Below are 72,089 nucleotides of genomic sequence, written 5' to 3'. Positions count from 1 at the left end.
TTACTATCCAACCGACTGTGTCATGGAGGGACCACCACGCACACTGCTGCTCAGGTGTACGTGGTGGCTATAGGCCTGCTCTGCTTATTTAATGGAAATCAGATTTCCAGACCCATTAGACAACTGTAAAAGTTTCTGCTCCAAGGTTTTACTGACCTGGACAATTCTGCTCTGTGCCACAGGGCGAGTCAGGGACAGAAGAAACAGAGCCCAGCCTGAGCTTTGCTTCCAGACAGGTGGCTGGAGCATGACAGGTCCACCTGCCCAAATCCGTCTGTGGGAGAGGTCTGACCCCTTCCTTGTACAAGGGAGCTTTGGGAGGTGGTGAGAGGCTGTGCTGTTCCTGATTTCCCTTATCCAGAGGCATCACTGCCAGAATGACACTGCCAAATACCAATCCCTCCATGGAGAACATTTTGGAGTAGGTTTTTACTCCTTCTGCAAAGATGTAAAAAAAGAAACTTTAGTCTGAGAACAATGCTGATAACACACCAATGTTTTAGTTGTTACTAAGTAAGGCTTACTCTGGTCAAGGACTGTTCAGTCTCTCATGCGCTGCCAGTGAGGAGGGGCACGGGAAGCCAGGAGTAAGCAGAGACAGGACACCTGACCCAAAGTAGCCAAAGGGGTATTCCATACTACATCACGTCACACCCAGTATATAAACTAGGGAGAGTCACCCAGGAGGCCCAGATCCCTGTTCGGGTCGGGCTGGGTATTGGTTGGTGAGTGGTGAGCAATTGTATTGGGCATCAATTGGGTTTATTGGTTTTGGTTTTTTTTTTCCCTTTCCCCTTTTAGTTTTATATTCTCTCCCCCTGTTATTTCCCTTATAATTATTATTATTGGTTGTAGTAGTAGTGGGTTTGTATTATACTTTAGTTATTGTTCTGTTATCTCAACCTGTGAGATTTACGTTCTTTCGATTCTCTTCCCCATCCCAGAAAGAGTGGGGGGAGAAGAAGGAGGGGAGCAAGCAAGCAGCTGCATGGTTCTGAGTTACCAGCTGGGCTTAAACGGTCACAGGCACCTTCCACTAGACCAGGTTGCTCCAATCCCCATCCAACCTGGCCTTGAACAGTGCCAGGGATGGGGCAGCCACAGCTTCTCTGGGCAACCTGTGCCAGTGCCTCACCACCCTCATAGTAAAAAATTTCTTCCTAATGCCTAACCTAAATTTCCCTTGTTTCAGCTTGAAGCCATTCCTCCTTGTCCTGTTCCTCTCTAGCTTTCTGCTCAGCCCCTTTAGGTACTGGAAGTTGCTCTAAAGTCTCCCTGGATTCTTCTCTTCTCCAGGCTGAGAAGGAGATGAAGGGCTTCCGATAAGAAAGTTCTTGTATTTATTACTAGACCTGGGCAGAAATGAATTTGCTAAAAAACAGAGTCTAAAAGAAACCAAAACCATTTGTAAAATCCAGTCAAATGTACAGGTAGTCATGGCCAAGAGTAAATTATATGAAAATTTGGAGAATTTTTCAAAAGGATTTTGCATTCCTGAAAGGCCGAAGTGATTTGGTTTTGTTCATTTTTCCAACTTTGCATTTGGAAACCAAATTTTTGCTTGAAAATTGACCTACGTGTAAAATAATAATACTTGAGCCTACCAAAATACAAAATATTTTGGTAGGGGTCAAGGCCAGTGCTTTGGCTGGATGTGAAATGAAATTTTGTGGAAGATTTGGAGTCCACAGAAAAATGCAGGGGAACAGGTTGGATCCAAGATGATTTTTCACACCATCTAATTTTTTGGCTCTGTCACCAAGGGAAAAATCCAGGATCATTTGGCTGCTGTGATACCTGCTCTCACACCAGTAATGTAAGAAATAATTTGGAGACACTGGTCAGGCAGAAGGCTTGGGTACAGACACCAAACGCACCAACTGCTGTAGCTGTTTAAGTGGAGAGCAGTAAGAAATACCTACTCAGATATCCCAGTTATAAGTTACAAAGAAGAGAAGAGGCAATGGGGAACTGAAATGTAGCAGGATTGGGGTGGGCTGGGGGGGATTTTCCCTCTTCACCTTGTCCTTTAAGTATATATCTTCAACACAGATCACCAATAAAATAGAAGCATAAAATGAAATGAGGCTCTTTCTGATTGAAACACTGTCTCTTCCTTCAGGGACAAATGACTGTAACCCACAGATTTAGTCCTTCATTGTAGGAGTCACTGATAAATCTGCTAGATTAGTTCTAGAGTGGAGATTAGCACCCAATGTTCAGCATCAAGCTCTGAGCATTAAACTAATTACTGGATTCCTGCACTGCACAGCCTCCCAGTATGGAATCATCATACATGAACAGCATTGATCCAGAGATGTAAAATAATCCAGCTTTGTACTGGGAATGCTCCCACCATAGGGGCTGCTTTCCCTTTCTGTTCCAAAGACTGTTTCCCACTTTGTGGTGGGAAAGATTAGCACAAAACCATGTCCCCTCTGCCCTGCCACCCTTACATACTCACTTGGAAGGATGTTGGTGTGGAAAATCTTAGACATTTGAAGAGTGGAAGATGTGCAGGCTAGAGCTGTCAGGAATTCCCAAACCCAGAGCAGGTTCACAGAGAATCACCATCATTCCCACTCAGCTCATCCTCAGCCATCGCTTTGCAATGAATAAAAGACATTTATTTTAGAGGCCTGGAGTTGATGCACCTTCCCCACCTGCACTCCCACTGTGGGATATCAGGCAATGTCCTGCAGTTTACTGCCACTCAAATACTCCAGTGCCACTACATTTTATGGACTTTTACCCAGTGGAGAGGATTGTACAGAGAAAAGGAGGGCAGTAAGCTGCAAGGATTTTGTTCTCTCATCTTTATGTGTTCCCAGCTTCTCCTCAGCACTGTGGCAGAACACTTCCCTGAAGAGCATGGAGCCATGCAGCTAATGTCCCCATCTGTCATTCTCTCCCTCATCCTGTCCCTGGTGGCCAGCGCTCTCTGCCTGCATGGCCTGAAAGTCACCAGCAAGGGATGACATTTGGGCTTTCAGGTCCCATACCCAGTTATAATCCCCTCTTTCTTGGTGCTTGTAGGACAGAGGACACATCAAGGGCATCCTGCCCTCGGAAGGACACTGGTGGAGTTTGCTCTTGGTCTCTGAGGGATGCCATCTTCTTAAATTAGACATGACTGGGACAGACAGAGTGCTCTTTTCTCACCTTCCATTGCAGCTAGGGGGTCAAGACCAATTCTGAGACCATTTAAGCCATGCTTTCTGGTTTTCCCATCCTTGCTTGGAAAAATCAGGTCAGCTATGTTGTGTTTGCCTCTGAGCTCTTCAAAAACAGGGGAGGACCCTACGATTTCCTATAACAAAGCAAATTTGGGAGATGACTTGTCCTTCAGTTTCATCTGTCTTTCATGTTGAGTTCTGTGTTGATTCTACCTCTCTGCTGAGTGCAGTGCTATTTCCTACAGGAAGCAGGGCTGTAGGAACTCTTACAACGGTGGTAGCCATCTGGAAGCTCAAGAGCTTACTCTAGTCCATGTGTTATTGAGTCCCTGGATTGCCAGATGTTCAGTAGTCCAAGCAAACAGGGAATATTATTGTACATGTGTTGCAGGAGGGAAAAAGAAGTTTATATCTGTCTAAGAGCCAGCAAATTTTATTTAATCAACTGCAGTGACATACAGAATAGGTAGGAATGAAAGTAGTACCAAACACATAGTCATTGGCTTGCTTTTAAAGCCATAATAATCTATAATATCAGTCCTGCTCAACATCTCCCCAAATAGGAATCAGAAGACAGAAAAAAAACAGCTGTAACAATATTTCAGGATAGAGTGCCTAGACCGAGTACCAGACACACAATCAGAAGTTGTTTGGCCAAGACAGTCAGAGGTGGTGGTGCCATCTTGACTCCAGAAGGATATGAAAACCAGGGCTTTACTAATTGCTAGCCAGACAGCACAACCTCTGCACATCACCGTGGCTATCGGGTTATGTTTTCCATACAGAATAGACTGTCTGTTGACAGACAGACATCAGCCTTTAGGCATGGTACCCAAGTCAGCCAACCTTTCTGTGAGCTGTTTTACACAAGCAGGACAGAAGATGGCTAGTGTAATGCTGTGGAAATCCAACCATCTCTGAATTTCTTAGGCTTAGCTTTGCCGTGCGATGCAAATTGCTACAGTGCTACACTGAGCTTCGTGTCAGCATAAGCCCATCTTTCCCAGACCACTGGGATCTGTGTTGGGAACTTTACAGATCTGTCTCTGACTGAGAGTGCAGAGGGGATGTAGTTTGGATACCTACCTCAAGGTTTTCTTTAAAGGGATAGATTTTAATAAGCCACTGGATAGTTTTTTACTAGCTCAGAGTCTTCCAGGGTCTCTCAGCAAACCAAATGCCAAGCAGAAGTGGGAGGCCTTGATTCTGAAGGTGTATGGAAGAGTGGAGGAGGAAGGGAGAAGGTTGTCCCTCCTGCAGTTCACAGCAGTTGCCTCATGCCAGACAGATTTCCACAGATTGAGAGGTCAGCTCTGAAACACAGATGTGTGAGAAAGAGTGGGAGTGAGGGGGAGAGTCATACATGCAGATATTTATTCAATGTCTACAAAACTCCTATAGACTTGGAGCTGGGCCCTGGATGTCTCTGGAAAAGGTGTGTTCACCAGCCCTGTTTTGTTTCCAGAATTCATTCAGGCTGCAAATGCTGCGAAAATAATTGACTTTAGCTGTGGTGCAGCCACACTTCAGCTGAGAAGCAGGGCCCACATTTCTGAGGAGAAGGAGGAGTTTTTTGGTTAATGAGCCATGTTCTATCCCCGAGTTATGGGACCTTGTTTCTCACTGAAGTAGCAGAGGCCATACCACTGTGCCCTGAGATCAGGATCTGGGCCTGTCCCCCTCCAGGGACATCCTTTGTGGATGCTGGATGCTTTCAAGATATCAGTTTGATTTCCCCCAGGTTCCTGACTGGTAATGGCCACTACTATTTTCATGAGATTGCTTACTGTGCCTCTGATTTGTCCTGCACCACCAGCAAAATACAATGCTCATCTCTCCCCCCATGCATGGGTTTTCTGAAATGTTCTGAGATGCATCTTTCAAGTACAACCAGCCACCAAAGGAAATTGCCCCAGTGTTAACCTTCGAGATAGGCTGAGTGACAAGTATGATTAATGAGAGTAAATAACAGCAAAAAATTGTATGTACTGGTATTTACTTCACCAAATAGGATGGTACGATATGACACAGGTCAGTGCTCCTGTGGGTGTCAGTCGGTGCAGCTCTATAGGGCTTAGCAGATTTGTAGCACGTAGTTTCACATGAGACTTTGTGTTTCCCTTAAATTCTCCCCTTCCAGAAAGCCATTCCGTTTTGAAAAAAGAAAAAACAACTAAAGCCCCCTAGTTAGTGTCCAGGCAACTTCAAAGGATCAGAGCAGGATTTACCCTGGGATGTCAAAGAGATGGTGACCTGAGTCCCACTCCAGTGCAATTCTACATCAACCAGGGCAGGAGCAGCTCTGTGGGTATCTTTGAAGGCACAGAACATAGATAATGGTGAGGAGCAAATAATTAGGGGTGGTCTGTAGTGGTAAGAGGAAAAAGAACGTGCTTACAGAGACAAACATGACTGCTGGCAATGTCAGGCTGCTAGGAAGAGCCCCCCTCCCTTCCAGCAAGGTAACAAAGAAATTGGGCTGTGTGGATGCTGTAAGAGAAGTCACAAGTTTGCTTATTGAGCACAGCCTGTGTGCTTGGTAACAGTGACATGTAGGAGACAGTTAAAGAACTGTGCTTATGCCCAGGTTAGTGAGGAAACAGATCCCCTTATGAACTGTATTTATACCATGTGTCTGGTGCAAAGGTAGACACAGCCCTGGGTTAGAAAGGAGCCATGCTGACTTCCTGCTAAGTTTACAAGCTTCTTGTTCACATCTGCCTTTAGATTACACTGCCTTACAATCCCCTACCCTGCCCTGGCTCTGCAGAGCCCTTTTTTTTTAGGCCATTTATTGGCTAAATAATTTACCATCCCAGGGCTTCCAAGGTTAGCTGTTTCCCCAAGCCAAGCCCAGCCCAGCCAGCTCCAATTCTCCCGGTGTATGTGGACAGATTAAGCATTCAGGAGTGACACCGAGCTGAACAATTCTGACTCCTGGTAACAAACGACCCAAAGACAATCAATTCTGGGCTGCATCAAAAAAAGCATGACCAGCAGGTTGAAGGAGGTGATCCTGACCCTCTGCTCTGCTCTTGTGAGACCCCACTTGGAGTACTGGGTGCAGTTCTGGTGTCCTCAACATAAAAAGGACATGGAGCTGTTGAAACAAGTCCAGAGGAAGGCCACGAGGATGATAAAGGGGCTGGAGCACCTCCCATACAAAGACAGGCTGAGAAAGTTGGGGCTGTTCAGCGTGGAGAAGAGAAGGCTGCATGGAGAACTCATAGTGGCCTTCCAGGATCTGAAGGTGGCCTACAAGGATGCAGGAGAGGGACTCTTCATCAGGGACTGTAGCGATAGGACAAGGGGTAATGGGTTCAAACTTAAACAGGGGAAGTTCAGGTTAGATATAAGGAAGAAGTTCTTTACTGTAAGTGTGGTGAGGCACTGGAACAGGTTGCCTGGAGAAGCTGTGGCTGCTCCATCCCTGGTAGTGCTCAAGGCCAGGTTGGACAGGGCTTAGAGCAACCTGGTCTAGTGGAAGGTGTCCCTGCCCATGGCAGGGGTTGGAACTAGATGATCTTAAGGTCCTTTCCAATCCAAACCATTCCATGATTCTATGAATCAGCTAGAGGTTAGGGTTTGTCCTGCTATGGAAAATGCAAGCCATTGGGAAGTGGCAGCAGGACACATGGGAAAGCTGCAGGGATGGTCTGGGATGCTCCTACCAGATAAGAACCATGCTGAAGAAGACCAGCCCAACTCCCAGCCAGTTTGTACTGAGGGAACAGGAGACAGAGAATCTGGGGAAAGGCAGAGGCAGCAATGGAGGAAGCAGCGCTGCACCATTCCATGGCTCCTTCCAGCAGTCCCAGGGGCAGAGCACTGCTGATTTTTACCTCCCAAGGTAGCTTAAATACCACCATGATAGTCATTAATAACAACCCTGCCAAATGGGAGCTGCAAGGCAGGGTTGGGGGGCTGCTTGGTCTGGTTTGTTTTGCTTTAATTGCTGGCTTGAGTACAGAGGCAGAGCGTGGCAGGAAAAGCAGGAGCACCAGACTTGGGGGAGGCGGGAAGGGAAAAGTCAGTCAGGCAGTATTTTAAAATCTACCTGCTGAGCCTGGGGGGCTGGAGATTTTAATGTCATTCCCAGCTTGAGATGCAGCCTGAAGAGTGAGAAAAGAAAGGAGGATCTTCTCTTCTTGAATCTTAATTGCTCGTTAAATCATCTAACAAATACCTGAACTCCTGGATGCTCCTTAACAGAGGGGCTTCATCCTTGGCAGGGGGGAGGAGTGTTTTTCAAAATACCTCACCTACTTTTTCTGGGTCTATAAAACTGAGAGTTCAATGGTTCACTCTGCAAAATAAAACTTAAGTCTGGAATATTTCTATTGCCATTCAGCAGGAGCAATAAATTTTCTGTGAGCTGTTCCCTTGCTCCAGCCTGACTCCCAGCCTGCCCTGAAGACAGCTGCCTGCACCTCAGAAAGGCAGCTCTCCCATCTCAAGAAGGGACCTCCAGTGACTGCAGAGGAGCATGTACCAAAATAATCCCCTGTTCTACCATCTCAGCCCCACTTCTGGCCCAAGCAGACCTGGTAATCACAGCCAGAGGTGCCTGTCCCTGGTCACTCCCATTCTGCCCTGTCACTGCTGTTTATCTATGTCTTCTGCTCAAACCCTCTCACGTTGGGTCTTAAATCATGGCACTGCCACAAGTCTCAGTAGTGGAAAAGGTGAGGCAGCTATTTCCCAGCACAGAAATGAGATGACCAAGCTGTTCCCTCTGATGCTTTGCAGAAAGCAAACTGCAGTTAAATCTGCAAAGCTCAGAAGCAGCACACACCCTGCCCATAGCAGCTGGAGAGCTTCAAACGTGCTTTTCCATCACTGACAGATGGAAAGATCCGTGACTCATACATATAATCCCCCTGAGTAGTCAAGGTAACATAAAACCTCCTTCCTACCTGACTGAAGGCATGGATGCTTTTGTGCACAACCCATGCACAAATAACAGGCCATGCCAGAGAGTGGACTGACCATTAGAATGTTGTGTGTTATGTAGAGTCTATGAAAAGAGTAGAATATCAGCTCCATCAGAGCAGGCAAACTGTACTGTTGATTTATGAATATTCACTGAGCTCACGAAGCACTCTGGGGTAGAAACCAAGCTTTTGAAATTAACTGAACTCCTCAAGGTTCTTTATTTGTCTTGACTTTGAGGTGCAAGTCATCAATACTATTTCTCCAAAATGATCAGTCTGTACACAGGGCTAGGAGAATTCCTGGACACCAAAAGTTAAGTATTCTGCAAGAAAGACTTTTATGTTCATAAAGTCTTCAAAGCATAGAGACTCCACCCCACTAAGTTTTATAGGATGGTGTCTCCATACAGTACTGAGACTTCTTCAGATCATAAAGATGTTCAGGGGACTTGAGGTTCTTTCTCTGAGTGCTTCTTCAGTCTCCAGTGCTAGCAATTTGGTGCCCTGTAACTTTTCAACAATTCCAATGTTCAATAAAGAGAGGCTGCAGAGTTTTGCTCCTGGCCATGCAGGCCATGCCATATACCTCATTGTTCCCACCCATGCAATTAGGCTATTGTGGTGCTCTTCAACACTGGTGCTCCTCCACTTCTAATTGTACCCATGACCTAAGAAATAATCTGCTTGCTTTCCCCAAAACCATGTAACACCTTGTCCCCAGTGCTTGGACAGTATCCAGGGAGAGCAACCCATTCAGCAGTTGGGCTGTTCCCATCATAGCTGCTAAATCTGAGCATCAGCTAGGAGAATCAGCAGCACCTGGAAGGGCAGAGGAACAGGATAGAGCCTGTTTTAGCCAGGAAAGATGTAGGAGCTGCTCCCACAGGAAATGCATGGGCTTCCCAGGAGCTGCACGTCCAGATGCAAGTGCCTTTGTGCTCATGAGACAGATTGCTGTGATGGAGAGGGGTTGTTTGTCCATGGGACAGTGACAGCAAAGCATGGGCACTGCCTGCTCTCCCCTTTGCAAGGCTCATGCTTCTGGTCACCATTTGCTGATTTAGACCAAACACCCTGGAAGGAGAAGAGTTACGCCTGTATTTGTCCAAGAATGGGTTTGATCTCAGACAAGAGAAAAGGTAATAAAACAGGTAATAAAACAAGGAGGTTGGCTTCACTGGTTTGCTGTAAGCACACATAAGGTATCATAGAATGGTTTGAGTTAGAAGAGACCTTAAAGCTCATCTAGTTCCAACCCCCTGCCACGGGCAGCGACACCTTCCACCAGACCAGGTTGTGCCAAGCCCTGTTCAACCTGGCCTTGAACACTGCCAGGGATGGGGCAGCTACAGCTTCTCTGGGGAGCCTGTGCCAGAGCCTCACCGCCCTCACAGGGAAGAACTTCTTCCTAATGTCTAATCTCAATCTCCCCTCTGTCAGTTTAAAGCCATTCCCCCTTGTCCTGTCCCTACAGGCCCTTGTCAAAAGCCCCTCTTCAGGTTTCTTGTCAGCTCCTTTATTCACTGGAAGCTGCTCTAAGGTCTCCCCAGAGCCTCCTCTTCTGCAGGTGGAACAAATCAGAAGAAATAAGAGCTCCTCTTATCCCATTATTTACAGCAGAATAATAGAGCTTTTTTCAGCTGGTAGAAATATGAGACTACTCCAAAATTTTCAAAGCCATGAAAGAAAAATTCTGCAGATTAGCCAACACCCCTGGGGCTCCTGCAGTCTGTGGGGCATGAGAGATACACTTACTGCAAAGCAAGCAGAGGAGTGCATGAATTTGGGTGTCCTGCTTCAGAAACAAGTGAAGCATCAGTAGGGCTGAACTCAGCTTTTCTAAGGCTGTCTAACTACATGTTCCCATCCTAAATCTGAGGCATCTTCTGGACCCAAATTGTGTCAGGAAATGTCTGTTCTACTGAATCACATTTTTCTACCCAAAACACTTCCATCTGCAAATGGCCAGATAGCCTGACCCTCGCTGCCATACTCCTTAACCATGGGAGATTCCTCTCCCTCTGAGTCACAAAGCATGACAGCCGGCCAAGGTGTTCAGTGTTAACATGAATTAGCCCCTGTGACGGGGGCTTGTAAGCAGCGAGGAGAAGCAGACAGGCCAACCCAATATGGGTGATAAGCACACTTCTCCTTTATTTGTGACGCAGTTCCCCTATATAGGTGTGGTATTCAGCCACTCCTCCTAGGCACAACAGTATTGGTTAGACCCACACAGCTTCCTCCACATTCTCCTCCCACCTCCGGTTTCCGGTTACCTGTGGGGCCTGCCCCTTGCCTTGCTCTCACAGGCCTCTAACGCTCCATGGCCTTGCTCTTAGAGCCATTCTGCAACAATTCCCCCATTTTTCTTTGTGCGAGCAAGGCATTGTGGGTTATTCTGTTCACCTGTTTTATCACACAACTATAAGCTAGTTTAATAGTTACAATGATTAACCTAGCAACGATACATAAGCGCAGTACTTCAAATAGCAGTGTTTTAAGTCAACCTGTAATGCCTCATGAGGACAACCATTTACTTATCCCTAGGTTACTGCTCACTTGCAGTTGCTGGGTAAGCTGAGCCAGGGTTTTCAGCTGTGCATGTATCGAATTAAAATGACCAGAAAGATTCATACAACACATTCCATCAAACTCTTCACATCCATGTCCCTGTTCCAAAAACAAAAGGTTCTGCAGTGTTGCATGTCTTAGAGAGTCAACATTTAAACAACAAATCAGAAATTGCCTTCGATGTAGTATTTGCCTGCTTAGCAACTCAGTCTGCTTAGTTGAGCCAAAGCCCCGGTTGAAGCACTTACAGTGATTTGGCATATTATGATTGGATACATGTTTTGAAGACCCTTAATGACTAACATATAATTGGTTAAACACAGGTATGAGAACTCAACCTTGAAAGCTTGCCAACAGTCCACAGTTCTCATTAACTTGGTGAATTCCAGCCTCTTATCCTGCTTGCTTAAGCTTCTTCAGGCCTCTCATGGCCTTGCTGTATCTTTCAGGACTATTCAAAGTTTATGTACCAATTATGCATTCTCCCCTGTGAGAACACAGTCTCCACATCTCCCCCCTTTTGTTTAATCCAGTAACAAGTCGCTACTACAGCAAGGCACACACAAATTTACATTAGCAGAGTGCTAATACAGGGAGCAGCAGCAAGTTGAAGATGCTGATGGCAGTGAGGGACTAGCCAAAGAAATTTCTTACCAGTGGAATTATCCCATGTTCTATCATCTGCTTTATAAGACTACCATTGTATTAAAATGTTTCTAGATTTTGCCTTAGCATTTTCTAGCAGCTGCTGCAAATTACCATACTCTAACATGTCTTTTACAAGTGACAAATCTATACAATACAAGGTGCAGTTTCTTATTAGCAACTAGCTAGTAAATACAGGTGGTTTTATACACAAAATCACAACCTCTAATAATAGCTACTTTACAAGCACACATATTCAGGATGTTACTTTTCAGTTGTCCTCAAGTGATGTTTTGCAGTTAATCGTTCTTTCTCTTCCTCTATCTCATTCTGCTTGGGGTATTCACGGTCAGCTCCTGTAGCTGAGGCATCAGGTTTTTCCATTCGTCTGTCCAGCTCATGGCAAGGCTTGACAAACTTTGCAAGCAGTCGCCATGGACCTGTAGGCAGAAGGACACAAATATACCCCCTCCCCCAGGTTATCAGTTCTTCCTTCAGTTCTTGAGAAGTAGACAGGTTAAACAGGTTAAATGCAGCATCATTACTCTCTCTCCCCCCCCTTTTTTTTTTCCCTGCAAAAGCCATCCTGCTGGGCAGCAACTATAGCGGCCTGCCTCCTTCAGCAGCAACCATAAATACCGGCCAGCAACTGCACCTTTACGTTAACCCTTTCATGTTAAACAGCTACCCATTGAAAGCTTTTACATGAACCCAACAACAAGAAAATCCACAGAACACCATCTGCCCTCAGCGCACACACACACACACACGCGTATGGGATCCCACAAGCACATGCCACACAACTACAATAGCACAACTAAAAAGCACAAAATCCAGACAATCATTACTCCCACTACAGTTCCATGCACAGAACGTGGCACAAGGACCCTGTGGAGACTAACAGCAAACCAGCTCCGAGAAGCATCATTGCAGTGCGAGGTGGCAGGCTCAACCTTAGAGGGCGTCCCTGCAGAGGCTCTGCCTCCCCCACATCATATGAGGCTTGGGCTTTTATACTGACCAAAATACACACTCATTCCAACACAGGTGGCCAGCCTGTGCTGGAAGAAGTGCCCAGCAGTATCTACAAAGGTCTCCAAGGGTTGATAGAAACCTGGACATGATGCGTGGATTGACTCCACAACTCGTTAAAGTTGTAAAGTAGGTATGCTTTTTATTCAGCGCTGAGACGCACGGGGATAATTCCTCAAAGTCATGCATGCCTCAGTGTTGTTTCCCTCTACATTTATTCTCTAAAGTTATATATATTCATAAGGTTGCACAACACGCCTATACATATTCATGTCCTATCCCGGCTTCATAGTATAATGAGCCAGAAGGTCCTCTGCGCCTGCGCAGTGCCCCCTCTGGTCATGGGCAGGGGTCTCAAGATGAAGTAAATGAGTCTTCCTCCTCTGGGTAGGGGTCTTCAAGATGAAGTAAATGAGTCTTCCTCTTCTTGCACTTTTCACCTTTTTTTAGTCTTTACGTGTGGCCTTAGAGTTTGGTCAGTGTCCCAGCCGTAAATCCTCTGCTTCTCCCCTTTATCAGTAGATTCAGGTGTCTGCTTATCAACAGCACCAGAGGTCTCTGTTCTGCTTAGCAGGCATTTACAACAGATAGTCCTTTTGTTTAAGCAAGCAAATTCCTCTAACCCCCTTGCATAACCCCCTTGTACAACCCCCTTGTACAACCCCCTGTACTACCCCCCTGTACATTGGTCAACCCTCTGTATCAATCCCCTCTTTTTCTTTTAAAGTTAGTAAATTCTTTTACTGTATTATTCATGACAGAGCTATCCATGTTCCTTCTATCGATTTATGAAGTGATTTGATAAAAGGCCTTGTTTCAGTATGTCCCTGAACCATCCAGTAACTCCTAGGTTATTTAACCACTCATCCAATCTGCCTCCAACAATTCTAAGCTCTTGCATATTTTCCTGCAATTTTCGCAGCTTAGCAGGAATTGATTCAGAATGATCAGATAAGTTCATGCAGCACATGCCTTCGAAATCCTCACAACCATGTCCATGGGCCAATAATACACTATCTGTGTCTGTGGCTAGTGAGGATATCACATCTGAAGTTATATTTAATTGCTTAGCCGCCCAACATGCCAAATGATGTATATCTGCCAATACTTTCCCTGCAGCTACATTTGGTACAAATAATGCCACCAAAAATCTTGCTGTGTGATTCCAGATTCTTAAAGTGGAATCGCAATTCGGGCCTAATTGCCCAATGGATCGTTTGTTTCTGCAGAGGCTGTCCTTCATGTCCTGGACTAAATGCCTTTTGGAGGCTGCAAACAGGGACAATTTACCTAGATAACATGGTCCTCCAAAGGGTTTGGAAGGAATCCCTGGCCATGCATGGTCTCCACATATCAAGAAATATCCTGGGGGTAGAGCTTTAGGTATTTTATCATTGTATCATAACATTGGAGATGATCCTGAGCAGTAAGCGGTTATATTATGATGCCACGTCTTCCCACTAGTTACCTTGGTCTCAGGGACTTTGCTTGACCATGTATTAAAAGTTATACAGCTCTGATTAGTCTTGTCAGATCCCAAGAGTTGGAGTTCTTGCATTGGGATAGTAGAATAATTTAAGTTTCTTATTATTACACCCATTTGCGCTGATGCAACTGTCCAGTCGGTTCCATGAGGATTTAGAATCGAGTCATTCCTAACCCATCCCCGAAAATCAAAGGGGTTCAAGCATGGTATACCAATTAGGCACGTTTGAAAGGGATTTCCCACCTATGCCAAGGTCAGACAAAAATGAGTAATCCCAGTCTTGTTTGCCCATGTGAGCCAGACATTCGTATTTGAACCCAGTATTGAAGTTTCTTTTTCTATGGCTTGGACCATGGTACAGGTATAGAGGATGAATATCAATAATCGCTCCATTTTAACTATTCTACTTAACTATATATGTTGATTACAATTGCAACATCGTATTGACACCCAGGAATCACTCTATTTTTTCTAATTGTTTTCCCAGATTGACCAGAAATTTTGGGACATAAACTTCTCCCACTTACAGAAGACTTTCTCCTTTAAACTGGGACTGATATGGTCTTCCACATAAAATTTTTACATAGGATAGCCTCTGGTACTCCAAAACCTACAAGGGAATGCTTCTGGCCACCCTAAAAAAGTATTCGTTAACACCAACAAATATTGGTAAAAAAAAAATTTATTTGTCTAATTGAACTATGATATATAGATTCCCTCCTTCAATTTGTTCATATATATAAAGACTTGCTATCTCAATGAGTTTTATTATGTTCCTCCTGAACTAGCGTCCAGAGTTGGTTATAGGGGATTATAATTCACCCATCAGGTATGTGAACCCAATCTTCTTTGTTTTCCTCTCCTCCTCTGAGATCTTCAATACATTTTCTATCCTCCTTTGATTTTCTAGGTTTAGATTTCTCAATTGTTAGTTTGCCGTCAGGGATTAAGGGAATGAGTTTAGATTGTTAAAATCAGCCAAATTTCATCTTGTTGATATCCTTGACAACACATAATAGCTACTTCCTCAGGTAGCTGAACAGCTTTCAGTAGTCGTAGCATGTTTATTCTGTTTCTCCTGTGTGTTCAAAGGTCCTCGTTCTTTCCAGATGGCACCATGTGCATGGACCACACCAAATGCATATTTAGAAGCGGGCCTCTTCAATATTCATGACAACTGCTGTCACAGTCCTTAGGCATCCGGGCCATCCTTTGCTCTCTTCATTCAGCTGTTTTGAAAAATACACCACTGTTCTCTTACAGGGTCCTAGTTTCTGAGTAAGGACCACCAAAGCTATTCCCTGTTCTTCATAGGAATATAGCCAAAAGGGTTTAGTCACATCCAGAAGTCAGAGCTGCAGCTCTCATTAGCTCTGCTTTTAAATTCCTAAAGCCCTCCTCTGCTGAATCAGTCCATTCCAAAGAGAGAGGGGTTTCTTTTAACAGTTCATAGAGGGGTCTTACCAGAACACCATAATCATGCATCCAAAGCCTGCATCATCCAGTCATTCCCAGGAACGTCTGGAGCTCCTTGATGGTTGACAGTCATGGAGTTTGACAAATGGCTTCTTTTCTAGCAGTTCCCAGTTTTCTCTGTCATCCTAGGTAGGAAACTCGGGTTTGGATTAGTTGGGCCTTTTGTCTGGTTACCCAATAACCATTCAGTCCCAGAAAATTCAATAATTCCACCATTCACTGGACACATTTTTCCTTTGTTTCTGTGGCAATAGGTCATTCACATATTGTAACAGAGTCCCTGTCTGAGTGGGTGGTTTCATGATCCTAGTTCCACGTTAATTGGGTTTTCCTTACTGTGTCAGGATGTTCCCATTTTCTTTACTGGCAAGGTAGGAGTATTATATTCCAATTCACATTCATGATTTTTTTTTTTTTTTTTTTTTTAATTCCCTTTACTGCAATTTTATGGGCTATTGTTTTATTCTAATTGGGCAGGCCCCCTTTTTTATTTCTACTTTAACAGGCAAAGCATTTTTCGCTTTACCTGGAACTTCAGATGTCCATATTCCCAGGTATACCTGGATTAAGGATTTCTTCTATTTCAGGGAGGTCCTCCTGTTTGCTTTTTCTGTTGAATTAAAGATAAACTCAAAACTGCAATTAATTGATTTTTAACTCTTTAATTCCATTTTGCCTTCTTTAAATGTTGCTTTTTTCCAATTTGTGCCTCTTTTTGCCTTTTTTTTTTTGGTTTTGGTTTTGGTTTTTTTCTTTTTTCTTTTCCTTGGTGGCCAGTAGCTCCCACATCTGTAACAAATTCTTTTCCCTCTGAATTAACGCCGAATAAGTTGCTCCTGTATCCACTAAAATTCCACTTTATTTCCTCTGGTCTCTAGTTTTAATTTAATCAGTGGATCTACTAGGGCAGATTCCCCAGGTCCTTTCAGTCTAGTTTCATGCCACCGCATCCATCATTCTTCCCCCAGGGCAAAAACTCTCCACAGCACACACACACCGATCCGGTCCCATAGGAGAAAAACCCACTTCCCCCACCTTTGCCCGACATTCCTCCTCCACCAGTTTCAAAACATTCAACAACCCCTCAGTCCCGTCTATCAACATGTCTGTTCCCACTTGTTTGCCTGCCCCAGCACCCATCCCGTGCTCAAACACAGGAGCTGCTCGAGCTCCCCTCCTTTCCCCTTTGGTTTTCCCTTTTTTTTTTTTTTTTTTTTTTTTTTTCTTCTCACAGCTGCTCACCCTGCTCTGCAGGGGTTACAGATGCCTGCCTCTGCAACAGCACTTCTGGTTTAATGTGAATGTGCTGCTTGTTGCCAGTGACAGAATCTCCTCCTCCTTATCAATATCTGATAGGACAGATATAGAGGATGCTCCTCTCAGAGGTATCTGTGATATATAATTTTTCTATTATTTATTTTCCTGATTCAACTTTTAAACATCATTCTCCCAATATCACAGGCTGAACAACATCTCTTCAGCTTAGCTTTCTGGTTTTCTCTGTCCTTTTCCAAAGCCAAAATTAGGTTTTTCACTTTAAGAAACCACCCGGAGTGGCAGACAGGATGTGAAATTAACATAGCTCTGCCAGATCCCTATCTGTATATAGTACTTCATCCCATTTTCCTGGCCACCTCAAAACCAACATTAATTGTAGCAATGTATTATAATTCAAAGTTCCATTTTTAGGCCATTTCTCCTGATCACAGAATTGTAGAATTAACCGGGTTGGAAAAGACCTTTAAGATCATAAAGTCCAACCATTACCCCAGGACTGCCAAAACCACCACTAAGCCATGCCATTAAAGGCCTCATCCAGGGACACATATTCCACCACTTCCCTGGGCCACCTGTTCCAATGCTTGATCACCTTTTGGTGAAGAAATTTTTCCTAATACCCAGACTAAGCCTCCCCATGCCCAGCTTGAGACATGAGATTAAAATGTGGTGATTTTTTTTTTTTTTTTTTTTTAAATCTCTCTCCTATAATTCAACCATTTTCATTGCTTTATATAATTAAATTCACTAAGAGTTACCAGACAATGGGAGCTGTAGCCCCATTTTCTGATCTGATAAATTTAAAATAAATAAATTATACATGTACACACTGCCATAAAGGATCCTCTGCCTTAGGCATCAAACATCTTTAAAGAACTGCTATCAAACCCTAACACACGACAGACAGAAGGAGGAATCCAAGTCAGGGAAAATTCCATATCAAATTGGAAAAATGCTTAGCAGTCTCCAGAGCAATCCAAGTCTGGAAAGGCAAATCAAACACATATAGAAGATGACCATGGGAAAGAGTCATTTCATTGACACACTGTTCTCTTTCCATATCATTCCTGAATGTCTTACAGGTTTTTTATGGATAAGCATATAATAAATAGGGGGCTAATACTTGTCCTCTGGTACTCAACTTCAGAGACTTCACACCAAAATCCCAATTAATACTTTCCCAATCTCATAAACAATCACAAGCTTTTTACACTCACAATATTTTTACAGATAGGAACATCACAGTCTTCATAAAAAGATATACCTGCACACAAGACTTGATATTCCATACGTATGCATCAAGTACTCAACTTTATCCAGAGAAGTTTCCTATCAAATTTTACAAGTTAAAAATAACAGGGGTGTACATCATGCAAAACTACAGGAGTGGAGAATTTTAACTTTTAAGTTGGCAACAGTCTAACTAAAACCAGACATTGGTTACAATATTTTATCAACGTTTTCTTGTTTACCAAACCCCCCGAAGACCCTCCCAGTTCCTTCCAATGTGCCAAAATGTAACCCAATGGGCTTTTCTTCAGAATTCCCTTATTTCGACCGGCCCCCATTTCAAGCAATCTTTTACAAATCTACAAATGCACTTAAAAATATGAGAGCACCTATACACAAGTTTTATGATATTCTCAGGGGTTCAGTAAAATAATATCTCTGGGTTCTGCAGATCAGTTCCCCTGTTGTTAGATCATAGTTTCGGTTCCAGCAAAATTTACACTAGTATCCACAGCAGGTTCCACTGTTCAGAAGTTACTATGCACCCATATGTGAGGCTACAAGCCTCTGGTACTGAGTGTAAAGTCCAGATCTCAAGAATAGGACTACAGATATTAGAGGTTATACTTCTCTTATACAGCCACTTGGGGCACAGAGAGGGAACTCGTCTTAAACCCCCATTAGCCACAGTTTACTTTTGTCTATTCCTCCCCCACCACTTAAACACTAATCTTTAACACTAACGACAGACATATACACACACAAAGCAATTAGGCACAACACAAAACAAAGACGCTTTGGCAGTGGCCGCTCTCCTCGCGGAGAACACAGAACCCCGGATCAGGACTCCACACTCGCTTCGTAGCTATGCTACGTCTCAGTCACACAGAAACACAAACACACATGGGATCCCACACACTCACACTATGGTTCCGCCTTACCCTTCTCCTGCTTCTTATGGTAGCAGGTCTGTCCTGGTTCCCAGAATTTGAGATGCAGAGGAGACCTGGTGGGTTGGCCTACCCCTTCACCTGCTTCCACTACGGTCATTAGCAGATCCTTCCTGGCTCCCAAAACTTGGGATGCAGCGAAAACCCGAACTCACCCGATCCACCCTCAGGATCGCTAGCGGCCGCTCTACCGGTCGGCGAGTCCCCTGCTTGCAAGCCCTACCTGCCAAGGGGAACTACGCTGTGCGCCAGACGTCTCTGCGCACCTTACCAGCAGCCCCGGGCCATGCGTACACCTTACAGGCCCCCTAAGTTTCAAGCATACCGTTTCTCCGCAGCCGGCAGTTGTCTGTCCTCGCAGTGAGCGGGCGAGGAGCGGAGCTCCTCCAGGCAAGCGGCCTGGGGCGCCTAGGATGTCCGCCCCTCAGCCGATCCTGCAGCCGAACAGAGACCTCCTGCCCGGCTCGCCAAATTGATGCGCGGATTGACTCCACAACTCGTTAAAGTTGTAAAGTAGGTATGCTTTTTATTCAGCGCTGAGACGCATGGGGATAATTCCTCAAAGTCATGCGTACCTCAGTGTTGTTTCCCTCTACATTTATTCTCTAAAGTTATATATATTCATAAGGTTGCACAACACGCCTATACATATTCATGTCCTATCCCCGCTTCGTATTATAATGAGCCAGAAGGTCCTCTGTGCCTGCGCAGTGCCCCCTCTGGTCATGGGCAGGGGTCTCAAGATGAAGTAAATGAGTCTTCCTCCTCTGGGTAGGGGTCTTCAAGATGAAGTAAATGAGTCTTCCTCTTCTTGCACTTTTCACTTTTTTTTAGTCTTTACGTGTGGCCTTAGAGTTTGGTCAGTGTCCCAGCCGTAAATCCTCTACTTCTCCCCTTTATCAGTAGAGTTTGGTCAGTGTCCCAGCCGTAAATCCTCTGCTTCTCCCCTTTATCAGTAGATTCAGGCGTCTGCTTATCAACAGGACTGGAGGTCTCTGTTCTGCTTAGCAGGCATTTACAACAGATAGTCCTTTTGTTTAAGCAAGCAAATTCCTCTAACCCCCTTGTACAACCCCCCTGTACATTGGTCAACCCTCTGTATCAGACATACTTACATTTACCAACTTCTAGTACATGAGTATCACAGAGAAACTGTATGGGCTCCCCCTGTCAATTGCAAGAAAAAATCATAACATATACAGCTTGAGTATAAGAGGATTTTAACGCATACTTGGTCACTGTTTGTCAGGCCTCCTTAACTATTTTGAGATCAAGAGCTTCCCACTCTTTAGCCCCCTGCTGTGTAGTAAACACAGTATATGCAAAGATGCCCATTGCAGAAAATTCCCCAGTAATGATCGCATCCTTGGTTACCCATTGTTACAACTGAGCGTCTCCAGGGCCAGTGAGTCTGAGCAGACCTACCCAGGAGAGGAAGAGTCAGAGTCTGGAAGCAGAGGATATAAATCTGGCTCAGGATTCAGGGGATTCAGGGGCTGATCCTGGGCCAAACTCAGGGTCTCCGTTGCTCGCAGCTGTGTCTTTCTTATCAGATGTCTCTCGTTCGGTATGTAGCCATCTGCAGACCTGGCTCCTCAGTAACTGAGTTAAAAATTTCCACTCTAGGGCACAGTGGGTTGGAAAGGCTTGCAGTTCCTTTAAATCTCCCGCTAGCGCATAATCTCTATTTTCTACTGCGTGCTTCAAAATGGCGCCGCAATCGATCCGGCCCCGAGGCACCACCTTGTTCCTTTCAGCTTCCTCGACATTCATCATGCGTATCCCTTCTAATGTACTTTCTCTGTCCTTTTCAAAGTCCCTACTTTCGGAACTGGGGTGGTCGGGGAGCAGGGGGTTACACCTCCTCCGCGGCAACTTCTGATGAAGGAGGGGGAGAAAAGGAAGTGGGGGGAAACCCTGTGCTCCCGCGAGTTGGGGGAAACGAGTTGTAATCTTCCCCCGGTTTCAACCGACCGGGGATGTCTGTTCCTAGTTTCTCCGTTGCTACCGCGGCAGTTTTCTTTTCCGCCTTGTATCTTTTTATACAGTTTATTACTTCTCTCCATGGTTTACCGAGTTTCTTTGCTGTTTTATCATCATTAAGCATTGAGTCAAATAGGTCATCACCAAACTTTCGCCACTCTCCTCAAAAACTGTATTAGGATCTACAAAAATCCCTTAGCCTTCCCTACAGCCACTAGACCTGCTAGCTGCTTTAGAGTCTCAGGCTCAATTCCCCGCTTTTATAAAAAGCACTGTAATAAGTCCAGGGCTACCTCTCGGTCCATTTTCATGGCTGGCCTTTTCCGGATCGTCTTCTTCTGGATCGTCCTGTAACCTCGGTCTCCGGATCGGCCTCCCGAAGCAGCAGTGTCTGGTTCGCCCCAGCGGCGGACTCCTTTCGGTTAGTCCAAGCACCCGGGTCCGTCACGCCACCGCAGCAGCATTGCCCACGCTCCCCGGCCGCTGCCGCCGCTCACTCGCCGTTCCGGGTCCCTGATACTCAGGGCCCTGTAATCCGGGTCCCCGCTAACCGGGGCCCATTAGTCCATGGGCCCTGTTCGGGCGCCATTTGTAAGCGGCGAGGAGAAGCAGACAGGCCAACCCAATATGGGTGATAAGCAAACTTCTACTTTATTTGTGATGCAGTTCACTTATATAGGAGTGGTATTCAGCTACTCCTCCTAGGCACAACAGTATTGGTTAGACCCACACAGCTTCCTCCACATTCTCCTCCCACCTCCGGTTTCCGGTTACCTGTGGGGCCTGCCCCTTGCCTTGCTCTCACAGGCCTCTAAGGCTCCATGGACTTGCTCTTAGAGCCATTCTGCAACAGGGGCTCAGAGCAAAGGACAAGAATTCAGGAAAAGCAATGACCAGCATCTGAAAAAAAATTGTTTCTGGAGCCTTTCTGCTGTCCTTTCTGATACAAACAGCCCCTACTTCAGCAAGGTTAAACCAGGCATCAATGCACAATATGTGTCCCTTTGCTAACAATTTAAAACATCCTTGTACATAGATGAATTTCTTTCTGTTCCCAAGAAGTTCCACACATCCGCAGCGCCAACTGGTTTGGCTGCTGAATAGAAGTATTTGTTGATGTGAGGTTTATTGCACAAATAACCTCTTTCCTTGTGGCTTTCTTCTCCATCCTCCTTTTGCCCCTTCTGCTGGATCATGCAGCCTCTTTACCCCTGATGGTTTTGTGCACTGTTTCTGAAATTTTTGTGTCCCAGTTCTGCCTTAAGCGTCTATGTGACCTCTCTTTTCCTTCCTCTGCAGGCTGATGCCAAGATGGTCTGTGATGTTGTAAGTCGGATGGAGGACACAGAGCCCTTCTCTCCAGAGCTGCTGTCAGCTATGATGAGACTCTGGGCAGACTCTGGGATCCAAGAATGCTTCAACCGATCCCGAGAATATCAACTTAATGACTCAGCCCAGTAGTGAGTATCCCTGTCCATAGATTTTGGCATTAAGAAGTTGCATTTGGGCTTGTTAAAGTTGTAAATAAAGTTAATGATCTCATAGTAGCGGATCTGAACATGGTTCTGCTTACAGACTGGGATGTGTGCTCTGTCACAGGCTGCTGCAAGGCAGAAAGGATCAGGCAGGACATTCATGTCCCCTCTGGCCAGTCTGGGGTCAGGTCCATTCCCAAACTACTTCCAAACAGCTCAAGTTGGATACAGTGAGCAAAGGCAGACCAACTTGCTGACGTGGCTGGTGGCTTCTTCATTTGTCTGATAGAAGGGTGTGATCACCTGCTTTGTATAGCAGTACATCTCGGGTTTGCTTTTCTAATAGTCATACACTGTACTGGTAGGCAGCTGGGCTACCACTGGGGTAAGGGACATCTTTACTTTTACAGTGACATCATTTTATTCTCATAATACAGTCAGTGGTATCTCTGCCATTAGGGACCACATCCAGATTCTAAAGGTGATTGTCTGAATCCATGGCTTTGGTTCGTTCTGTCATAAGGACAGGGCATCTACCCTTAAACAGCTTCTCTGGCTCTGAAGAAACATTGAGTGCCTCTCCAATTTCATTTTAATTGGATGAATTATCATTTCTAATGGTAATTCATCCAATCTGTTTGCCTCCACCTAGGCAAGGAGGCTAAAGCTTTTCATCCCATAATTTCAATTTCATCATGTGTCTTGGGCAGTAGTCAGTAAAACGTGGTTAAATATAAGCATAAGGAACAAGCAAGCAGAGAGATCTTTTCCCCAGTTATATCCTTGGACCTTTTGGTAGTCAGAGAAATAGAGGCTGTCCCAATGGTGACAGGGGAGTGCTATGTCCATGCTTTTGGCTTTCACATTACCCCATGTCAACAAGTTCACCAGCTGACTCATGCACTTTGGGAGTTGTGTGTTTTGATTGGCATCACTTTGTAGGGTTTCCCTGGATATCTATCAAAACATGAACCCAAGCACTGGCATGGTTGATGGGTTTGATCTGTGTGATGAGCCTGATCATCCCCAGTCTGCATCAGCTTCTCCCATCCAAGCTGTCAGGGCAGTTGGGGAGTGCAGGATTGTTTCTGCTCTTGCGGTGCTACAGCAGAAGGCGAGTGATGACACTTGGCACTGACCAAAAACCAAGTGGGAAACCATTGTTTGGTTGGTGTCACAGCATCCCACCCAACCATTTTTCACCACAAGCAACTACATCTCAATGCTGATCCTGACATTATGCTGCCTTTTAATCACTACTAGGTGGACATTCATGTTTCATCTATATTTCATTGTAATAGCAAAATCAGCCTTCTCTTGCCAGCAATTTTTTCCCTCCACAAAAGAAAGGTTTGATGGCATAAACATACCTTTAGACATATAAATTATATAAAATACCAGTCCTAATTGCATTACAACCTTGTGGAAAATTCTTCAATTATTTTAGAGCAAATTACATTGAGGAAAGTATTTTGATTTTCCTTCCATGTGAGACAGCAGTTGAAAACAATAAGCAGAGCCCTCCCAGTGTGACCAGCTGCTGGCAATTCATCAGCAAGAGCTCTGAAACCACAAGCAGTTTCTAGACATCAACTGAGGAGGTTCTGTGCTGCAATTCACAGCAATATCAATATGTGGTTGCAACCCAGGTAAAGGAATTTTGGTGTCTTTAACAAAATCTCCTTCATCTGGAGGAGGATGCAGGATCCTCCTTGCCAGGGGAGGGCTGTTCTGCCTCTCCTTTGCCATGCTGTGAGTTGTGCCATGGCTGAACACTTCTTTTCTCTGGGCTAGGTCAGATGGTGAAGCTGAAGATAACAAATTCCTTCACATTTGGGGACCTGCTGCCATTTAGGAGCCTCTGATGGTTTGGTGACCAGGAGCAGAGATGTTGTCACAGGGCAGAGCAGTGTAATGTGCCCTGCTGCACCTCAAGGCCCTGGTGCTATCACACCAGATGGTGATGGGAGTGAGAGCTCACTTGACACTTATTCACACCCAGTGGACTCCAGTGAAAAGAGGCATATTTGTCATTTCAGTGCTTTGGTTTTTTTTTTCTTCTGCATGAGTGAAAGATTTTGGACATTTTTCTATGTCATTTCCCCCCCCCCCCCCCCCCTTCTCCCCCAGGAAAGGGCTTATCTTTATTGACACTGCTATGTGATTTAAAACACTAGCAACTACAAAATGTGTCTTCAGTTTGGTCTGAGAAAACTAAATTCCAGACAAGAACTGAATCTGAAGTTCCCAAAAGTTTGATTACCTGGACTAGCACCACTCTTATTTCAGGTTTCTTTTGGTGTTAAGCAATAGGGACTGGTATTTTGCTGGCAGGAGGGAAGTTTGATGCAGGAGTCAGAGATCATGCTCAGTATGTGTCACAAAGCCCAGAGGCACCAAGTGACCAAGTCCTGTTATGGCCAGCATAGGTGGGACCTTCATAAATGGTCCAGGCACTTCCCTTCACCCCAAACACCACCCACTGAACTGCTTTTCAGAACCCCCCTCCACTGCCTAACTATTTCTAAGTAATCACCACTTGGGCTTCTCCGAGTCAGTGCTGCTGTTGTCCCACATTGCTCTTCCAGTGCTTTACCTTGAGTTTTTATTAATGGCTTGAACAACAGGCCTTCTGTTACAGCCCCTGGGAGACCAAGTCACAGGCTAATCGACAGCCTGCCAGAGCTATCTGCACAGTTCATACTAGTCTAGCACTAATTCCACGAAAAATAGATTTAACAGTTTGTATTAGCCTAAACAAGAAGTGAGTTCTGTCTTTCTTATCAAAGATGGGCAGAAGTGCATTGCATTCTACTGTCCCATGCATGCCTACCTAACAGCATGGACTTCCCTGAAAAGCTTTGATTCTTTTAGGCTCTAAAGTCAGCCTGGCCTTAGCAAGGATTTCATAGCTACTGCAAAGGAACAGTGGAAAGCAGCACTTTTGCAAAGAAAAAAACATGGCTGAGGGGAGGTTCTGTAATGGGCCTCCTGTGTCTTGGACAGCAAAAAGTAAAACCATAAGGACAGAAGAGAGTAGGATAGAGTAGTTGGTTTCATCTTTTTTGTTACTGCATTTTTTCAGCATTCCCTAAGGCAAATTTATGGTTGGGTTGAGTTCCACATTCCTAATCTCTTGATTATGTTTTTACTCCTACTTCATCTCCTCTTCCTTTCTTGTTTACATGCCTAGGAGCTTATCATGGTTTAAGCCAGTAACTCAGAACCATACAGCTACTCCCTCACTCCCCTGTTCTTCCCCCACACACACTCCCAGGGGGATGGGAAGGAGAATAGAAAGAATGTAAATCCCACAGGTTGAGACAAGAACAGTCCAATAACTAAGGTACCATACAAAACTACTACTACTACTATCACCAGTAATAATAATGATAAGGGAAATAACAAGGGGAGAGAATATAAAACTAAACAGGGAATGGAAAAGAAACCCCCAAAATAAACCCAAGTGATGCACAATTGCTTATCACCCGCCAACCAATACCTAACCCGATGGTTTAGATACTGGGCATGACATGCTGTGGTATGGAATACCCCTCTGGCTACTTTGGGTCAGGTATCCTGTCTCTGCTTCCTCCTGGCTTCCCATGCCCCTCCTCACTGGGAGAGCATGAGACTGAAAAGTCCTTGAGCAGAGTAAGTATTACTTAGCAACAACTAAAAACATTGGTGTGTTATCAGCACTGTTCTCAGACTAAAGTAAAAAACACAGCACTGCACCAGCTACTAAAAAGGAGAAAAATAACTACTACAGCCGAATCCAGGACAGAGCTAAATCTACCTCTGATCATCAAAGAGTCTGGGTACTGCTGATGTCTTTTTCTTCTCTAGCCAGTTTCTGTCTATGGAAGCATGTCTGTGACCCACATTTTGCTTTCAAAATGAGCAAAATAAAGATTTCCAGCTGGTTTCCTTATTCTCCTACTTTTGTTCAGATTTGAAATTGTCTGTTCCTAGCCTCAAGTTCCTAACTAGCCTGGTTAGTGGAGCACAGTACATAAGGCAAGTTTGAGATTAACCACACAGGGATGGGGACCTGCTTTGAGCAGCCTCTAAACTTCAGGAAGGGGAGGAATGGAGCAGACACAGCATTCACACAAGCACTGATTTTCTATGTGCATATCCAAACAGTCCCAGGCCCTGCAAGATGTGTAGGCAGAGACAATTTGCAAGTACACAGACATAAAAAAGCCAGAATCCATCTCAAGTTATTCTCCTACTTCCAAGTACACTGAAAGATCATTTTGTAATGCCAGGGCTGTGAAACTACCATGAAAATGTAAAACATTTTAAGCCTGCATTCAACCTATCCGTCTTCACACATATCAGAGGTGTCAGGGCTGGGAAGCTTGTTGCCCGTGGCTCTCTCTATAGAGAGTGAAGGGAGGGAGAGATGCCTCTAGAAAGGGATACAAACCTCACTGCTGAAGAAAGAGAGATGCAATTGCATCTGCTGCTTTACTATAACTAACTGCAGCCCTGATGTCTCAGGTCTGTACCAAATACCGAGCCCAAACTGGACAATTCCAAATACCAAGCCCAAACTTTGGTTACTTCATCTTCCAGAACTCCCCTGGCAGTGCCTTGTAGAAAAGCAGCACCAAACTCAAAACAAAATACCACAGTGCCTTCCTTTTCACCCTGTCTTGTGTGGGACTTTTCAGATCTCTTTTCCTGGCAAAAGAATTGTCTTTGCATGATGGTCTCACCTTCCCTACTGATACTTATTGCATCCCACATGCCAACTCATACTTTGCATTGAGAAAACAGTTAAGGAAGTAGAGCCAGATGCTGTTGTGATGTGGTGAGCGGCTTCCAGAGTGAGCCCTGACAAAGCAGCATTGGAACAGGGTGCCTAGAGAGGCTGTAAAATCTCCATCCTTGGAAATACTCCATGCTGAGCCACCTGAGCTAACTTACAAACTGAATTTAACTTTGAAGTTGGCCCTGCTTTGAACAGGGAGATGGTCCAGATGAACTCCAGAGGTCCAATCCAAATGGTCACTTTTGAGTTTGTCTTTGTTTTTTTTCACCTTCACTCTTTCTCTCATGACACTGCGTTTAAAAGAGAAATAAGGTCTTCAGGGTTGGCTGCAGTCCCTGTTCCTAGCCATGCAGGACCATGCAGCTCTATGATAACAGACCACAAGACTTGCAGGACATGGTCTGTTTTAATGAGCTGCAGTTGTTGCTGGCTCTCTCAGACTAAAGAAAGAAAAATGATAGGGTTTGCATTAATATTCCGGACAGATACATAGATTCTATTTTCTTATCACGCCTTCTGCATTAGAATACGGTTTTCTGTATGCCTGTCTTACTTGTGCCTATCACTTGCACTCCCTCGCATTTAATTGGAGGGAGTAGCAGCATAAACAGAACAATCCAATTAATTGGGATGACTTGCACTGTGCTGTTTATTGAACAACCCACCTTTGTGTTTTTGAGCCCAAGTGCCAATAAAGCAGAAAGGGAAAATGCACCAATAGATACATTTGTAGATACATTTGTCTGAATTTTTGGTTTAATTTACCCTTGTAAGTAAGAGCAGTCCACTTCACGGTATCTTGAAGGTGGGTGTTAAGCAATGCTCACCTTCCCATCCCAACAAATACTGCCAGGAGAGCTTGAGGACTGAGCTTCCTCGACAGAAAACTCACAAGCTGCATAACACAGCTCCATCATAAGACATTGCCACTTGTTATAATTCCCAACCCACTTGGTCCCGCTCAGACACCAGCACAGAAGAGAGCTCCACAAGACCCGCTCTTCCCTGGGCCACACAGAAGCTTAGTCCCAGAGCCGGGCTATCCCCTTTACCCTTCCAAGCCACACATGCACGTTATCAGGGAAAGGCGGAACTGTCTCATAAACACACTTCCTGGCTGGAACTCATGTAAACTCTAAAGAAAATTAAGGAGAAGGAAACACAGGACGTCCTGTCCCTTGTGAACACCTGGTTTCTGAAGGAATATATCCCCTCTCGGTCTGTGTGAAGCTATCTGAGACACCATCTGTTGTGGTTTAAGCCCAGCCGACAACCCAGAACCACGCAGCCGCTTGCTCACTCCCCCCCTTCTTCCTCCCCCCACTCCCAGAGGGATGGGGAGGAGAATCAAAAGAATCTAACTCCCACAGGTTGAGATAAGAACAGTCCAGTAACTAAGGCATTACACAAAACCACTACTGCTATCACCAATAATAATAATGATAAAGGAAATAACAAGGGAAGAGAATACAACTACTCACCACCAGCTGACCGATACCCAGCCCAACCTGAGCAGTGATCTAGCCCTTCTGGGTAACTCCACCCAGTTTATATACTGGGCATGACTTGCTGTGGTATGGAATACCTCTTTGGTTAGTTTGGGTCAGGTGTCCTGTCTCTGCTTCCTGCCAGCTTCCCAATCTGAGTCCATGAAACACCCCTTGAGCAGACACTGTATCTCTGAGGCTCCTGGCAGCACTTGTAATGGCATAAATGGTCAATTGCTGAGGTGAGTAGCTCTAGAGAGGACACCTTCAACACCTGAGTGGGGGAAAGCTCAACTTCCAGGAGCATCAACTCAGAGTGATAAGAGCCATTGAGGGAGCCTCGAGGCCTCGACAGAACTTGCTAAGGAGCCAGCAGCTCAGCTGATGCGAGCAGCTGACTCACAGGGGGCGGAGCCAGGAGGGGCGGCACCAGCCCTGACAGGTTAAAAACCCGCCCTAGGGTGCGTGAGACCAGAAGCGTGGTGAACAGGGTGGGTAAATAGGGCATGGTGCGGCAGTTTGTGCAGGCAGGGTGAGCGGGCAGGCGAATGGGATGGTGAGCACAGGGCCTGGTCTGCAAGCTCTGCTCTGGCTGCCCTGGCTGTGGCCAGCATAGGCACCCAGACAGAGCTGATGAGAGGGGAGGCTGCAGCGCAGAGCTCAGAGTGTAGAGTGCCTGCACTGGTCTTGTGAGGGGAGGATGCACAATGGGCAGGGCAACATTCGGTGCTCCCTGGTGGAGGTTCTCCTGCAGCAGGTGGCTGAGCTGCGGGATGCTGACAATAGGCTAAGAGATGCCAGAGAAGCTGAGAGGGAGCAGGACTGCATGCTTCAGGCCCAAACTGTGCAGGAGCCTCAAGCGTCCATTGTAGCTCATGCATGAAAAAAGGAGGCTGTTAACCCAGGAATTGGGGAAATAGTAACAAAAAAAAAAAACAAAAAAAAAAAAAAAAAAAAACAAAAAAAAAAAAAAAAAAAAAACAAAAAAAGGAAGAAGAGGACAATTAAAAGCAAGGGACATCCTGCTAGATCTGATGTCCCCACCCAGAACTGCTTCCCAGTTCTGCAGGGGGCAAATGAGGAAACACACCTCGCAACATGAACAACTGGCTGATGCACCAGTAAAGAAGACCACTACTGGTGCTGCCAGGAAAAAGCAGTGGGTCATAGTGGTAGGGGACTCTACTTTGAAAGTCACAGAGGCACCCATCTGTCAGCCTGACCCACTCTCAAGGGAGGTGTGTTGCCTACCAGGGGCACGGATCAGGGATGCTGCACAGAGGCTGCCTGGTCTAGTAAGCCCCACTGACTATTGCCCACTTCTAGCGATCCATGTGGGTGCTAGGGATATAGATAGTAGTAGCCTGGAGAACATAAAGAAGGACTACAGAACCCTGGGAGAGGTGGTTAGGGGCTCTGGAGCTCAGATGGTCTTTTCGTCATTTCTCCAGGATAAAGGGGAGGACCTCAAAAAGGCCCTTGTTCTCATGGGGGACTTCATCCACCCTGATATCTGTTGGAGGGATGGTACGGCCCGGCAGAAACAATCCAGGAGGTTCCTCAATTGTGTTGAAGACAACTTCCTCTTGGAAGTAATAGAGGACCCGAGAAGGAGAGGTACCATGCTTGACCTTGTGCTCACAGGGAAGGGCTCCTTGGAAATCTGACACTGCAGGGCAGCCTTGGCTGCAGCGATCATGACATGGTGGAGTTTGAGATTCTCAGGACAGTGAGAAGAGCATGCAGCAAGCTCACTGCCCTGGACTTCAAGAGAGCAGACTTTGGCCTCTTCAGGAATCTGCTTAGTAAGGTTCAATGGGATATAACCCTAGAGGGCAGGGGGGGCCAAGACCATTAGTTGATATTCAAGGATCACTTGCTACAAGCTCAGGAGTGTTGTGTCCTGACTAGAAACAAGTGCAGCAGGAGGGCCAGGAGACCTCATTGGATGGATAAGGAGCTCCTGAGGAAACGCTGAGGGAAAGAAGAGGCTTATAAAAGGTAGAAGCAAGGACAGGCAGCATGAGAAGAATACAGGGATGTTCTCCAGGAATCCAGGGACCTGGTTAGGAAAGCTAAGGTGAATGAAGTTTCTAAGCCACTGTCCATCATATTTGAAAAATCATGGCAGTCAGCTGGAGATCCCGATGACTGGAAAAAGGGAAATATAACCCCCATTTTCAAGAAGGGGAAAATGGAAGACCCGGGGAACTACAGACCAGTCAATCTCACCTCTGTGCCTGGCAAAATCTTGGAGCAGTTTCTCCTGGAAGGCATGCTAAGGCACATGAAAAACAACAAGGTGGTTGGTGACAGCCATCTTGGCTTCACTAAGGGGAAATCCTGCCTGACCAATTTGGTGGCCTTCTATGATGGGGCTACAGAACTGATGGACGGGGTAGAGCACTTGATGTCATCTACCTGGACTTGTGCAAAGCGTTCGTCACTGTCCCCCATGACATCCTTGTCTCTAAATTGGTGAGACATCAATTTGATAGATGGACCACTCAGTGGATAAAGAACTGGCTGGCCGCACACAAAGAGTTGTGGTCAATGGCTCAATGTCCATCTTGAGACCAGTAACGAGTGGTGTCCCTCAGGGATGGGTGTTGGGACCGGTCTTGTTTGACATCTTTATCACTGACATGGACAGGGACTGAGTGCGCCCTCAGAAAGTTTGCCGATGACACCAAGCTGTGTGGTTCGGTTGACATGCTGGAGGGAAGGAATGCCATCCAGAGGGACCTTGACACACTTGTGAGGTGGGCTGATGCCAACCTTATGAAGTTTAACCATGACAAGTGCAAGGTCCTACACCTGGTTTGGAGCAATCCCAGGCACAGCTACAGGTTGCTCAGAGAAGAGATTAAGAGCCACCCTGAGGAGAAGGACTTGGGGGTGTTGTTTGATGAGAAACTTAACATGAGGCAGCAGTGCGCAGTTGCAGCCCAGAAAGCCAAACATATCTTGGGCTGCATCAAAAGGATCGTGACCAACAGGTCAAAGGAGTTGATCCTGCCCCTCTACTCTGCTCTCATGAGACCTCACTTGGAGAATTGTGTGCAGTTCTGGTGTTCTCAACATAAAAAGGACATGGAACTGTTGGAACAAGTCCAGAGGAGGCCCACGAGGATGATGGGGGGCTGCAGCACCTCCTGTATGAAGACAGGCTGAGAAAGTTGGGGCTGTTCAGCCTGGAGAAGAGTAGGCTGCGTGGAGACCTCATAGCAGCCTTCCAGCATCTGAAGGGGGCTATAGGGATGCTAGGGAGGGACTCTTCTTTAGGGACTGTAGTGTTAGGACAAGGGGTAACGGGTTCAAACTTAAACAGGGGAAGTTTATATTGGGTATAAGGAGGAAGTTCTTTACTGTGAGGGTGATGAGGCACTGCATTAGGTTGCCCAGGGAAGTTGTGAATGCTCCATCCCTGGCAGTGTTCAAGGCCAGGTTGGACAGAGCCTTGGGTGACATGGTTTAGTGTGAGGTGTCCCTGCCTATGGCAGGTGGGTTGGAACTAGATGATCTTAACATCCTTTCCAACCCTAACTATTCTATGATACTATGTTTCTAAATTAGAATCATAGAATCATAGAATCACAGAATAGTTAGGGTTGGAAAGGACCTTAAGATCATCAAGTTCCGGCAGCCTTTGAAGGGGTTCAAGCTGCTTCAGAAGTGTTTGGCACTGAAGCACAGCTCCTCCCAGCACCCTGGTTGCCCGTATTGGGCTGGATATTCAAAGGCAGGGTCTCTTCTACACATCATGCAACTGATGCTACATGGAGTAAGTCAGCCGCACTAATTACATAGCAAGTTGGAACAGGAAATGCCAGTTTCCCAGGTATCCTAGAAGTGCTCATGGACTGGCCAAAAGACAAAGATTTTTGAATATCACCAGAGGAGGACGTTATGTGTGCTGAACAGTACCCATATTGGGCGCCAAAAAGACCTGTCATGGTTATAGCCCTGTCAGCAACCCAGAGCCATGCAGCTGTTTGCTCATTCCCCCCCTTTTTTCTCACCCTGCTGCCAGAGGGATGGGGAGGAGAATTGAAAGAATGTAACTCCCATGGGTTGAGATGAAAGCAGTCCAGTAACTAAGGTATAACACAAAACCACTACTGCTACCACCAATAATAATAATGATAAGGGAAATAACAAGGGGAGAGAATTCAACTGCTCACCACCCGCCAACTGATACCCAGCCCGACCCAAGCAGTGATCTGCGCCTTCCAGGTAACTCCACCCAGTTTTTATACTGGGCATGATGTGCTGTTGCATGGAATACCTCTTTGGTTAGTTTGGGCCAGGTGTCCTGTCTCTGCCTCCTGCCAGCTTCCCCTCCTCCCTGGCAGACCATGAGACTCAGAACGTCCTTGGTCAGAGTAAGCATTACTGAACACCAACTAAAAACTTCAGTATTATCAGCATTATTCCCAGGCTGAAAGTCAATAACACAGCACTGTACCAGCTACTAAGACTGAGAAAAATGACTGCTACAGCTGAACCCAGGAGAGTGAGGAAAGGGGAGGAGGATGGCAGTGTGGAAGAACGAGCCAGGGAGTATGCAGCTGGCATTCCCCCGGCTCCCAAGTCTTCATGGGTAGGGACCAGCATGATATGCCATGCTGTGGTGCAGAGGGAGCATCCAAACCACAGAGGTGCAGAATCTGCCTCTGTTGTTATCATGACATGTGGCAGGGGATGCAGAGTAGCATGTCTAAAGGCTGATTCTGGATTTTGTATAGTTTTTCTTCAGGTTTTCTATGTTGATGTGGCCTATATGTCCATATGTGAGCTCTCCCCTCTTCTGGAGAAATGCTGCTTGCTTCCTGCTGTCAACACGAGATACCCTGAGGAGTCCCAGATACCGCTCTGGGATGCTCTTTGCTGGGACTTCAGACAATATATCAGTGCTAATCCTAGACCTAGATTTCTTGTCAAGCTAGTGGAAAGCAGCAGTGCATCAAGTCAAAGCCAGATCTACAGCTCTTCCGTGGTACTTGCGTTCTGGGGCAAGGGAAGATAAGGAGTGGGATGAATGGACCAACCCAGGCAGATCACGGGTCTGGGCAGCTCCTTCAGACACTCACATGGATGGCTGCAGAGAAGTTAGAGAAACCTTTGTAAGGTAAACAGGTCGTTTGGGTGACCTGTTTGCTTTTAGCACATTTTCTATTTACTACCAGCTTTTTAAATTTGATGCTCTTAAATCCCCCCTAGTGATTGCAGATGTCTGAAAAAACACATCCTGTGTGCTCCACTTCAAAGGATGCTTCACTCACGCTGAGAAGCACAGGCAAGTAGAAAACCCTTCCAGGCCTGCCCAGAGAACAGCCGTAGGTAGGAAGAGATTTCTCAGGTGTGCTCTGGGTGTCCTGCGCCAAAATCTCCCCTCTGTCACCCTCAGGACTGCATGTAGGTGGGACCTGGTTGAGACTCGATCATGAGATGCAGCTCTCTATCCTGGGTGGGGAAGACCCTCTTCCATCCTTAAAGGTGGTCCCCTAGCCAGGATACAGGTAGTTGAGCTCCTGGGTAGAAATGTGTAGCCTTTTCTCCTGAATTTATTCGTAATTTCTGTACTTGTGCCATTTCTCTGTTTACGTGTTTCTGTGCAATGAGATACTCCTCTGAGGATTCCTTCATACAAAGTTGCTGCTTCCAACATTAGATTAATTTGCACAGATTTTTGCCTGGAATCTGTTCCCAATTCCCAGCTCTCAACAGCTGCTAGCTGCTGTCAGCCTCCTCTTTTTTTTTCCTCCTGTTCCTGACCATTGCAGCCTCACTGTTCAGCAAACTCTCTGGTGCAGTATTTCTCATGTTGGGGATTGCAAGACTGTGGAGCTGCTTAACTGAAAATGCTTAAACTGACATTAATGCTGCTTGGTAGGATGTACTGGTTGGTATTTTCTTGAATGAAGATTTGGAAATGGTTCTTAGGCTATCATAAAAACTTCTGTGCTAAGAGCAATACTGAGGGACTAGAAAATGCTGATTTAGAATCATAGAATAGTTTGGGTTGGAAAGGATGTTAAGATCATCTAGTTCCAACCCACCTGCCATGGGCAGGGACACCTCACACTAAACCATGTCACCCAAGGCTCTGTCCAACCTGACCTTGAACACTGCCAGGGATGGAGCATTCACAACTTCCCTGGGTAACCCATTGCAGTGCCTCACCACCCTAACAGGAAAGAACTTCTTCCTTATATCCAATCTAAACTTCCTCTGTTTAAGTTTTAACCTGTTACCCCTTGTCGTATCACTACAGTCCCTAATAAAGAGTCCATCGCCAGCACCCTATAGGCCCCCTTCAGATACTGGAAGGCTGCTATGAGGTCTCCATGCAGCCTTCTCTTCTCCAGGCTGAACAGCCCCAACTTTCTCAGCCTGTCTTCATACAGGAGGTGCTCCAGGCCCCTGATCATCCTTGTGGCCCTCCTCTGGACTTGTTCCAACAGTTCCATGCCCTTTTTGTGTTGAGGACACCAGAACTGCACACAATACTCCAGGTGAGGTCTCACGAGAGCAGAGTAGAGGGTCAGGATCACCTCCTTCCACCTGCTGGTCACACTCCTTTTGATGCAGCCCAGGATATGGTTGGCTTTCTGGGCTGCAAGCACACACTGCTGGCTCATATTAAGTTTCTCATCAACCAACACCCCCAAGTCCTTCTCTGCAGGGCTGTTCTGAATCTCTTCTCTGCCCAACCTGTAGCTGTGGTAACTACAGATGGGAAAAGACGGGAGCAACTCCCCCTCCCCGTCTGCCGGCCCTGTCTTTTCTAAAGTGCCTGTAACCTTCCATTCCAACACTCCAGTCATAGGAGCCATCCCCCCATGTTTCTGTGATACCTATTATATCATAACCCCATGGACATGCACACATCTCTAATTCTTCTTGTTTATTCCCCATACTACGAGCGTTTGTATAGAGTCATCTGAGCCTAGCTCCAAATGAAGCTGGATCATTGGCTGGAGCAGCTGGAATATCTCTACATTGCTCTGAGCATTTATTTTAGGTGCTGGCAACTGACTGGGAGTGCTGGGATGGAATGATGCCCCCCCTCCCCCAACATATCTCGTTTAAAGCTTTCTTGACTAGCCTGGCAAGCCTCCTACCAAAACCACTATTCCCCTTGTCAGACCAGCTCCACCAGCCTCCAGTAGACCTGGCCTCCCAAACTGAGTCCCAAATTTTTCAAAGGCTTGTTGTTGCTCAGGGCCCCATTTGAAGTCATTCTTCTTCTGGGTCACATGATAGAGAGGGCTTACAATCAGAGTATAATTTGGTATGTATATTATCCAAAAACTCACAACACCGAAGAAAGCTTGTGTTTCTTTCTTATTAGTTGGTAGAGACATTGCTGTTATCTTGTTGATCACATCTGTGGGGATCTGGCAACATCCATCTTGCCATTTTATTCCCCAAAAATGAATCTCCTATTCAGGTCCCTTGACTTTATTCTGTTCTAAGGCAAAACCAGCCTTCAGCATGATTTGGAATATTTTCCTCCCTTTCTCAAAAACTGCTTCCACTGTATTGCCTCACATGATAATGTCATCAATGTATTGTAGGTGTTCTGGAGCTTGGCCTCTGTTCCAGTGTAGTCTGGATCAGTCCATGACAGATGGTAGGGCTGTGTTTCCACCCCTGGGGCAGTTGGTTGCAAGTGTACTGGATGCCCCTCCAAGTAAAAGCTACCTGCGGCCTGCACTCTGCTGCCAAAGGAATTAAGAATAATGCATTGGCAATGCTTTTCAATCTCTGACAGTTCATTATATGGTGGGGCCTCTCCTGCAACAGTCTATGCCAAGGATGCATGGAGCCTCTGGACCAGTCACAATGGAGGGCTTATGCTGCTCCTTCTCAGTTAGGCTGATTTCAGCCTCCAGCACAGTCAACTCTTGGGATCCTCCTGTCACTCCAGAAATATAAATGGGTTCCACCCTTTGATACTTTGATGGCATTACGGTACACTGTGCACTGGTATCTACTAGAGCCTTATACTCCTGTGGGACTGATGTGCCAGGCCATCTGATCCACAGAGTCCAGAAAACCCGATTGTCCCCTACCTCCACCTGGCTGGAGGCAGGGCCCCTCTAATAGTGATTATAAGATTCTCCACTTATGGCTTGTAGAAAGGGATTATTATTCCTTATCACAGGAGCTGAAGCAAGATCAGCTCTTCCACTCCACCTGGGAAACTGCTCACCAGATACTGGAGCAGCAACTTTCATGGGAGGTTCGTCCTTGACCTTTGTTCTCCAATTCACACATCTGTTCCTCCAGAACCGAGGTAGGTTTTCCATCCAACTTTCTCATGTCTTCTCCGTGATCCCACAGATAAAACCATAGGGTGGCCCGTGGTGTGTACCTCCTGTATCTTCTCTCTCAAGCAGTATGGCACCTTCTGTTAATAGCTGAGACACAGTTTGGTACACGTGGAGAGCTGGATAGATCAGATAGATCGTTTCTCAATTGTTTGAACTCCTGGGACAGTTTTTCCACAGCTGAAATGACGGAAGGGGTGAGATTGTCTTCAAACTCTTGGAGTTGATGAGTCACTTCATCCACAGTTGGTGGTCATTCCAGGTCATTGATGCCAATGAGGGGGTATATGATGATGGTGCACTCTGTGTATGTTTCCAGCACATGGCTTGTGTACATTTGACTTCATCTGGATCTACAGATGCATTCCTGGCATCCGGCCTACAATAGATCATCTCTAGAATGGCTGATTCCCTCAGGGACTGGATGCTTCTCCCTGTTGTGGTCTACTTGGCTGAGAGACTCATAGCATTGTCCTTGTAGAGAAACCTTTTCTTCACAGCTGCCAAGAGGTGCTTCCAAAGGCTGAATGCCCATTTCTCTTCTTCAATGGCTTTGTCAATTCCTCCTTCCCTAGCAAGTGATCCCAGCTGCTTGGCTTCCCTACCTTCTAGTTCATGATCATCAGCCCTAGCATCAGAGCAATCAGATGACGATGTGCTCCCCTGGAATATGGATGAAATCTTTTCACATATTCCTCAGCTCGGTCAAGGTCCGGAGGGATGGGGAGGGATGGGGAGGAAAATCAAAAGAATATAACTCCCATGGGTTGACATAAGAACAGTCCAGTAACTAAGGTATAACACAAAACTCCTACTGCTACCACCAATAATAATAATGATAAGGGAAATAACAAGGGGAGAGAATACAATTCCTCACCATCAGCTGACCGATACCCAGCCCAACCCGAGCAGCAATCTGGGCCTTCTAGGCAACTCCCCCCAATTTATATACTGGGCATGAGGTGCTGTGGTATGGAATACCCCTTTGGCTAGTTTGGGTCAGGTGTCCTGTCTCTGCTTCCTCCCAGCTTCTTATGCCATTCCTCACTGGCAGAGTATAAGACTGAAAAAGTCCTTGCCTGGAGTAAACATTACATAGCAACAGCTAAAAACATCGGTGTTATCAGTGTTGTTCCCAGGCTTAAAGTCAAAAACACAGCACTGTACCAGCTACTAAGAAGGAGAAAAATGAATGCTATGGCTGAACCCAGGACATTCACTTATGACTCAGATTTCATCAGTGCAGCCCTCAGCCCCAGGGACCAGTGGATCATGCAGTGAGTGAGTGAAGGACATAGGCAAATCCTGGCATGAGCACCGGTCACCAGTGAAGCTATAGAACCATAGAATCATAGAATAGTTAGGGTTGGAAAGGACCTTAATATCATTTAATTCCAACCCCCCCTACCATGGGCAGGGCTGCCTCACACCAGCCCATGTCACTCAAGGCTCTGTCCAACCTGACCTTGAACGCTACCAGGGACGGAGCATTCACCTCTTCCCTGGGCAACTCATTCCAGTGCCGCACCACCCTTACACTAAAGAACTTCTTCCTTATATCTAACCTGAACTTCCCCTGTTTGTTTGAACCTCATACCTATTGTCCTATCACTACAATCCTTGATGAAGAGTCCCTGTCCAGCATCCTTGTAGGCCCCCTTCAGATATTGGAAGTCTGCTATGAGGCCACTATGACCCAGTCCCATCCTGCAGCCTTCTCTGTATGTACATAGGGGAGCACTCCTGGGATTCAGGGGGCTATTTTTACTTTCCCTTTGCAGTGGGAGCTAAAAAGCTCTTTCTTTTGAGAAGCTTCAAACATTGACTGGATATGGCTGATCCTTCCATCAGCTAGTATAGTGCTACCAGATGAATAAATCTTGCATGCATCTGTAATTACTGCTTAGCTTGTAGCTAAGCAATGCAGTGCCATTGATCTGCAGAACTCATCAAAATCCATATAGGAATGTATGAAATCATATTGGATGTAGAAGAAAAGTACATAACATCATCCATTTTCATCCTTCTTTCTTCATAAGGAAAAAAAAAAGAAAGCATTTCTTGATCTCTGTTCATATACTTGGGTTAACTTACTTACAATTTAATCATCAATTGTAACACCATTTTAAAGGCTGATCTTTATGTAGGAAATAGATTTATTTCTTATAATAGGCCAGTAAATTTCTACCACCCTTACTTGATTTGCTCCTACTAAAATCCCTAATAAAAGCATGGAAAAATATTGCTTAAGGATTATAAAACTCAGTATGGAAAGGTCTGGTGGTTAAAGCTCCTGACTGCGATTTAGGGAACCCAAAGTGACTTCCAAGTGCCACCACAGCCTTCCCATCATGTCCTCAGGCAAGTCGTCTATCCCCTTAATACTTCTATTCCTCCTAAAACAAGTGTGATTAATAGCATTTTCCCACTCCGGTGGGAGGTTGGGAGGACACATCAATCATGCTCAGCAAGAGTTGAGGTGCTCCAGCAGCAGATAGTGCAGAAACATGGGTTGGGCAAGGGCGATGTTTGTCTAACCAGCCATCTGCTCCAGATGCTCTCCTCCCCTTCTGCAGCCAAGAGGAAGCTCAGCAAAAGCAGTTACTGGCAACAAAGTCCACAATATTTGAAGAACTGATGTTTTTCAGACCTAACACTGCTCTGGGCCAGCTCCATGCTCCCACTGTAAGTGAAGTGCTCCTGGGTCCGTCCATACTTCTCCCACCAAGCAGACTGGGACTTCTGGTTTGCCTGCCAGACTTACTGCAGCACCTTGGCCTGCAGATAGCTCCCAAGAGATGTGGTCACTGGCAGGTCCATGGGCAGACAACAGAGGCTGCTTCTGGCAGTGATGTGTCCCCAGGACACAGGGGAAGGTCTCTGCACAGTCTCAAGTACATGGACAGTGGCTGTCCCCAGCTCTCATGGAGGAACACGCCTTGGGGGTGGTGTCCTCAGCTCATCTCCTGCAAAGCCACATGTTGTGGTTTAAGCCCAGCCAGTAACTCAGAACCACGCAGCTGCTTGCTCACTCCCCCCCCCCTTCTTCCCCCACCAATCCCAGAGGGATGGGGAGCAGAACTGAAAGAATGTAAATCCCACAGGTTAAGAACAGTCCAGTAACTAAGGTACCATACAAAGCTACTATTACTACCACCAATAATAATAATGATAAGGGAAATAACAAGGGGAGAGAATATAAAACTAAAAGGGGAAAACAGTAAACATAAGTGATGCACAATACAATTGCTCACCACCCACAGACTGATACCCAGCCCAACCTGAGCAGCGATCTGGGTCTTGTGGGTAACTCCCTCCAGTTTATATACTGGACATGACATGCTGTGGTATGGAATATGCTTTTGGCTAGTTTGTGTCATGTGTCCTGTCTCTCCTTCCTCCCAGCTTCCCATGCCCCTCCTCACTGGCAGAGCATGAGACTGAATAGTCCTTGATCAGAGTAAGCATTACTTAGCAACAACTAAAAACATTGATGTGTTATCAGCATTGTTCTCAAGCTAAAGTTGAAAACACAGCACTGCAACACCTACTAAGAAGGAGAAAAACAACTGTTACAGATGAACCCAGGACACCACACCAGCTCTGCAGCCAAGCTGTCCTGTACAGAGTATCCCAAACTGATTTTATCATGCATACATCCTTGATGCATCTTCAGCTGAACACAGGGATAGGCCCACTTCTGCAGAGCCCTGGGAACAAGCCAAGCTGTTGTCTGGTGGGCTGCAGGAGCATAACCCTCCAGGGGTGGTTGTGTGGTGACAGGGACTACAGTTACAGACCTCTCTGAGGTTGCTCATGCCCATAGAAAAGGGAGAAAGGAAAAGTGGGTGGTCAGCAGTATGTCTCACCAGCACAGCCTGGCCCAGGTGACAGCATTCCCTAGTGGGAACAATCCAACTAATTTGATATATGACAAACAGATCTCCTCCTAACAATGATTCGGCTGAATATTTTCTAAAGGGATGGGAAACTCCATTTTCCCTTACGCGTCTTCTGCTTCTGGATCCAGCCTGGACTGAAACCAAAATACTGCAATACCACAAAGAAAGCTGTTCTTCTCTTCTCTGAAGAAGCCTCAGCCTGACAGGTGCTGAGAAGGACCAGAAAGCCGATTTGCATAGCACAGGTTTTACATTCCCAAGAGATCCATCTATGTCTGGGATAACTAAGACATTTCTAGCATGCAGCCACAGGTAAAACTTCCAGGTTTTGCTTTTGCTAGCTGTGTGTCACATCTGTCCACGACAGAGCACTGGCTGATTTTGGTACCCATGGTTTCTGGCAGGGATGCTTAAAAGGGATTTGAAAACTTGCTAATAGGTCAGGAAAATGGATAGATGGGAAGATCCAGAAACACGATTGCCACTCCATTAATAGTGACCTGTCTTCCTCAGCACAGTGAGTGGATAAATAGGGCCCCTGATTGAAGTCAACTCCCACCCCATTACACGTAATTGTGCTATCATCCAGCTACGGGCATCCTCTAGCAACTTGATTTGAGAATACAGATCTCATTAACTAATGCTTTCCTTTGTAGCATTAGACCTGAATCCCTTCCCAGTGCTATCCCTGCTGCAGACAGACACCTAGCACTACAAAAACACTGCAGCTCTCTTTTTTTTCCTTCCAGCTTAGAAATGGCGATGTTAAGATGCTAATGCTACTTCCCCTAATGCTACAAGTGTGTAAATAGATGTCCTGGCCCTTCGTGCACACCCTGATGAATCTCTATGGCCAGTGGCTGATCAAAAGGTTAAAGTCCATGGGGCTGGTTTCATCTGTGGTGTCTACTTTCCAGGGTTGGAGTAATTCTGAGTAACTAGCTCATGAGATGGCCTTGGGGCCGAATCGAACCAGCTGCCATAGGATATGAGGAGCGCTGGGGTGGGCCAGCCTTGGGGTGAGCCCAGTGTGCTCACTGCGGCGCCATGGTGAGCTGGGACTGTTGACATCTCTCCCATTTGGGCTGAGTGGAGTCTGAGTCCTCTAATCAGGCTTCCTTCCCAGAACAAGCCCTTCATTATCCCAAACTCCCCATAGCTTATTTTTAGCCCCTCCTTTTCTTTCTTGCTTTCTTTTTTTCTTTTACAGTATAGAAAGCTATCAGCTCCACTGTCAGCAGGTTTCTAACAGCACTAATAGCAGTCCTGGAGTTGTATACCTTCATAGAAATGGATGGTTGACCCTCATTGAGACTACCATGAACAGACAAAAAGCAGACCCAGTCAACTGAAAGAATATAAGTCATTGAGAAATACATGGAGAATGGTGGAGAAGACTAAACATGAGGAAAAGACTAGACATGAGGAAAGAGATAAAGAGGGGAGTTAACAGAAAAGGTGTTGGAGCTGGGGTGCCCAGCAGCTGGGCTGGAGGCATTGACATGGGAGTGATTCCAAGGCACTGGACTCGCACAGCTTATCTCACCTGAAGCCTGGACAGTATTGGGGATACTGAGTATTCCTCTGTTGCTGCACTGGTTAAGCACTGGGAAGCAATGCCCTTACCCAGATAGATGTTAGAAGCTCCCCAGCCAAGGTTCCTATGGAGATATCCCATCTGAGTCTGGAAGCTGGGTGCTGTCAGGGAAGAGAGGGTGGATGTGATGGATCCTTCTCAGCTGTCCTCCCTCTATTGCTATCATCCTGCCCCATTGAGAGGCTGACAGGCTGCATCAGTTCCCCCAAACCTCTGATTTCCCAGAGTAACTCAGGTGGAGACAGGCATCACCTCCATGGACAAAAGGGAGGTGAGGCTTTCCAAGCCTCAGAGCCAGGTTGTATGCAGCTAATTTGTTGTTAGGCAGCCAAGGGAAATGCCACGTGGAAGAGCTGTAGGCTGTGCATGCCATGAGACTGAGAACCCCTTGATATCCTAGCGCATGGCCTGGGGTTCAAAGGATGCTGCTGTTCACAAGCACATCATTGCAGGTTGAAGGCAGCAATTCCAGTAACAAACTCCTCTATCACTGTGCTGTTGTGGTGCCGAATCCTTTGACCAGTTTGCAGTCGATTTCTTCATTTGCTGCACTCCCAGCATTAAAGGAGGATCTCAAAGGCAAGAATAATTAATAGGGAATGTTAAATTGAAGAGAGCTGAATGATAGGAAAATGCAGAAAATGAAGATGGAGAAAATGAGGACAGAGAGCCTGGATCTCTGAATAACAGCACTGCAGAGCTGCCTTGGTCTGCAGGGACATGTGAAGAAATACAGTTGCCTCTTAAATAACAGGAGTTGACACCAGTTATGAATAGATGAGTGATCATGGCTTCAGCATCACAGCGGAGGATCTGATTTCAAATGAAGCCACATTCATCCATCCAGGGCCCATCATAAGTCTATTAAAGGAGAATTTGTCACAAAACCACAATGGCTTTAAATGCTTGAAACAAAAATAAGCCCATTTAGCTTAAATACTTTTCTCTGGGTGATGTGATTCTTGCAATTCTTTAGCAAAAATTAATGATAAATGTGATGGGCAGCCAAAATACGTGATGGGAGCAGAGTGAGGTTTGATTTTCACCTTAGCATAGAGTTTGGTTGTCTGTGTTTCCCAGCTAGCAGGGTAGGCATGAAAGCCACTGGCAATGAGTTTTCTTGAGTAGAAGATTGCACGGCCCCAGCACACCAGGCATCCAGCTCCAGAGCCCTGGCTCAGAGCATTCCCTCCAGGACACAAATGGGAAGTTTTTTCCTGCTTTCTGATGCACCAGGGAAAGCATCTCCAGCAGCAAAACAGGTCATCACCTTCAGGCCAAGCTTTGGCAAGGAACAGGGGGAAGTGTGCTTGCTGCCATGTTGGTGTGATTGGGTAACTAACTCATCAGGACTAGAGCCACACTGTGTTAAAAACACACCTCGGTGTGTCACCTCCTGTCCTGTTGTCCCTTTGGGTGACGTACACACTGACAGGAGCACAGAGTTCGAAGGGCAAGACCACTGCTCATGCACAGACCTGCTTTATTATGTTCACAGTATGCTGAAAGCCTCTCATGTGCATTAGATTTATGCTCCTGGGGCTAGAAGTAGGCATTTAGGCCCTGTAATGCACATCAAACCCCCTCCAAGAGGAACTGGAGTGTCTGTGTGCAGCTCGATGGTGATGAGTAAGACTTTACTGTGTGGTGCAGCTTTGTGTTTATAATTCATATTAAATTATAATCCAAATTCCTCTTTTCTTTATAAATTATATTTATCTGGGCTGAGTTGTTTTGAAAAATTGTCTTGGGATAAAAAATTGGATTGTGGTCATACGTGCACAGTTGTTGGGTTCCTCTACAAAAGCATTTCATGCTGAAAGGCAGGACTTTCTACCCAAAGTTTCAGTGTATGGAGGCATTGCCAATGTTCATAGAACTTAATCCTAGAGCAGAATAAGGGTATATTTTTTAAAAATATCCAAGTGTGTTAGAAAGCTAAATCTCCCCTCTAGTCCTCCCTGAAAAAACAATTTATACTCCCAGATTGCTACCATCTATTCAGGCTCCTGGATTTTGTCCAAGTGCTGCATCTCCTGCAGTCCCAGCCCTATGCTGGGTTTCGAACTGAAGCAGTGACTCAATCAGGCAGATTCATCTGTCTTCATCTGAGTTGACTGAAGGCAAGGCATCTTCCCAAAGCAAGCTGCCAAGTCTCCCTCTCTTCCCAGCAGAGAGACAGTCATCTCCCAAAGGTAACTCAACCTGTCTATTCTGGGAGCAAGACCTATATGCTTCAACCTCTTACCTAAATAAACCCTTGCAGAAAAGTGTATGTGTACAGAATCCAGCAGAATGGACAGATTAGGACCTTCATCCATCAGGGAATAAAAATAACAAGTAATATTACAACTGTGCATTTTCATAGATTGCAATCAGGGCTCACAACACATGCACACTTAATTTCCTGCTTTCAGTTCACTATTGGATTTTATGCATAGGTTAGCGGGTTTTGTTTTTTGTAAGGATAGGATTTACAACAATACATTAAGCCATAAAAAATGAGATTGAAAAAGATTAATAGGAAGCAGAATTATTCATCTGAGATTAACAAAGATTAATGTGTGTCTTATTTTTATCTGTTTTCTTTTCACTTTTTCTCTTAGTTACCTAGACAGCTTAGATCGAATCGGAGCTGCAGACTATCAGCCCACAGAGCAGGATATACTCCGAACCAGGGTCAAAACAACTGGCATTGTAGAAACCCACTTCACATTTAAAAACCTCCATTTCAGGTTAGTCTAAAACTGCACAGTAAATTTTCAGTGCATCTATTTGTCACAGAGTTTCCCCATGGTTCCCAAAGGAGAAGTTGTTAAACTGCTGGTTAATGCATGGATGGCTCCCACTGCAGAAGGCACAGTGTTTTGGAGGGTCAACACTATGATCCTTTCTTGAAAATCACTGCCTTTAAGCTCATGCAATCTTAAGCTCATGGTAGCTTCTTCTAACCCAAATGGCACCTCTTTGTTGGGAGATATAAGACAAGATTGACCCCCTCAAGTCTGATCAAGCCTCGTAAAAATATTTGGCCAAATCTTTTCTCTAAAGTGGGTCAGTCACATGCTTTGTATTGACCTTCATGATGCCAGCCAGTAGAGAGAAGAGGGCAGAAAGGCAGAAAGCCACTCACAAACAGTATTCAGAGCATATAAAGCTCAAGAGCATGCAGTCTCCACCTCTGCAGACCATTTGGGACACAGCACACTGCTGAGGTTCTCCCACAGATCCCCACATCCTTTGCTGTAATTGCTCCTCCTGGTCCTCCTTGGATACCAAGCCAGTGGTGAAAGACCTGTTGCTTTGTGTTTGGAGCCATCCAGGGACAGTATGCTCCATCCCTGGCAGTGTTCAAGGCTGGATTGGACAGGGCTTGGAGCAACCTGGTCTAGGGGAAGGTATCTCTCTGCCTGTGGCAGGGGGTTGGAACTAGATGATCTTAAGGTCCATTCTATGATTCTATGAAATTCCAGGAATGCTAAAGTTTCCTTGTAACTAAGAAAGAGCAGGCACTGATGGTCCTCTCCTGTGCCATAGGCTCTTTGATGTTGGGGGCCAGCGGTCAGAACGCAAGAAGTGGATTCACTGCTTTGAGGACGTCACAGCGATCATTTTCTGTGTCGCGCTGAGTGGCTATGACCAGGTGCTCCATGAAGATGAAACCACGGTGAGTCTAACCAGGTCTTGAAGGCCTAAACACTTCTTTATGGAATACTGCATAGCCAGCAACTACTCAGAGATCACTGAATGCTCACTGGGGTGCTGAAGTAATGTGCGTTTGTCAGTCACTCCCCCTTGAAACTGAAATCCTGGGGAGATGTGTCCTTCTCCACACTCTTCAAAACCAAGTCTGCATGCCCAGGTAATGATTCCTTGCACTGGTAAAGTTGAGTGCTTTATCTCTCCTTTCTAGCTGACCTGTGTGTTTTCAAAAGGTGTTAACAGGACCCTGTACCCAGAAAAAGGAGATACAGGTGGGCTCTTAAAACAAATGTTCAGGAAGCAGTTGCATCATGGTGCAGAGGTGCAGGACGGCCATGCACACCCAAGACAGGCTTGGGCTAGGAATATAACCTATTTCTTCAGGCTACAGAGTGAGACTGGAGCTGTTTGATTCCTCAGGCAATTTGATCTAGGAGAGCTTTTATAACTTCCCACTGTGACATTAGGCTCAAAATACCATCTGGAAATAAAGCTAGCAAGGACCCGTGTGCTCCCTGGTATTAGAGTGTAATTAATACAAGTGAATTAAATACACAGAAAGGATGTAAGAAGACTCATTAGTGTATTTTGGCCATTCACTTAGTGTTGCATGTTTTGGGGACTAATGATGACTGTGGCAAGCACCTAGTTGCCTTCATCTAACTAAAAAGGAATTGGAGGCCATACTCAGACTTGTTAATGATTTTATCTATGCCCAGTCTGTGGCAGCATGGAGGGCTCACTCCTGCCTGTCTCTCTGGGACTCTTTGTTCTCCTGCTGCTGAAGATGTCAGGCTTGCAGAAAGCTGTTGATGAGGAAGGAATCGAGGGAAAGATTGCTGTTAGGTATCAGTTGCCTTGTTCCAAAAAGGCTGGGGGAGGGGGGGGCTGTGGTTTCTAGGCTCTTTGAGCCAGGTTTATGAGCTCTAGTAAACTGATGAAGTCACCTGGTTGTTTGGGTTGTATTGGTAGGTATAATTTGGGCTGTGACACCCAAATGGTGAAGCCAAAAGTAGCCTTTAATACTGGTCACCTTTGGGTGCCAGAGCTGTGATTCAAAGCCACAGAACACAAGATGGAAGGGCCTGAATGCCAATGCCATTTTTAAATATCAACCTGAACTCAGCTCCTCTGAGGTGGAGGTTACAGCATCTCTCCTGGGGAAGCTGAGTTCTGCTGGTGACTGTTTGTCACCCAGCACCCCTCTGATGACAGGCAGGGTGCCAGCTCAGACTCCCCCCTGAAGTGCCCTGCTGCAGAAAACTGGGATTTATACATCTCCAAATTTCCTTTTGCACCAGGAAAGCAGACTTGCACTGCTTTGGCATAGCACTGACATTTGCTTGCTATTTCAATCCCTTTTCACAAAGCTTTTCTAGGCATGCTGAGCAACAGGAGGGCAGAGGCAGCTGCTGTTCACTTACTTACACAGTCGGCACAAACAGGAAAAAGATTCAGCATCAGCACCACTGCACCTGCAGGACGCACCTACCTAACCCAGATAAACAACCCTGAGCAAGTCCAATCCAAACAGGAAAAATGATGGGGTTGGATCTTATCTGCCCTATTATATCCCCAGCACAGGTGGAAAACCCCCAGGCTCTGGCCCTCTCCCAGCTGAACCCCTAAGCATTCTGTTTCCCCCCTGCTAACACGGTTCCTCTCCTGAGCAACTCCATGGACTATGTCTTTGCATAACAAAGCTATTCTGTCTCATTTGTGACATACCTTCATGTTTTGTAAACTGAGGTTACAGGAAGAAAAGCCTCAGACCTGTAATCTGGGAGGAGAAAGGGACAGCAATCATAATCAGTAAAACTGGAGAAGACAATTAACAAAGGTAGATTTGCATTGTTCCTTCTAACTGGAATTCCTAATGGAATTTTAAAAAAGACAGCAATGGCATGGGTCCTATCACAGGAACTGGGACTATCCTCTTTGGTTTTTTCCTCACAAATTCAAAGGAGTTGTGGCAAGAGAGGGAGATGTTCATGCTACACATTTATGCCTCTGAAACTGAGCTGTTTAGGTCATCCACATCTAGCCAAGACATGCAAGTATTGTTCGTGTCCCCATTGCTGAGCATGGGATAGGTTGAAGGTGCTGTGATAGTGACCCTTGGTCTGTTGGTTAATATTTCATTGCATGAACTGGTTAGTGTGCTCTCTTCACTGTCAATGAGCAAGGAAAATTAAATTATAGCACTTAGAAATTGCCTTAGGAGTGACAAAGCCAGTGAAAGTGGTTTGGGCATCTTAGGCAATATAAGCAGGAGGGTGGATATAGAGTTTCTGTGCTTAGGATAGCCATCAATGAATGCCCTTATAGTTCACGTGCTAGTTAGCACTTAATCACCAAGGAGAACAAAAAAGATTCAATCAACTGTGTGTGGCACAAATAACCAAGTCTCCTCCCATGTTCTGGTGAAAAAAAGATGGGGTTTATGAGTGTGTTTCTGCCTGGGCAGAGTCTTCACTGCAGCATCCTTTCTCCCTCACGCTCAGCAGAAAGCTATCTGACCTTCACATCAGTGATGGGAACACAATTGTGCAGTGACATCTGAACTCGGTGATAAGCAATTCTTGTTCTGCACAGGAAAAGTTAACTGGGCTTTTAATAGTTAGTCCTCTGTAATGTGGCTGGTGGGGCTGCTTTCCTTTGGGGATATTTGTAGGAGTAAGGATTTAAAATACTGATTTTGAAATAGGAAATGACATTAAGAAGCCAGTGTTTCAAGAGCCCTTCCCTTAATGATAGACCCAACATAAAGTAGGGAAAAGTAGCATAATGGGCCCAAAAGCAGGTGAAATAATTTATATCACTTCATATAAAACTATGAGAAGTGTAATTTTTAATGCCTCCTAGCAGAGCAGGCATATCTACCCCATCACAGCAGCATGGGTGCTCCTGAGAGGGGCCCTGGGGAAGCTTTAGGTGACTAAAAGGGTCTTTCACTCTGGATTTATTAGTAGGAGGGGTATTATTTGAGGGTTTCTCACTTCTCCTTTAGCAGCAGCCTGTCCTTTTGCATGCGGTACTCAGAGACTTTTTCCCTATCCTTGCTCTCAGCCAGGGTCTGCTTGAGCTGTTGGAGGTCTCCTATAAACACCTATAGAAGGAATCAAATGTCACCTGTGGTGCTTCCCAGCAGTTGGGAAGTGGGCTGTGCAGCCTGGTGCAGGGCTGGTGGGGTGCAGTGTAGTAAGTACAGTGACCTCCAGGATGATGGCTGCTGCACATGAGCTATGCTTTAACCCATGAGCAGTGATCATGTGTTTCTCCATGCTTCTATTTTAAATCAGAAAGTGTGATAAAAATGTGATTTAAAATGTTCTGTGAGGGACCCTGATTAAAAAAGTTAATTGCATTTGCTGTCTGTTCCACTGATCGCCCTTCACTTTTTTCTCTCTTCCCAAAGGCTTTGAGTAGCCAAAGATCTCTTGTACAAAACTTTTGCATGTTCCTACATGGTTACAATTCTGACACCACAAGTAGAAAAGAGCAGCATTGCTCTGAGGCTCTCACACCAGCCAGTACAAAATGGGTTAGCAAAAACCAACACACAGACATGGGATGATCCAGATAAGCAGCATCTTGCAACTAAGAACAAATAAGTAACTGCATTTTTCTATTTGTACGTGATCACATCTTCTCTGTGTGTCAGTGGGGAGATGCTTGGTCATTTCAAGCCTGGTAGCAAAGCATGTGGTGTATGGTACAGCAAATTGCGCGTGACCTGTTTCGCTCTGGGTCAGATCAGATGTTTCCTTCAACCACAGAGCCACATTTACCTAACGCATTCAGCAGCAGCTAAAGTATATCAATGAAAAGTAAAGTGTTAATCAATACAGTTCTGGGCTCAACCATGCTGCCAGCGCAGGCGTGAAACAGAGTGGGAGAGGGGTGAAAACCACTGTCTGTCTCCTGCATCATCCCGAATTTCCAAACCCAGTGAGGGGAAACATGCTCCACCCACCCCAAAAAAACCTCCAGCAACAAGGCCGTGCCACCCTGTCCTCTCCAGCATCTCTCTGATGGTTGATGTAACCAGTCTCATATGTGCATTAGTGGGTTTGGGGAGTGCTGTCCAAAGGAGATGCCACTGGGAAAAGCTGAGGAGCCCGTCTGGTCTGTACCATGCTTTGCTTTTGATAACCCCCTGACTCTTGGGTGTGCTTCGTCCTCACCATGCCTGCTCTCTCCACTCCCTGGCTCCCGGCTGAGAGATGGCCACGTGACCGGCATGCGTGCTCCGGCGTCGGCCTTGCGCACCCAACATCACCAGCCTCGGCACCTTCACAGCCTTTCCTCAGCCGTCTGACCTTATCTAGCCAAACAAAGGCCAAAAAATGAGCATTTGAGAGACCAACCAAATTGGCAGGTATGAAACTTGTCTTGAACTGAGAAAAAACAGCAAAAATAAAAGAAAAACAGAGAGTTGAAAGCAACAGGGAACATGACACTTGGTTGACTTTGCCGTGAGCTCTTTCCACCACCATAAAACCATATGGCAGACTTTGCAACTCTCTAACTGGTCTGTTTTTTCTGTTCCTTATCTCTCTTCCATTTCCTGTGTCTTTTTTTGCATGACCTATAACTAAAAAGCTGACTTCTCGCTGTGTATGCAGTTGAATGTGTGGCTCTTCTGCTGGTGAGTAGCTGATGTTCTTGTAGAGGCATGAGTTAGCATCAGTGGTAGCTGCCTGACTTCTAGTCTGGTTGTTCTTAAATGCCCTATGTGATGTTTTTCCCTTTTATACTATTTCTTCTTCCTTTTTCACTTTTTTTGCTCTCGCTGAGACACTTTCTGTTGAGCCATCTTCCAAGAGAACTAAAAAAGATGGAAAAAGTAAAAAGCACAAAAACACTAAACAAAATAACAAAACCTGGCAAAGGTCACGGCAAGGTCATTTCCAAAATTATGTCACTTTAATGTCTGCTTCCAACTCTAAATTAATTCAAGGATCTATCAGTCCTTGGTTAATGTATCTAACCAGTTGTATGCCACACACACACAAGACAGATAGCGAAAAAACATGTTTAAGTAGTTAATGAAAACATTGTAGAAAATCTGCATGAACTATACCAACATATAAATCTGATCAAAGGGCAAAAATAACTCCCCATCCACGCATGGTGCATGATGATTTCTATGAGCTGGGATCCTGTAAATTATATACTATGATGTAAAATCAGAACAGCTCTGTATAGTCAAATGCCCTTAAGTTACTAACTGTAAGTCAAATGTTATAGGGATTGCATCTGTGTATGTATATGTTGAACTGTATGTATGCATCAAGTTATGTATATCGTAGCTTTTCCTTTTTTTTTTCCTCCTTAATTTAGTTGTTTCAGATTTCCCTACATGTTTAACATCCCCGAGTCGCTATCTTTGGCCTGATATGATCTCTCCTTTCTATTGCAGAACCGGATGCATGAATCACTGAAGCTTTTTGACAGCATCTGCAACAACAAATGGTTCACAGACACATCTATCATCCTCTTTCTAAACAAGAAGGACATATTTGAGGAGAAAATTAAGAAATCTCCACTGACTATCTGCTTTCCTGAGTATACAGGTAATGAGAAAGGTGGCTGTACAGGAGTGCATAGCAAAGGGATTGTGGAGCGTTTCCCATCCAGACTGATACTGTTGTGTATCACAGCCTAAAGATGCATAGCTAGAGCTCCCATTTGCTTCACTGCAAGTTTTATTTCAATAAATGCCAATGGATCACTCCTACCATGTTTAGCGGTCTACTGAAAGCATGATGATGATTCAAACCCAAGTTCTTTGCTGCCAAAAGGTCACTGTCACTAAGCAGGGTGTTTGATCTTTGGATCCCTCTGTGGTTCCCGGCCACTGGAACCTGCTGCCAGGCACCAAAGGGCTGCAGGATCAGCCCTCCCAAAATTCAGACAGTGGGTTAAACAGCTTGGTTGCTTCAGTTAAAGCTGTACATTTTTATCAGGTTAGTTTAGGAGGTCCCCAGTTTCACTCTCAGGCTTGCTGACATCAAGCATCTTGACACAGAAACACAGTTAAATGCAGATAGAAAACAAGACACTTGATTCTCTTGTGCATTGGCCACCAATGCCTCTGCCCACAGGGCAGGTAGTGAATAGCCACAGCAGGCCATGGCCTAAGCTTGGCTGGGGAGAAGGAGGCCTCATGCTTGGAGATCAGAACAGACGCTCTGCAACACAGGAGTGTGCGAGAAGCCCTTGCTTCTGCTGGCTGCCTGGCCTCTGACCTGCTAATGATAAGAATACATCATCCATGCAAAGGCTGCAGCTGCATCTTGCCAGCTTCCACAAACCCTCATTATGATTCTGAGACAGCATAAAAATAAGCTTTTATTGTCATGAATTATTTAAGCTCACCAGAGACATCCAAATGAATCAAGCTGACAGAGAAGCAGATCTCTTTGTCAGGAAATGAAGTTGTGAACTGGGAGTACTAAGAGCGTCATGCTTCTGGGCAAGCCAACAAATTATTAACCAGAGATTCCTACCTCTGTGCATTTGATTTTTCATTGTGAATAGGCAAAAGCAATCTATCACTGCTGCTTTGGGCTGAATGGTCTATGGCAATGGAGCTGGATGACTCCATCTGAGTTCAGAAGAACACCTGCAGGCTTCCTCTCTGGGGAAAGCTTGGGTGTTTGTCACTACCACCACATTTCAGCCATCTACTCACCTGCTTGGTCCAGACAGAACCAACATGGTCCTAATGTGTTTGTCTAAAAAGATCTAATAATGGAAATTTCACAGTCTTTACAGTTGAAAGCTCACAATAATGCCAAACCCAAATTTTTCTGGTTGCAAATCAGGTAAGACCTTTTTGGATGGCTTGTAGAGAAGCTAATCACCATCCTCTTTCTAGCAGCACTTCTGTATATCAGAAGGTTATTATGCCGTCTTCCTTTTTCCTTTTTCTCCATAAAGAAAACCTGCAACTTTCACTCCTTCCTGATCGCATTTTGTGGACCTGGCTTTGTGGATCATTAACTGAAGTCTCCCAGTAACCCCACTCTGAAATAATATTCTTACATATCCCTGATAGCAGAGAGTAGAACAAGAAGGAATGTTGTTTTAGATATCTTTTCCTTCTCAAGCTATCCTAGCCCAAGAGAGCTGTTCAGTGCGGAAGGCAGACCCTCATATGCACATAGCTAAGCTCTCAGCTGACTACACAAAAGAAAACAAATACAGCTTGTTTCTGGAGCACTTCAGCTCCAAGTGAACCAAACCAGTCCTCCCAAATCTCAGAGTACCCCAAAGATGCTTGAATTCCTTTGAGGTGCTGTTCTGGAAGCTGGGAGTTATCACAATGCCGGGGACCCTCCACAGATCTCTTGTCTCTCGTGCCATCAGAGAGGGATGGAAGTCTAAAGTCCTTCCACGGATCCAACTGGGATCTAAATCATAGGTGAAGAATATCTCACCCCCAGGCATTCAGCAATGCTGTTAAGCTCAGACTTTAGACCCAAGCACACGCTTAAGCTTACTCATCCCTGCTTTGCTGACCACAGCTCAAGAGTGAAACAATTGTGGCCTTGTGAAAAAGTAGCATTATTAGAAAGTTGCCCTGGAGTTAAAAATAATTATTTGATGAAAGCCTATAAATCAAATGAGCGGACCTTCTACATCACAAGTAGGTTCCACAAAATGCTTTTAATGAAATGATGCTTCTGATGTCAATTAGTTCTGCTGACAGAGAATTATTAGAAGACTGCATCCACAAATTTACTTGCTGCATGCTGGAGCACTCTTTCCATCCCCTTAATTCACTCATGCATTTAACTAATCCACAATATATAAGGAAGCAGCAGAAGAATCCAGGGTGCGTTTTAAACCAAGATGTCATTAGTGATTCCCTGCTCTCACAGAAGGAATCTAGCATCTAAATACTCCTACCTTTTGAACAACTAACTTACATTTCATCAAACACCCTCCTGGCTGTGCACAGCATGTGGAGCTGTTACCAAAGTTTTTACACAGGTCTTCATGCAAGAAACTCCTCCCAGAAAACATTTTGCTTCTCTTACTTCAGGGATATTCTCAAGTCTCATGGTCTTCATAAGCTTGTGTCTTCAACTAGTAGCACATGTACATGTAAGTACAAGGGATTTCCCACTTTCTGCCTTCAACTACAGCAAATATCAAACCAAAGTGCTGTGGTTTAAGCCCAGCTGATAACTCAGAACCACGCAGCCACTCGCTCACTCCCCCCTTTCTTCCTCCCCCCTCTGCTCCCAGAGGAATGGGGAGGAGAATCGAAAGAATGTAAATCCCATGGATTGAGATAAGAACAGTCCAGTAACTAAGGTATAATACAAGACTACTACTACTACCACCAATAATAATAATGATAAGGGAAATAACAAGGGGAGAGAACAACTAAAAGGGAAAAGGAAAAGAAAACAATAAACACAAATGATACAGAATACAATTGCTCACCACCTGACGAATGATACCCAACCTGACCTGAGCAGCAATCTGGATCTTCCGGGTAACTCCCCCAGTTTATATACCCGGCAGGACATGCTGTGGTATGGAATAAATGCCCCTTTGGCTAGTTTGGGTCAGGTGTCCTGTCTCTGCTTCATCCTGGCTTCCCGTGCCCCTCCTCACTGGCAGAGCATGAGAATGAAAAGTGCTTGATCAGAGTAAACATCACTTAGCAACAAGTAAAAACATCAGTGGTGTGTAATCAGCACTGTTCTCAGGCTGAAAGTTGAAAACACAGCACTCCACCAGCTACTAAGAAGGAGAAAAATAACTGTTACAGCTAAACTCAGGACAGTATCCACCACTTAGTCCATGCCATTCACATCATGCTTAGCTCACATTTTTAAAAAATATACCATCGCTTTTTGATTGGGCTGGGCCAGCCCTATTGACAGATCCCCTAGTGTTGACCAACCACATGGCTTTTCCTAAATGTGCATCCTAATGTTTGAAAGTCCCACCACCCATTGCTCTCAGTGTAGTTTTTAACAGTCCGTTGTACCGTTCGATTTTCCCCAGAGGCTGGTTCATGATAGGGGATGTGATATACCCACTCAATGCCCTGCTCTTTAGCCCAAGCGTCTATAAGGTTGTTCCGGAAATGAGTCCCATTGTCTGACTTAATTTTTTCTGGCATGCAGTGGTGCCACAAGACTTGTTTCTCAAGGCCCAGGATAGTGTGATATAATTAATTTTCCAGGCTTCCCCATATTTGTATTTCAGCCATTGCCCACCATACCAGAGAGGCTTTAACTGCTTGGCTTACTTAATTGCAGCATGTTTCACATTCGTCAATAACCTGGGCAATAGTGACCACTGTTAAGTCCACCTCTCGATCACGAGCCCATCTGTATGTTGCATCTCTGCCCAGATGGCCTGAAGTGTCATGCGCCCACCAGGCCAAAAATAGTTCACCCTTATGCTGCTAATCAAAATCCATCTGAGCCACTTCAATCTTAGCAGCTTTATCCACTTGCTGGTCGTTCTGGTGTTCCTCAACGGCCCAACTCTTGGGTACATGAGAATCTATGTTGTGTACCTTCACCAGCAGGTTCTACACCCGGGCAGCGATATCTTGCCACAGTGCAGCAGCCCAGATGGGTTTATCTCTGCATTGCCAGTTGCTCTGATTCCATTGCTGTAACCACCCCTACAGGGCATTTGCCACCATCCATGAGTCAGTATAAAGTACTGGCCATATGGGGCTATTAATGGGTGCACAGGTCCTGCTCATCACTCCTTGGCTCTCCAGTCTACGGATCAGCTTATGGATGGGAATCAGGGCATCTTGGTTGGCACAATATTGCCGCCGGGGCACTTTTGTGGTCGCGATTGGCACTTGTTGTTCTTCAAGCTTCAGCACCCCCTCAACAGAAGGATCCTCTGAGAGACCAGGCAAGGTGGACAGCTGCTTCATTTCCTCCATCTCTGAGGCAGCTATACCAAAAGCCCATCGGTACCCTTTTGGGTCTTTGAAGTACCCTCTCCTGTGATAGTCTATGCCATGGATGCATGGAGCGTCTGGACCAGTCACAATAGGGTGCTTTTGTTACTCCTTCCCAGTTAGGCTGATTTCAGCCTCCAGTACAGTCAACTCTTAGGATCCTCCTGTCAATCCAGAAATACAAGTGGGTTCTACCCCCTGATAGCTTGATGGCATCAGGTTACACTGTGCAACTGTAGTGGAGTGAGTGAGCGGCTGCATGGTTCTGAGTTACCGGCTGGGCTTAAATCACAATACCAAGTAAGCTTCTCTCTGGCAGATAACATTTCCCATCAGTAAAGCATCATATAGGGCAGGGGATCCAAGAGCATTAGCAGTGTTAACACTGTGGAGCCTTCCAGGGCTGCTGGAAGGCTGCACTCCAGGCCAGCCAGAGTGAATGGTCTATCAGACCAAAGCAGGTACCTGAGTGGAGCACTGTGTTTGAACAGTGTCAAGGCTGGCCAGATGAGAAATTATATGCTCTTTAGTATGACTGCTCTTCAGCTTTTTTAACACAAAACCTGATGGTTAATAAGGTTTGGCACAGTCATCACTATACATCAAAACAAGAAACTCCTCATGGTGTGATTTTAGGCACAGCTCTAGCAGACCACACTGCAATCCTAATTCCTCGAAAAGGCACATTTTACATTAGCTTGTGTGTCATTTCTTTTGAGAAAACCCCACTTTGCCCTGTAACAGAGGCTGGATCTTTTCATGTCCTTTTCCCTTAATGCCTCAGGGAAAAGAGGGCACGGTTACCAACACTGCCCTCAATTCATGGATGTTTTAGCTCTTCTTTTCCATCAAAAGCTGAAACTTTAATAACAATGTCTAAAAAAGAAAAAACGCTAAGCCTTTTCACCAGGTCAATCACTTGCTGCATTCCTGGAAGGTTTCTTCTCTTTTTTGTCATCATGATGTGGAATTTCTGCTGGTTTTTCCATCACTGACTGCTTAACACTCAGTTCCCTCATCTGTTTCATCTCTATAGACTATAAACAGCAATCCATAATAAAAGTACACCTGAGCTGGCAGTTGGAGAGCATCTCCTCCCTTGCAGCAATCCTGGCTGAATCCCTGAGATGGAGATTTGGTGGCTGAATTGCAGCAGCCCCGTATGAGCTCCTCATATCCCTACAATGGGGTGTTTCCAGGCACCCTACAGATTTAGGGTCATGGGATTGCTTTAACCAGCTCTTTTTCCTTGGCTCTCTTATAGGCCCAAACTCTTTCACAGAGGCAGTGGCTTACATCCAGGCTCAGTATGAGAGCAAGAACAAGTCCCCTAACAAGGAGATCTACACACACATCACCTGTGCCACCAACACCAACAACATCCAGTTTGTCTTCGATGCCATCACAGATGTCATCATTGCCAACAATCTGCGGGGCTGTGGACTCTACTAAAGCACCCTCCTCCTTCCCTTCTTCCCTTGCACCCACCAGGAGCACCCTCTGGTCCTGCGGACAGATCCTCTCTCTTTCTCCTTTTTCCTCCTCAGAGGATGATGAGGAAGAAGTCCAGAAATCCCTCCTTCCACCCCAGAAAACTTTGCAGCAAGTTCAACTTTCCCCAGCCCCGTTTTACTTTGATTTGGTTTAGTTTTGGTTCATTCCCTTATTGCCTTGCTCTACTCCTTCCCAATTCACAGTGCTGTAGAGGGAGCTAACGCATTGCCCACAAAGTGCATTTCAACTGCCAAAAGCAAAAAATATGTTAAAAATGTTAAAATATGTCTAGTGGTTTCAGTAACCCATTTCTGAGGAGCTTTGGTGGATGCCACAGAGCTGCTGGGCTGAGCAGGGCAGTGGCAGCTGGGCTTGGACTCCCAGAGCATAGGCAGCAAGGATGCTCCAGGGGACCCTGAGCACAAAGATGCCAGCTGGGGACCCAGGGACCTTTCCCAGAGCACCTCCCAGCCTAAGTGATTCCAGCATAACCGATGTTCCTGCAGACGTGCAGCATCTCTTTCTTGGTTTTGGAAAGAAGTTGCAGAAGGGAGATGAGGCAGGTTGAGGCAGCAGGGAGAGCAGGAAGAGAAGGGAGCTGGAAGAGAGTCCCTGTCAGATTGGACTCTGCCAGGACACTGTTTGTGGGACATCTGTGACATCTGTGACAAAACCCCAGCCAGGGAGACGAGCAGGAGCACCCTGGGGCTCAGGGGTGGCCTGCAGAGGAAAATAAAGTGGCTCTTACCCTGTAACCAGCTCACAGCCAGCATGGTTGGCAGCTGTGTCAGTAACACCCTAAATAGTATTAAGTGATAAAACTATCTTTAGTGTTGTACAGTGAGGGCCTGCTGCTGCTCTGCTGGACACTAACAGCAATAACACTAGGTCTCTGCCTCCCCTTCTCAGCACAACTGAGTACAGCCTTTCTCTTCACCATCTCAGCCTTAAAATACCTCTGGTGACATCAGCTCCCACAGAGAGCTGGCCAGCCAGCAAAACCAGGAGCCCCTCTGTTCCTGAGGCCACATCCCACCTGCATGACTTGTTTTCCCAGGTCCCAGCTCCATTTAGTGCCAGCACACTGCTGTACCAACATAAACTAAAGGAACACTGAACACAAAGCCCACACGTGTCCTCACAGAAATACCGCCAACTAAATCTCAGGAGTTTTGTATGAGAATTAGCTTCTTGCCTTCAGCTTTCCTGGCTGGCCAGCCAGCCTGTCCCTCAACAGAGGGGAGACCCTCCTCAGTAGGTGTGATTTTGTTTTACAGGATGCTACAAGTATTAATGAGAACAGTCTATACTGTAATGTACATTGAAATGTGGTGATTTTAGTCTATTGTGGCATGAGCCCAGTGCTTGCCTGCAAGGGAACAGGATTTGTTCTCAGGCCAGGAATGCAACCCCAGGAGGTCAGGATGGGACACAGAAGGTCTCCTTTTGCCAAAACATTCCCTTGCGCCCAGTGGCTGCTTGACAAGGCACAGGGTTCAGCTACGGGTGACAGACATCACCCACAGGGCATTTTGCAGTTGATGTTGTAAAAGGGACCAACCCTGCACTCTTAGCCTGTGCAGTGTGTCTGAGCATTTTGTGGCCAAAAAAGCTCCTGGAGCCAGGGAGAGTTGTTGAGTTCCTGGGAACAAGGCTGACTGTTTGTCAAGTCGATTAGAGAACCTTAGTACTACTGTTTGTGTCTTTGTCATGGGCCAGGTTTGTCTTCAAGGCTGACATCAAAAACTCCACCACCATTTCCAAGGAGAATAAAACATTCATTACAATCTGATGCCAGAGGCATCAAGATCAATGGAGATGGTGCTACTAAGCATCATCCTGAACCACCCATACCAACCACACACTTGCATCCCCAACACACACAAGAAAGTAGAGATGTGGCCTGGGTGGCACAAAAGAGCAGACCAGGGTCTTGCTTCCACCACCCTGGAAGAAAAAGCAGACAGAAGCACTCTCCCCAAGCACCCCAAGACTTGAGTGTCCATTATAATTTCTGAGCTCCTTCAATAACACAAGATAACTGATGCTGGCAGATAAAGGTACATGACCTATATAAGACATTACACTGAGAAGGTGATTATGGAAACGGACTACTCACAAGACGAAACCAGCAGCCTGTGAGATCCTTATTTGTGCTGCAAAAGCTAGCTAGCAAACATGAACAAGTGTGAGCCTTAAACATTGATGTGTTAATAAGAAGAGGAGGACCAAAGCCTCTCAGCTGGCACCATGCAGGGAGAGGGAAGGGAGTTGGACTGGAGATCAGGCAAAAACATCTCCATCTTTCAGAAAGGGCAGCCGGGTTCTCCATGGGCAGGCATGGGAAAGAGAGACATCTAGGGAGGAGGGCTGGGAGCCAGCCCGACACTCACTACCCCAGCCCCTCTCCCACCCAGTGTCTTAGAAAATAATGTTGAGACCAAATCCTGACTGTCCTGTAGCATAGACAAGTGGCTTGAGGACTAAACCCCCTGTTCCAGGTGGGGAGAATAGATGATAGCAAGTAACAACATGATTTTGAAGCATTGCCTGAGTCTCACCATCTTTGCCGATGCTGAAGCAACCTGGTGGCACTCAAATAGGATCATTTAAAGACCAACCATTGCTCCATTAAATAGCCCAGTCCCTAATTTAACATCTTCAGTCCTACCTCCCCACCTCCCTTTACCCCCTTCAGCTCAACAAGGGAGAAGTGACTATCACCCTGCCTCTGGGCTCCCCACTCCCCACCACATTTCTTACCAAAGGATCACCAGAGGCTGCCACTGTTTTCCTTTTGCTGAAACATTTTTCCTGCATGTTCGATAGCCCAGTATTAACATTAGTATTATGTTATTAGTAGTAGCATTATGTTATTATTATTAACATTAACATACAGTATTAACTGTAATTTTGTATGAAGAGTGACTGTCCATGGGTTTAATAGAGCATTAGTTACTGTAATAATTTATTGGCTGTCTGTAATGTATTTATTAGTTACAAAACCTTAATAAAGTGCCAGCTCTTTTCTAGTGTGAGTGGTTTTATTGTGTCTCCCTTCAGTGTGTTCAGCGTCTCAAGCCTGTTATTTACCCTATATCTGCTCTGTGCACACACACACACGTCAGTTGTCTGCCACAGCCTCATTTGCCTGGAAATTAAGAATTTGAAAAGGATATGACCAAAAGATATTTAATTTTATGTATTTGGTTGATTTTTTCCCCTTTGTTTTTTAAGTAAAACATCTTTACCATGGTTTCTCTTTGTTCCTTGGCTTCCTGAAATTACCCTTCCCCTCCTTGCAGCCCCTTGCCCCATGTACCTGCATCAGACCATCCATGATTTCCCATTATTTTGGGGCATGAAGTAGAAGCAAAGAACTTGAAGAAATCAAGAGAAAAATGTCAAGAAACCTCAGCAAAGGAAAACTAACTATGATTCCTGTTGGCTTAACCAATTTCCAATGGTGTAACTTCAGCTGGACCCATCCTGCAGATCAGAATTAAAGGCTAGCCCTGAGAAAAACTGATAGCTAAGAGGAAAAGGATTTCCTCTTTTTAAATTCATAGAGGACATTTTTATAAGTTGCCTCCAGGATACTATCCTGCCCTGACCTTCTACACTGGAAACTTCCTTTTCAAGTCACCAGGGTTATTTTCCCTGCACTGGGGATTTTCATTTCCCTAGGCACATGCTGCTCCTCCAACACCATCAGTCCCTTATTTAAATATACAATGTGGGATGAACAAGGAAAAAAAACCCAGCACAACACCAAAACCAAACAAAAAAAAAAACCAAAAACCAACCAACCAACCAAAAAAAAAAAACCACACAGAAAAAAAAAAACACTAGGATACCTCCCATGAAAAATCTCAAGACCCAGCATTTTTGCAACAGCCACAGGTCAAGAAGAGCCACGTTGTCCTGTGGCAGTTTGTTTTCTCCCTGATCAAGGCTTTTTATTTCTTTATTTTTAAAAGATAGAGATAAAACAAAGTCCTTAAGCTTTGGGAAGTGGCTGCTTAACATCCCTCGCTGCTCTTTGTCAAGGAACCACCAGTGTAATCTCAAAGCCTTTCAAGATGAAATCAGACATCTGCTAAATTTTGCATGCAAAAGCTACAGTTGAAGTGTAGCTAATAAAATGACTCACTAATAAAACATTCATGGAAAATTCCAAAATGTGTAATTGGGTCATCATTTCCTTAGGAAACATGTGTGTTTTCCCAAATCATTGGCAAATCCAAGCCCCCCCCCCCCTTTGATGCACCTCAAAAAAGGGGCTGGGGGGGGGGTGGTGTTTGCTGCAGGTGGGTTTCCCACTGGCTGCTGGGCACCCTTGTTGCCCTCTGCTCCATGCAAGGGACCCCAAGAAGGGTTGTGGAGAGGAGCATAGTGGATTCAGCACCTTCAGACTTCACTAAACCCTGGTTCTGCACCGGAAGCTTTGCATGTTCGAGTAGTGAACTAGGTGGATATGTGCAATAGAGGTGGTACACAGACTGCCTGAAATGGCTCATGATGTTCTCCCTGGAGCAGCAGGGAATGGCTTCCTGTTTATTTTAAGAACAAGTTAATGATGGAGAAAATTTGAGAGCTCCTAGAGAGCTGTACCTGTCCTGTCCAGCAGCACCTCCACACTGGCAGTGGGTGCATGTGTCTGCAGAGAGCCCCCACAGCAGCTTGAGTGAAGCATGAAAATACTTGATGAGGCCCTGCAACAGCTGATTCACCACAGGACAACCTCTCCTCCTCCTCTTGTCCTTCTGTCCATTCTCCACTTCTTTCCAGTAACAACTTCTGTAGCATGGGGGGAAAAGGCTTTTGTCCACGTGTGAAATGCCAATTTCTTAAAAATACAATTTTTAAAGATTTGCCTCTATGCTCCTACTAAAACTCTTCCATGCTGAACATCCCCCTGGAGCAGCTCACAGTGGTTTCTTAGCAGCCACCTAGCCACCTAGCCACCACTGTGGTACTTTCAAAGAGGGGCTGAAGATGTTTCCAGGGGCAGAAGGGGGCCAGCTGGGACAGGTCCTGCCCCATCCTCTGGGCAACCCCTCAGCACCAGTCTCACCACCATGGCACTACTTGGCACAAGCTCCCTTCCAGTCAGGTCCATAGGACCACAAGGTGGCCAGAACTCCCTCTCATCCCAGTCCCCATCCTGGCTGCTGGCTGTCCAGCCTTTCTTTTGGCTCTGCAAGTGATGCTTCAGGGGTGCCCAGCCCCTGCAGACATAGGCTTCTTCCACATTCCAGTGAGGGAGCTGATGAGCAAGGGACTTTTCTTCTGCTCTTCCTTGAAATTTCAGGTGTCAGTTCTGCTTGAGCAGCCCCACAGGGATCAACCCCAACCTCCACACCTGCCTTGTCCTCCAGCCCAAGAGGACAGCAGTACCCTGTTTCCTCCACCTTTGTAACCATCTCACACTTATCACTGTCTTATTTCACAGATTTTCTTTGCTTTCTAACCATTTCATTTCAGAAAGATGTTATCTTCTCCTCTAACTCTCTCTTTGTCTTTCTCTCCCCTCTCTTCCCTCCATGCTCCCCATTGCAGAACCGCATGCATGAATCTCTCATGCTCTTCGACTCCATCTGTAACAACAAATTCTTCATTGATACCTCCATCATTCTCTTCCTCAACAAGAAAGACCTATTTTCTGAGAAGATCAAGAAATCACCTCTGACCATCTGCTTCCCCGAATACACAGGTATGTGCCAGGGCTGGCACAGCCCAGTGTGATCCCACCACCGTGCCACCGGGGCTGGGGGCTACAACTCAACTCAGAGGTGGGTACAGGGGCAGAGGGGACAGGACACCATTATGGAGGGCAAAAGCACTGCCCAACTTCAAGAGCTGCAGTGGGGCTCCAGCACCCCACTCATGGGGTGGAGTTGTGTCCTGCATTTGGTCAGTGCTTGTGGCAAAGGTGCACAACCAGCTGATGGGACAGAGGGTCAAGATGAGCTTTAAGGACCCTGGCCACAGGTAGCTGTAGAAAGATGAAGCCTTGGCAAGACCTGACTGCCCACCAATTAAGCCATCCTGTTTGCTGATGGCTCCTGAGGAGGTCCTGCTGGAGGAGCCAAGAGACATGGTCCTCCAAGCTGCATCCTCCCAGGAGTGCCTTTGTACAGGGCACAGCTGGGGAAGGAAAGAACCTTGTTACAGCAGATGTCTGAAACCACAAGAGAATCACACATTTTGAAGCAAAACTAATGTGGCTTGGGGAAAAGAACAAAACCCGAGAAAACGGGGTAAGAACAGATATTGCTTCCAAATTCTCCAAGGGGAAGGAAAAATCAGCTCAGATTCAGAGGCTCCAGCACCCCCTACAGATACTGAGGTGTCTCTGAACTACTTCACTCAGAGCACACCCTCTGCCTGGATGCCAGACCTGGGGGACAAGGGCGTCCCCAGCAGGACAGCCCCCATTCCCCTACAGCAGAAGTGCACCAGCATTTCCACCAGAGGTTTTGAGGTTTCTCCATCACAGAAGCAGCAGCACTTTTTTCCCCAGCCACCTGGCAGGACACCCCAAACTATCCCACACAAAATTGTACAGCACATCCCAGCTATCCTGGTGGCACCAGGCCACCACCCCCGTCCTTTGGCCACCTCCCACATCGGTGAGAAGGGGAAGTGGCAAGCTGGAAAAGAAAAATAAGTCTCCAGATAACAGCAGCCCTTCCAAAGGTGATTCCAGGGGTGTCATTCAGGCTTCATGGCTTCCCACAAGGAACTGGGCACAGCTGCTCTCACTGCCCTAAGCAGCTTAATACAACAATGCACATCTTCCAGCTCAAACATCTAGCCCCTCTCCAGCCTTACAGGAACAGACAACAGCAGCACATCCCCATGCAGCTCCTGCCCCCCACCCCACCCCAACCTCTCCCATTCCAATACCCAGGTGAGAGCACCCCCAACAGCACCCAGAGGGGCTCACCCCCGCTAAGGGGGCCCAGACACCAACCATAGGCAACGTTGGAGTGGCCACCAAGCCTCCCCCTGCCTGACAGGCTGGGAGGCCACCAGGACCCCCAGCCTTTCTCCCACATGCACTCCATTAAGATGCACTACAGGGACTTGCTGGCTATGCTGGGGCAGCAGTGATGCCAAAAGAGCATCCCTGGGGAACAACCCAGCCAGACATCACTGGAACTGCTGCCCTTCCCCAGGGAGAAAACAGGAAGCAGACAGAGAGGACAAAGCAGCCACAGCTGGGGAGGCAGGAATCCCAACGGATCCCAGGTGCTCTTAGATTTGGGGAAAAATAGGGGGAAATGGGGACAGATGGAGTGGAAAAGGGTAGTTGGGGAGGGGGGAGGAGAGAAATGGGGCAGGAAAAGGGGTAAATGGACCCTTCTGGGGGGTTGAAAAAAATGAAAATAAATAGGGTTTGCCTGGTTTTGTTAGAAATAAAGTACTTTGCAAGCAGCAAGGGGTTGGATGCATGGCCAGAGGGTGGTGATCCACGGCCCTGACCCCCCGCTACTCTGTCCCCCCACCTCTGCCTGCAGGTCCCAACACCTACGAGGATGCGGCTGCCTACATCCAAGCACAATTTGAAAGCAAAAACCGCTCCCCCAACAAGGAGATTTACTGCCATATGACGTGTGCCACAGACACAAACAACATCCAGGTGGTATTTGATGCTGTCACTGACATCATCATTGCTAACAACCTGCGGGGCTGTGGCTTGTACTGACACCCCCCCCCCCCTTCCCCAGTGCAAAGCGACTTCTAGGGTGGCGGCAGCCCCGGTGCCAGGAGAGAAAAGAAAATAAAGATTAATAATAATAACAATAACAAAAAACCCAATGCAACCACACACACACACATGCATGTGCGGGAAAAAAATAAGTGAAACAAAATGAAAACAACACAGATTGAATGAGAGAAAACCAAATTGTGATTGTGCGAGTTGGTAAATAAAAAGGCATAAGGAAAAATTATATATATACACATATACAGAGATATAAAATACACACCCACCTTTTTAGTTGGTCTAAGAGCCCCTCGCTGCATCCTGGGGGGAAGCCCTGGGGATGGAGGGGGCTCTGCCCAGCCCAACTCCCAGAGCTGTAGGGCAGAGGGACAGTGCTGGGATCACCCCCATGGCAAAAGCAGGGGGCTGTGCCAGTGCTCGTGTGCAGAGGGGGATGCTTCTTCTCCCAGCACCTATTTGACCATGGGGGTTTATTTTTTTGTTACTATTATAATTAATCATTGTGGGTTAGCTTTCTTATTTCATTATTATGATTAATTATTTCTCTTCCCAGCGCAGGGCTGCTCCCACCTGCCCCCAAGCCCCACTGGCACCCCCAGCCTCCAGAACCTAATATATACGTTTTTGTCTTTAAAAATGAGGGGAAAAACCTGAAAACTCCCCCCTGGCCAAATGTCAAAGGGAAACAACAGCAGCAACAAGGCCTGTTTCCAATCTTGCCATCCCAGCTCCCTTCCTGGGGTTTAGGGTTTTTTAGCATAGATTTTTTGGACTCCCCACCCCACTTTAGGGCAAAGCCCTCACTAGCCAGGGGCTGGTGGGTTTTTCCTCTCATTTTCCCTCCCTCCTGGTTTAACAATTCCCCACTGGTTCTGAAGGTTGGTACTCGAAAGCACAGCTCAGCCAGATCAGCCCCAGCAAGGCATTGGGGTGGGTCACATGGACATCAAGTTTATTTTAGCTTTTATTTTGTTGGGATTTTTTTTTCATTTAGGGTCTAGATACAATTTTTTTTTGTTGTTTTTTATTAATTTCTTACTCTTCCAGTGGATGCTCTTTTGTGCTGCCTTTTTCTCCCCCCCATCACCCCCATCCTCTCCCTTTTAGTGGATGGTGTTTTTTCTCTCTCATGTGGGGATGTTTGTGATCCAAAAAAAAGTAAAAAAAAAACCCATAAAGTAAAAAAAAAATAAATCTTAATAAGCAAACTTAAAAAAAAGGAAGAATGAAAATTATTTAAAACTTTTAAAAAACACACACAAAACCACAAAAAAATCATTGAAAACCCCCAAGAAACCCCAGAAAACAAATGTAGTGTTTACATTGAAGCCACCGTTTTCATGACCAACCCTTTGTCATTTCTACTTTGATTAGTAACCAGATGTCTTCACAGCTCTACTTTTATGACTTACCTTTGCTGAAGGAGAACAACCTCAGCTGTTCAGAAGAAAATTAATCCATAAAGAGGAAACTAAAAATAAAAGAATATGATAGATATATAAAGTGCTAGGTCTTTCTAAGCCTTTCATATTACCAATCAGTGAGGTTTCTGTGATATGTTACACACTGCCGATCTCTTTCTCTGACTAATGGAAAATTTCATGTGTAGCTCAATAAAGATAATGTTTGTCTGTACCCTGGGCTCTCCCTCTGCACCTCCGCCTGCTTCTTTCCTCCCCCTTCCCTTGGAAAAAAAAAAAAAAAAAAAGACTAAAACTCACAGTTTTGGGGATATTTGTGGCTGGTAGCATAGGCAGGAGGGTCTGAGCTGAGTTGGGTGGAAGGGGGAGCATAGAGCATAGAAGCCCTTACAGATGGTTCAAGTTGCTTCAGAGCAGCACCAGGAGCAAAAATCCCACCAAAAAAAAACCCTCCCCATGCAAGAAAATACTTTTATTCCTTTGGGACTGCAGAGGTATCCACCAGGGCAAGGTCTTTGGTTTGTGGCAACATCAGAAACATCCCCAGCATGTGAGTTTTTCCCCTTAAGATATAGAGAAGGGTTGTCCAAGAAAGATGAGATTTTTAGTTCCTGCTGCAGGAGAAATTTGGGGTTGGTTTGGGAGAATTTTTTTTCCCCACAATTTGGGGGATTTTTTTTTCCCCCACAGTCTGGGGTCTTCTTGCAGTTTGGGTTTGGTTTTCTGTCGTGGATACCTTTTCTTCACAGCTACCAAGATCTGCTTCCAAAGGCTGAAGGGTAATTTCTGTTTCACTATAGCTTTGTCAGTTTCCTCTTCCCTAACAAGTGATCCCAGCTGCTTGAGTTCCTTACCTTCTAGTTCAGCACCATTGTCGAGCATTGGAGCAATCAGGTGATGATTTGCTCCCCTGTAAGATGGCTGAAATGTTTTTGTATATTCTGCAGCTTGGTCAAGGTCTGGGATCAAGAAGTTACCTCTTCCTCTTCCTCTGATTCCTGTATTAATAACTCATTCAGATGTCATCCCCTGTACTACACGTATCGGGTCTTCATCTTTCTTCACTGTGTGAGCTGCTCTTCAGCTCGTTTGTTTTTCCCCTTGCTTATAGGGGCAACTGATATTGGCACAGATTGGTCCTTTGGTTTATCTGCAGTATCTATCATGGTGGTTGGAGCGGCTGCAGTGTTTTTCACTGAGGTTGGAGTGGCTGTGGTGGCTATCACTGGGGTTGGAGTGGGTGCAGTGTCTGTTGTCGGGGTTGTTGTAGCTGCTGTGCTTGGGGGTTGAGTAGCTGCATTGTCTGTTGCTTTGCCATAAGAATGAGAGACATATTTTCCCTGCTCCTTATAGAGCAGGGCTCTGTAGGTGTAGGCCAAGCCCCAGAACACTGCAGCAAGTTGTCCCTCTCTGGTATTGCCAGGATGACAGCACACCTCGTTTAAGTGTTTTACTAGCTTTTCCAGATTTTGCACTTATTCAGGGGTGAAGTTCCAAAGCACTGGAGGGACCCACTTGCCCATACTATCCCACACACCCTGCCACTCATAACTGTCCAAACTTGGGGAAAATCTCTCGGTGGTCCTCCTCTTAGATCATCATTTAACCTTAGACAAGACACAAGCCTAACCCTGCTTAACTTTTGAGATCAGATTAAATAAGGCATTCTCAAGGTGGTATGGCCGTGGATAAAACACATACGGTATTTGTAGCAACATGCTGATTCCCAGCAAAAGCAGCAGGCAGGTTTCAAGCTGTTGTGGTTTAAGCCCAGCCATAACTCAGAACCATGCAGCCGCTCTCTCACTTCCCCCCTTCCTCCCCCCCGCTCCCAGAGGGATGGGGAGGTGAATCAAAGGAATGTAACTCCCACGGGTTGACATAAGAACAGTCCAGTAACTAAGGGATGACACAAAACCACTACTGCTACCACCAATAATTATAATGATAAGACAAATAACAAGGGAAGAGAATACAATCGCTCACCACCCACCAACTGATACACAGCCCGACCCGAGCAGTGATCTAACCCTTCCAGGTAACTGCCCCCAGTTTTTATACTGGGCATGATGTGCTGTGGTATGGAATACCCCACTGGCTAGTTTGGGTCAGGTGTCCTGTCTCTGCTTACTCCCAGCTTCCCCTCCTCCCTGGCAGAGCATGAGACTAAGAAAGTCCTCGGTCAGAGTAAACATCACTGAGCAGCAACTAAAAACATCAGTGTTATCAGTGCTATTCCCAGGCTGAAAGTCAAAATCACAGCACTGCACCAGCGACTAAGAAAGAGAAAAAATGACTGCTACTGCTGAACCCAGGACACAAGGGTATCCAAAGGACATCCAAAACCTTTAGATTTCTCAAATGCTACTGTAAATAACCCAGTGGGAGAGTGGAAGGTGTTAGGGAATGTCTCCTTTATAGGTTGACCCCCCCCCCAAAAAAAAAAGCTAAAAAATTCCGTTATATGCCTCTCAAAGTATAGAGGTGATTACCATGCTGAGAATGCATGCCAGAACAGTTTCATGATCAATGAATCGATTGTATTACAAATCATTACTATAAAGTACTGCAAAACAAGAACCTTAGCCCAGGTCCCACAGCTGATAAACACTAAAACAGCAAATACTAGCTGTAAGGTACGACACTGAAACTCTGAGACCAAGCACAACAATTCTGAGAGCAAATAAATCAGCCTTGCGACGTGTGACTATTAATCTGAAATAATGAATACTTATCACAAACACAATTAGACACACTCTGGTCAGATCTGTCATTATCTCAACCCTTCGAGCCCCATGTTGGGCACTACAAAGGACTGTCGTGGTTTAGGCCCAGCCGGTAACTCAGAACCATGCTGCTTGCTCACTCCCCACCCCCACTTCTACGTCCCCCTGCTCCCGGAGGGATGGGAAGGAGAATTAAAAGAATGTAATCTCATGGGTTGAGATAAGAACAGACCAGTAACTAAGGTATAACAGAACTACTGCTGCTACCACCAATAATATTAATGATAAGGGAAATAACAAGGGGAGAGAATATAAAACTAAAAGGGGAAAGGGAAAAAAAAAAAAACAACAAACACAAGTGATGCACAATACAATTGCTCACCGCCTGCCAAACAATACCCAGCCTGACGTGAGCAGCGACCTGCCCTTCTGAGTAACTCCCCTCTATTTATATACTGTGCATGACATGCTGTGGTATGGAATACACCTTTGGCTAGTTTGGGTCAGGTGTCCTGTCTGCTTCCTCCCAGCTTCTTGTGCCCTTCCTCACTGGCAGAGCTTGAGACTGAAAAGTCCTTGATCGGAGTAAGCATTACTTAGCAACAACTATAACACTGGTGTGTTACAGTGCTGTTCTCAGACTAGAGCTGAAACACAGCACTGCACCAGCTACTAGGAAGGAGAAAAATAACTGTTACAGCTGAACCCAGGACATTTTTTCTGCGTTTCCCACCATTGTGGGTCCCTCAGCTCCTGTGCACACCAGCATGAAGCCCATGACTGGAGACCCAGCTGCCCCATGGACATCCTCTCCCAACACTTCCAAATCCCAGGGTGAAGAATCCGTAGGGAAGGCTACCCAGTAGCCAGGACCTTCCAGCCCAGCTTTGCAGTGGGTCCCCCATCAAACGTCACCCACTGAAAGTGAGGCTGGTTAGAAAAGATGCTGCAACATGCAGCAGCATTTCCTGCCTATCCAGGTTTCTCCAGGCTTCTGCTGCTCAAAGATATACAGAAGTAGCTCATGTTGGCACTGGGGAAATCAGTCAGGCCTCTCCTTAGATGACCTCCCTTTCCAGGGAAGCAGGAGGATTGGGCTGCTTTGCACAAACCAGCCTCTTACCCCCAGGGATTCTTCATTAGGGACTGTAGTGACAGGACAAGGGGGAATGGGTTTAAACTTAAACAGGGGAAGTTCAGGTTAGATATAAGGAAGAAGTTCCTTACTGTGAGGGTGATGAGGCACTGGAATGGGTTGCCCAAGGATGTTGTGAATGCTCCATCCCTGCCAGTGTTCAAGGCCAGGTTGGACAGAGTCTTGGGTGACATAGTTTAGTGGGTGGTGTCCCTGCCCATGGCATTGGGATTGGAACTAGATGATCTTAAGGTCCTTTCCAACCCTAACTATTCTATGAATCACCACCGAGTCACCATCCAGGCCCACACTTCAAGCTGGAAAGCCCCATTGCATCTGATACCATGAGTCTCAGGTAATTGGGAAAGTTCCTACATGATGTGTCCAACCATAGGTGAAGACTCAGATTTGGCTACGAGATGGTCCTCCATTTATACCCTTGTTATCCATGCCAAGAGCGTTGGCCAGATGCCCCGGTGTGGCCAAGCATGAAGATCATAGAACAGCTACACACCTACATGTTCCTGCCTCATTCTGACAAATAGTCTAGATGAAGATAAACATATATACTCTACCAAATACACTTTGACAAAAAACATACTTTGTTATGTCTCTCAGTCATGAGAGGGAATCAACTCTCAGCTAGGTTCCCATCCATTACACCCGTCTCCACTTGGACATTAAGCCATTGACTCTGTGTGCAGCCATCCAGCCAAAACTTTATCCACAAGGTGGTACATCCATCAAATTGATGTATTTCCAATTTAGAGACAAGGATGTCGTGTGGGACAGTGTTGAACACTTTGCAGAAGTCCAGGTAGATGACATCAACTGCTCTACCCCTGTCCATCACTTCCGTAGCCCCATCATAGAAGGCCACCAAATTGGTCAGGCAGGATTTGCCATGTTGGCTGTCACCAACCACTTTGTTGTTTTTCATGTGCCTTAGCATGGTTTCTAGGAGAATCTGCTCCATGATCCTGCCAGGCACAGAGGTAAGACTGACTGGTCTGTAGCTTCTTGGGTCTTCCATTTTCCCCTTCTTGAAAAGGGGGGTTATATTACTCTTTTTCCAGTCATTGGGATCTTCATCTGACTGCCATGATTTTTCAAATATGATGGACAGTGCCTTAGCAACTTCATTTGCCAGCTCCTTCAGGACCCGCGGATGGATTTCATCAGGTCCCATGGACTTGTGCACGTTCAGGTTCTTAAGACGGTCTCGAACCAGATCCTCTCCTACAGTGGGCCTAAGGTCTTCATTCTCACAGTCCCTGTGTCTGCCTTCCAAGACTTGGGTGGTGTGGTCAGAGCCTTTGCAGTGAAGACCGAGGCAAAGAAGTCATTAAGAACCTCAGCCTTCTCCAAATCCAGGTGGCTACAGCTCTCCCGTTTCCTTCTGGAGAAGACCCACATTATCCCTAGTTTGTCTTTTGTTAGAAACATACCTATAGAAACCTTTCCTGTTATCTTTGACATCCCTGGCCAGACTCCATTCTATCTGGGCATTAGCTTTTCTGACCTGATCCTTAGCTACCCAGACAATATCCCTGTATTCTTTCCAGGTTGCCTGT

General features: G+C 45.9%; 1 protein-coding gene across 2 annotated transcripts; it reads left to right on the top strand.

The window, feature by feature from the left end:
• The first annotated feature begins 22,065 nt into the window (after positions 1-22,065).
• On the top strand, positions 22,066-66,868 carry LOC130596280 (guanine nucleotide-binding protein G(o) subunit alpha-like). 2 transcript variants are annotated; one of them, XM_057403733.1, is made up of 5 exons: positions 22,066-22,221; positions 44,951-45,079; positions 45,882-46,011; positions 63,061-63,214; positions 65,025-66,868. In XM_057403733.1, the coding sequence occupies exons 1-5, from the start codon at positions 22,073-22,075 to the stop codon at positions 65,210-65,212; spliced, it is 750 nt and encodes a 249-aa protein (XP_057259716.1). In that variant the 5' UTR covers positions 22,066-22,072; the 3' UTR covers positions 65,213-66,868. The 2 variants fall into 2 exon arrangements, with proteins under 2 accessions (XP_057259716.1, XP_057259717.1); XM_057403734.1 differs by lacking the exons at positions 63,061-63,214; positions 65,025-66,868 and adding exons at positions 51,472-51,625; positions 57,269-57,755.
• The last annotated feature ends 5,221 nt before the right edge of the window (positions 66,869-72,089 follow it).

The sequence above is a fragment of the Pezoporus wallicus genome, unplaced genomic scaffold (assembly GCF_028554395.1).
Source record: "Pezoporus wallicus isolate ANWC-B61680 ecotype Strahan unplaced genomic scaffold, APGP_CSIRO_Pwel_v1 contig_13497, whole genome shotgun sequence".
Lineage (NCBI taxonomy): Eukaryota > Metazoa > Chordata > Aves > Psittaciformes > Psittacidae > Pezoporus > Pezoporus wallicus.
Note: the sequence above shows the minus strand (reverse complement) of the source record. Positions and strands in the feature narration are given on the sequence as shown.

What these genes read in the sequence shown, in the direction of transcription:
- LOC130596280 (XM_057403733.1), top strand. Translation starts at nt 22,073, where the DNA reads ATGGTCTGTGATGTTGTAAGTCGGATGGAGGACACAGAGCCCTTCTCT. An exon ending in TTTAAAAACCTCCATTTCAG is followed by an intron (nt 45,080 to 45,881) that starts GTTAGTCTAAAA and finishes CCTGTGCCATAG; the next exon opens with GCTCTTTGATGTTGGGGGCC. An exon ending in CTGCTTCCCCGAATACACAG is followed by an intron (nt 63,215 to 65,024) that starts GTATGTGCCAGG and finishes CTCTGCCTGCAG; the next exon opens with GTCCCAACACCTACGAGGAT.